A 69975-nucleotide genomic window follows, 5' to 3' on the forward strand; every position below is an offset into this window, starting at 1 on the left:
GCTGTACTGTGGAAGGCATCAGCAGTGCAAGCATGAACGGGAGGTGCCCAAATCACCCCTGCCACTGACTTTCTGGGAGCAGCTCCCGCTCACTCCCTGACCAGGGCTGTGCTGCCTGCAGCTGTCCCTGCCTGCAGCTGGGTCTCTGTCCCCACACCTCCTGCCTGCAGGTCACAGCCCCCATCCCACCCGCCGGGTGCTCAGCTCTGCCCTACAGACACCTCCTGGCAGCAGGGCTCTGCCTAGGGCCAGCTCGCTGGGGGCACGTCCTAGAGACCAGGTCACACAGACCCTGCTGACACTGCACGTGTGGTGGTGGAGCTTCCTATGGGCTGAAGGGCAGGAAAGGGACTTCCAGGGGTCCTAGTAACCCTCCTTTTAAAGGCTTGCATGTCGCAGCATATACTCTTAAAAAACAGCCTCTATTTCAATTCCGCCTGAATCAAAACAGAGAAAACTGAAAACAAAGGCACATGAAAACAGAGATTCAAGGAGCTAACCCCTGCATTTCTCTACTCTTGTAAGGTCTCCTTCGGTACATCCCAGTGGTGCTGTGGAGCTGAGAGCAGGCTTCCCCAGGCTGTAGCCTCCTGCCAGCAGCAGGACCCTGCCCTGCCGGGGGGGCTCCTTCCACCCACAGCTTCTCCCCGCAGCGCCCTGGGCAGCTCCCCGGGCAGGCTGAGTGCTGAGCCTGGCAGGCGGCAGAGGCCCTGCCCTGGCAGACAGCCCCTGGAGCACAGCAGGGACCCTGCTCTGCACCACAGCCCTGGGCACCCCTGCCTGCACCCCTGGCTTCTCCTTCCTCCAGGAGCTGCGGCTGCATTGCCCTCCAGCCAGACACTTACCGGGCTCAGGGCTGGCAAGTGTTCTCCCCCAGCGAGCTCTGTGCATCCTGCCACTTCTGCCTGCCTTTACCCACTCTGTCTGTGCAGGCAGTGCCCCCAGCCCTGCTGCGCTGTGCAGAGGAGCTGCTCCTGGGCAGAGCTGGCTCTCTGCAGCGCTGCCCGCTTGCCAGGAGCTCCCCTTGGGCCCAGGAGCCCGGCCCAGCTCAGCAGCAGAGGCCCAGCCCAAGGCCTCCCTTGCTCTGCCCCCCACCAGGCTCCCTGCCCATGGCCCTGGGGCTGCAGGGGAACCTGTTGGGAAACAGCCTGAAGGGATCCCTGGGCTTCCCTCCCTCACCTGGGCACACACTTCTTCACAGCAGGGTCGTTTCTCCTAGCAGAAAATGAATTAGCTGTAACAATAACTTCTTTATGTCCCAGTATCACTTTGGACATGAAGTCATGGCGGGGGACATTTCTTCCTCCTCGTGGCCAGTTCCAACCTTCCAAGACGCATTTTTTTTTTCTCCTGCTCTTCCCTGCTACCAAAGAAAGTTCCATCAAGGTTGAAACCACTCCTAAAGTAGGCATCAAAACCTAGCAGCATACTTGCCGCCTTTCAGCCAACCAGACAGAAGTCACCTCACCAACATGTTCCAAGAAATGGGGCTGTTGCTGGCCTTGCAGCTTCTTGGCTGGACGCAACCAAGCCTTGTGCCTCCTGCTGTCCAGTCATGCACTCAAGCAGAAGGGACAGGACAACCCACATGCGGGCCTTCTTTCTGTCTGGGTCCTCCTGGGTATGTAGGCAGAGGGGATCCCACAGTCAGCATGCCAACCAGGTGCCTTCTGCTGGCCTACCAGGGCCACTGGCAGATGTCAGCCAAAAAGTACAGATCCCAGGGAGAAGTCAAGGGTGACCTGTCAGCTACCTCAGACAGAAATGACCTCACAGTCCCTTTCCGTGATGCTTTCCTGCTGCTGCCCTATCAACTGCAGAGACAGAAGTGACCTCACAGTCACATTCCTCCTGCTGGGGCAGGAGATCCTGAGGCAGAGCTGAGCTCATCAGAGCATTTCCACTCATCTCCTCCTTGTGTTTGACGAGCTGATCAGATCCATGGCCCCTCACATTCATCTTTGAATGCCATGTGTCTGCACAGCAACCTCAAGGCTCCTGCCCTGCCCCAAGGGGCCAAGCGCCTAAAGTTAAGGTTTAGGAGAGGGGTTGAAGGTGAGGAGGTTAATGCACAGGAATGGGGACTTTGGGTGTTAGCTGTTCATTTATGGCATTAACGACTAGAGGTCACTTTTCTGGGTTCGAGAGTAAGCAAAGGTTTAGTGGGATGGTTTGATGTTCTGCTTGGGGTGTCAGGTCTGTTGTTAGGGTATGGTCAGGCTCTGTGGTTTAGGGTTTTGTTTAGGTCTGCAAGAAGACTAGGGTTAACTAGAGCATTTTAATGCTAGTGTTAAGGGCAAGGATCAGGGCGAACAAGAGTGTAAGGGTAATGGAAAGGGGATATGGACTAAGTTTTGCTTCAAGGGCTATTGTGGTCAAACATTATAGTAGTGGATTCCTGTCAGGGTGTGGAGTAGCTTTTAGGTTTAGGGATTAATGTTACAGATTAAAATAGTTTAAGGACCTCACATGACTGCTTTAAGTCAGTTTTACGGTGGGATCAACATTACCTGAACATTCCTACCTCTTCAAAATGATTATCCTCTGCTATCCAAGCTCCTCTTCCCTCCCACAAATCTCTCATCTCTGCTGGCCAGGCTTTCCTGACTTCCCCATATCAGCCATCTTCTTAGGGGCAGCTTTCTGATGGCTTTCATGAACTCAGAGTATCTGTCTCACCTCTGCTGGCTCCTCCATTCCTGAGAGAGAAACAGCTCCTAAGCCAGCATGGAGAAAGACACCAAAGTCTGTAGGAGCACCCTGCACAATGTGCCCAGCAGCTCTGCAACACCACAAAAGTGTGCTTCCTGCCTACAAGTTTTGGTTCCAGAATGGTTCCTGTGGACCCAGGGTAACTTCTTCCAGGCTCTCATGCAGGCTTTATGTTCCCCCGGGCATCTGGGAGGCAGTGGCCCCCTCTGTGCAGAAAACTGAAAGCAGCCCTGAAGGATGAATTAGGCAAAGCTGAAACCTCTGACATGACAACAGCTATCCAAGACCTCTTCCTCTATGGGGCCTGCCAGGTACTTAGGAAGAGAGGATCTTACAACCTACGTGCAAAACAGGTGCATCTGCTGGCCTACCATGGACACCAGCAGGTGTGAGCCTAAAGGCACAGATCCCAGCCGGAAGTCAAGGGATGACCTGTTGGCTACTTCAGAAAGAAGTCAACTCACAGGCCATTTAACAGCCGTTCGTGTCCTACTGGACTTAGAGCTTCTGAGGCACCACTGCCCTCGTCATACCATACCTACAAAACATCCCCTTCTTGGGCAAGGATCTGCCCAGGTAGAAGTGAGCTGGCTGTGATTCTTCAAGCCCATGGCACTGCTGCTGGACTCCCAGCCTCTCTGATGCATGGGAGCCAGTTCTGTGCCGGTCCTGGGAGGTGCTAGGGCAGGAGGGACCTTGCAGGCAATGTTCAAGCCCTGTGCCTGTTGGCGGTTTCTCAATTCCTTCTGCACAGTGAAGAACACGCTGATGTGCAGAAGCCATGTGCCTGAAGCTGGCCTAGAAGACACTCAGGGGAGGCGCCCTCCCAGCCCAAGCCCCTGCCCCAGCCGCAGCTGGCGGTGCTGCTCTGCAGAGCGAGGGGGCTGTGGTGCATGGGGCATGGGGGCACTCTGCAGGGCCGTGCTGGGCAGGCTGGGAGGCAGACCCAGCTCATGGGGTCACTGCCATTGCCCCAGGGCTGCAAGGAATCACTCGCCAGACTGCTTTGCTGGGGCTGCTGCATGCCCTGGGGCTGCAGAGCTCTCCTCAGCCTGCTCACACCAGATTGAGCATTTGAGCTCTGGTTAGTCCACCTTGTACAGGCTCACGCTCTGCGGGCTCCATTCACTGCTGTCTCCTGGACTCCCGCTGCCCCAGCCGATCCCCTGGACTCTGCTGGCAGCTGCTAATTCCCTCTGCAAAAAACATTAACCTGCCATCAGCCCCATCTTGTGCTGTAGAATGCCAGGAACTGGGGCTCTGGGAATTGGGGACCATTCACTGTCTCCATGGGTGCTGGCCACCAGCAGAGAACCTCCGAACCAGCCACAGATCACTAAAAGTCCATGCTGGGACTCTGCTCTCACCACACCAAGACCCTGTGGAAAAAGCAAAGCACAGATCCTCTTTGGAGCCTCTTCCTGGGGCTTCTTCTTGACAGCAGCTTTGCAGGAAGGCCTCAGCCTTCAGGCAGTGCCCGGAGGAGATCCCCTCTTAGGAGGGAAGTGCTGCAGAGGAGGCCAGCTGTGCCACTGCTGTGCCCACTGCCTGTCCCTGCCTGCAGTCCTAGCACAGCCCCACAGCAGCACTGGCACCAAGCTACAGGAGCAGCCGGGCCTGACCCCACCAGCAGGGCTCAGCAGGAGAGGGTGGCAGTGGCAAGACAACAGCTCTGCATGCCCCAAGCGCTGGTGCTCCCTGGCTGTGCTGTTGGGATGGGACTCTTTTCCTCTGCACCCCTGCACACGGGCACTGCCCCTGCAGAGCCAGAGCAGCTCTCAGAGGAAGGACGTCAGACAAAGAAGGCAGTGCTGGCTCCTTGTCCTGGTTTCAGGTAGGACAGAGTTAATTTTCCTCCTAGTAGCTGGCAGGGTGCTATGTTTTGGATTAGGATGAGAAGAGCGCTGATAACATGCTGATGTTTTAATTGTTGTAGAGCAATGCTTACACCAAGCCAAGGACTTTTCAGCTTCTCGCTCTGTCCTGCTAGCGAGCAGGCTGGGGGTGCAGCAGGAGCTGGGAGGGGACAGACCCAGGACAGCTGACCCAAACTGGCCAAAGGGGTATTCCATACCATCTGACGTCATGCTGAACAATATATAGGGGTGGCTAGCCGGGGTGGGGGGGCCGGCTGCTCGGGGATAGGCTGGGCATTGGTCAACGGGTGGTGAGCAATTGCATTGTGCATCACTTTGTACACATTATTACTATTATTATTATTGTTATTATTGTTATTATTTTCCCTGTCTTAATAAACTGTCCTTATCTCAACTCACAGGCTTCACTTTCCCGTTTCTCTCCCCCATCCCGGAGAGGGAGGGGGGAGGGTGAGCGAACGGCTGTGTGGTGTTTGGCTGCCAGCCGGGCTAAACCACAACAGTCAATTTGGCGCCCAACGTGGGGCACGAAGGGTTGAGATATCGACAGATTTGACCCGAGTGTGTTAAACTAAAATTGGTATAAGTATTCGACCTGCTTAATAGTTGCTAGTCACAATGTTGATTGCTTTCATCTCAAGTCTGCTGTGCCTGTTTCCCAAATTGAGCTTTATAGCAAGTTACTTTCTGTATGTGCTCCCTGTCATGCTGTTTATCCTTTCTGGGCCCTGGTTTAAGATTGTTATGGTACTGTGTGGTGTAACGATGGCTTATGAAATGATGAAATATCTGGTCATGACTCTAACCTGGTATTTGTACTCAGCACTGTCGTCGACTCTATACTTCGGAAACCATATCTCAGAAACTATTAGCAATTACACCTATTGCCTTTTTCCATCAGGGAGTCAATCTCTGGAGGGGACAGGGGAAGATATTTTCTCCTACCTGTTCACTCTCCCTTCCTCCTTCACCACCCTCTTATCCCCCGAGCTAGTTACGGTAGCTCTCCAAGATGTTGAATATCCTTGGGATACTCAGACCAGCATGTTCTTGTTGTTATGTCTCCTGAATGCGCTTCAGGTTTTGTTTAAGGTTAAACAACTACTTAGGAATCTCATCCGGAGATCTGTCTTGAGGCGGGATAGTTGCGAGTGGCAGGGAGTGTGGGAGGATATGGGCAGGTTTCTAGGGCAGTGGGCACCTCCAGTGTTTTGGACGTTCACCCCTGAACAACTGCAAAATCCTAAAAAACTGGTAGAATGCTTGAAAAAAAGGTGTCATGACTCCGGCAGTTCCGAAGTGACACAAATCACTGTGGCGTGCTGGGGTCTGGCCTGTGCCTATCGAGCTGCAATTGATGCTACTATCAACCTAGTGACAGCTCCCGCAGCCGTTCCAGCTCCAGCTCCCGCAGCCGTCCCGGTTCCGGCTCCCACAGCCGTTCCAGCTCCTGCAGCCGTTCCAGCTCCAGCTCCCGCAGCCGTCCCGGTTTCGGCTCCTGCAGCCGTTCCAGCTCCCGCAGCCGTTCCAGCTCCAGCTCCCGCAGCCGTTCCGGCTCCAGCTCCCGCAGCCATTCCAGCTCCAGCTCCCGCAGCCGTTCCAGCTCCAGCTCCCGCAGCTGTCCCGGTTCCAGCTCCCACAGCCGTTCCAGCTCCAGCTCCCGCAGCCGTCCCGGTTTCGGCTCCTGCAGCCGTTCCAGCTCCCGCAGCCGTTCCAGCTCCAGCTCCCGCAGCCGTTCCGGCTCCAGCTCCCGCAGCCGTTCCAGCTCCAGCTCCCGCAGCCGTTCCAGCTCCAGCTCCTGCAGCCGTTCCAGCTCCCGCAGCCGTTCCAGCTCCAGCTCCCGCAGCCGTTCCAGCTCCCACAGCCGTTCCAGCTCCCGTAGCCGTTCCAGCTCCAGCTCCCGCAGCCGTCCCGGCACCCACAGCCGTTCCAGCTCCCGCAGCCGTTCCCACTCCTGTGGCTGGGTCAGAGAAACGAACTGTAGCAGTGCAAGTTGCCCCTGCAGAGGGTACTCCAACCCCTGTGGCAGACCCTGTGGCTGGGTCGGAGAAACGAACTGTAGCAGTGCAAGTTGCCCCTGCAGAGGGTATTCCAACCCCTGTGGCAGACCCTGTGGCTGGGTCGGAGAGGCGAGCTGTAGCAGTGCAAGTTGCCCCTGTAGAAAAGGTGAAAAAATGGTATAGAGACTCAGGTCGTTTAGAACGCAGAAAGTCTTCTGCTAAGTCTGGGCGTGGAGAAGACGAGGCTGGGCCATCAAGTGTGCAGGAGGATGAAGATGAGGATGAGGATGAGGAAAAATCAACAGTAACTACCCGAACCCTATACCAGCGTGAGCTACGAGATGTGCGAAAAGATTTTGGTCGCTGTATAGGTGAACAGCTTGTCACCTGGCTGCTCCGGTGCTGGGACACTGGAGCCAATGGTGTGGAATTAGAGGGCAGGGAAGCCAAGCGGTTGGGATCCCTTGCTAGAGATGCAAGCATTGACAAAGCAATTGGAGATGGAGCACGATCTCACAGCCTCTGGAGGCGTCTCCTGTTAGCTGTGAAGGGAAGGTATCCCTACAAGGAAGAACTTGTATGTCTACCAGTCAAGTGGACCACCATGGAGAAGGGAATCCAGTACCTGAGGGAATTAGCCGTACGGGAAGTAATTTATATGGACCTAGACGACGCACAAACATCCACAGATCCAGATGACGTCCAGTGTACTCGACCCATATGGCGGAAGTTTGTACATAATGCACCATCAACATGGGCCAGCACATTGGCAATAATATCCTGGAAAGACGGTGAAGATCCCACAGTGGGTGACATGGCTAAACAACTCCGGCAGTACGAAGGAAATCTCTCCTCTTCCCTACAGGCCTGCGTCTCGGCTGTGGAGAAACTCTCTGAAGAGTTCCACCAACTTAAAGAGAATTTATCTTCCCCCCCACCTGAACAAACCAGTGGCCACCAACTAAAAGAGAATACTTTGGAGAAACTTTTTGAAGAGGTCCACCAACTTAAAGAGAATTTATCTTCCCCCCCACCTGAACAAACCAGTGGCCACCAACTAAAAGAGAATACTTTGGAGAAACTTTTTGAAGAGGTCCACCAACTTAAAGAGAGTGTATTTTCTTCCCCACCTGTACGAACCAGCGTCTCGGCTATTAGGGGTAAACGCGCATCCGTGCAAAGAAGACAATATGGTGGGTACACACCCCGCGCCACCCTGTGGTTCTACCTACGTGACCATGGAGAGGACATGAGAAAATGGGATGGAAAATCTACTGAGACCCTAGAGGCACGGGTACGTGAGTTACAAAAGAAAACAATCGGGAGAAAGGGGTTCTCTGAAAAGTTTGCTGCTCCAACTTCTAGCAGGCAGTCTTTTAAACACAGAAACGAAGATTCTGACCAGGACTAGAGGGGCCCTGCCTCCAGCCAGGGGGAGGAAAGGGACAACCGAGTTTATTGGACTGTGTGGATTCGATGGCCTGGCACGTCTGACGCACAGAAGTATAAGGCTTTAGTAGACACCGGTGCACAATGTACTCTAATGCCATCAAGCTGTAAAGGGCCAGAGCCCATCTGTATTTATGGCGTGACAGGGGGATCCCAGCAGTTAACTGTATTGGAAGCTGAAGTGAGTCTAACCGGAAATGAGTGGCAAAAGCACCGTATTGTGACTGGCCCGGATGCTCCGTGCATCCTTGGCATAGACTATCTTAGAAGAGGATATTTCAAGGACCCAAAAGGGTTCCGCTGGGCTTTTGGCATAGCTGCCTTAGAGACAGAGGACATTAAACAGTTGTCTACCTTGCCCGGTCTCTCAGAGGACCCTTCTGTTGTGGGGCTGCTGAGGGTTGAAGAACAGCAAGTGCCAATCGCTACCACAACTGTGCACCGGCGGCAATATCGCACCAACCGAGACTCCCTGATTCCCATCCACGAGCTAATTTGTCAACTGGAGAGCCAAGGAGTGATCAGCAAGACCCATTCACCTTTTAATAGTCCCATATGGCCAGTGCGAAAGTCTAATGGTGAGTGGAGACTAACAGTGGACTATCGTGGCCTGAACGAAGTCACGCCACCACTGAGTGCTGCAGTGCCGGACATGCTAGAACTCCAGTACGAACTGGAATCAAAGGCAGCCAAGTGGTATGCCACAATTGATATTGCTAATGCATTTTTCTCCATCCCTCTAGCAGCAGAGTGCAGGCCACAGTTTGCTTTCACTTGGAGGGGAGTCCAATATACGTGGAATCGGCTGCCCCAGGGGTGGAAACATAGCCCTACCATTTGCCATGGACTGATCCAGTCTGCGCTGGAGCAGGGGGAGGCTCCTGAACACCTGCAGTACATCGATGACATCATTGTGTGGGGTGACACGGCAGAGGAAGTTTTCGAGAAAGGGAAGAAAATAGTCCAAATCCTTCTGAAGGCCGGTTTTGCCATAAAACAAAATAAAGTCAAAGGACCTGCACGAGAGATCCAGTTTTTAGGAATAAAATGGCAAGATGGACGTCGTCAAATCCCAATGGATGTGATCAACAAAATAACAGCTATGTCTCCACCAACTAGCAAAAAGGAAACACAAACTTTCCTAGGTGTCGTGGGGTTTTGGAGAATGCATATTCCAAATTACAGTCAGATTGTAAACCCGCTCTACCAAGTAACTCGTAAGAAGAATGCTTTTGAATGGGGCCCTGAGCAACGACAAGCCTTTGAACAAATTAAGCAGGAAATAGTTCATGCAGTAGCCCTTGGGCCAGTCCGAACAGGACCAGACGTAAAGAATGTGCTCTACACCGCAGCCGGGGAGAATGGTCCCACCTGGAGCCTCTGGCAGAAAGAACCTGGGGAAACTCGAGGTCGACCCCTGGGGTTTTGGAGTCGGGGATACAGAGGATCTGAGGCCCGCTATACTCCAACCGAAAAGGAGATATTGGCAGCATATGAGGGAGTTCGATCTGCTTCGGAAGTGATCGGTACTGAAGCGCAGCTCCTTCTGGCACCCCGACTGCCGGTACTGGGTTGGATGTTCAAAGGAAGGGTCCCCTCTACACATCATGCAACTGATGCTACATGGAGCAAGTGGGTTGCACTGATTACTCAGCGGGCTCGAATAGGAAACCCCAGTCGCCCAGGAATCCTGGAAGTGATTATGGACTGGCCAGAAGGCAAGTACTTTGGGATATCAGCAGAGGAGGAGGTGGTCCGTGCTGAAGAAGCCCCACTGTACAACAAGCTACCAGAAAATGAGAAGAAATACGCCCTGTTCACTGATGGGTCCTGTCGTATTGTGGGAAAGCATCGGAGATGGAAAGCTGCTGTATGGAGTCCTACACGACGAGTTGCAGAAGCTGCTGAGGGAGAAGGTGAATCGAGTCAGTTTGCAGAAGTGAAAGCCGTTCAGCTGGCCTTAGATATTGCTGAACGAGAAAAGTGGCCAGTTCTCTATCTCTACACTGATTCATGGATGGTAGCAAATGCCCTGTGGGGGTGGCTACAGCAATGGAAGCAGAACAACTGGGAACGCCGGGGCAAACCCATCTGGGCTGCTGCATTGTGGCAAGATATTGCTGCCCGGGTAGAGAACCTGGTTGTAAAGGTACGCCATGTAGATGCTCATGTGCCCAAGAATCGGGCTACTGAAGAACATCAAAACAACCAGCAGGTGGATCAGGCTGCTAAGATTGAAGTGGCTCAGGTGGACCTGGACTGGCATCATAAAGGTGAATTATTTATAGCCCGATGGGCCCATGACACCTCAGGCCATCAAGGTAGAGATGCAACATACAGATGGGCTCGTGACCGAGGGGTGGACCTGACCATGGACACTACAGCACAGGTTATTCATGATTGTGAAACATGTGCTGCAATTAAACAAGCCAAACGGTCAAAGCCTCTCTGGTATGGAGGACGATGGCTGAAATACAAATATGGAGAGGCCTGGCAGATTGATTACATCACACTCCCCCAAACCCGCAACGGCAAGCACCACGTACTTACAATGGTGGAAGCAACCACCGGATGGCTGGAAACATATCCTGTGCCCCATGCCACCGCCCGGAACACTATCCTGGGCCTTGAAAAGCAAGTCCTATGGCGACATGGCACCCCAGAAAGAATTGAGTCAGACAATGGGACTCATTTCCGAAACAACCTTATAGACACTTGGGCCAAAGAACATGGTATTGAGTGGGTGTATCACATCCCTTATCATGCACCAGCCTCCGGGAAAGTTGAACGATACAATGGACTGTTAAAGACTACACTGAAAGCAATGGGTGCTGGGACATTCAAAAATTGGGAAACACATTTGGCAAAGGCCACCTGGTTAGTCAATACTAGAGGATCTGCCAACCGAGCTGGACCTGCCCAATCAAACCTGTTACGCACTGTAGAAGGGGATAAAGTTCCTGTAGTGCACGTAAGAAACATGCTGGGTAAGACAGTCTGGGCTACTCCTGCCTCAGGAAAAGGCAAGCCCATTCGTGGGATTGCTTTTGCCCAGGGACCTGGATGCACTTGGTGGGTAATGCAAAAGAATGGGGAGGTCCGGTGTGTACCTCAAGGGGACCTAATACTGGGTGAGAATAGCCCATGAGTTGAATTGTAGTATGTTAATTATCATATAACACTGTATGTCATCACTACCATGGTTGCTATATATCATAGATGAAAATGGTGACTAATTAGAAGGTATTGGAAAGAGTGTAACCTGAGCATGACATAAATGGTATGGAATAAGGGGTGGATATCTGTCCTGGTTTCAGGTAGGACAGAGTTAATTTTCCTCCTAGTAGCTGGCAGGGTGCTATGTTTTTGATTAGGATGAGAAGAGCGCTGATAACATGCTGATGTTTTAATTGTTGTAGAGCAATGCTTACACCAAGCCAAGGACTTTTCAGCTTCTCTCTCTGTCCTGCTAGCGAGCAGGCTAGGGGTGCAGCAGGAGCTGGGAGGGGACAGACCCAGGACAGCTGACCCAAACTGGCCAAAGGGGTATTCCATACCATCTGACGTCATGCTGAACAATATATAGGGGTGGCTAGCCGGGGTGGGGGGCCGGCTGCTCGGGGATAGGCTGGGCATCGGTCAACGGGTGGTGAGCAATTGCATTGTGCATCACTTTGTACACATTATTACTATTATTATTATTGTTATTATTGTTATTATTTTCCCTGTCTTAATAAACTGTCCTTATCTCAACTCACAGGCTTCACTTTCCCGTTTCTCTCCCCCATCCCGGAGAGGGAGGGGGGAGGGTGAGCGAACGGCTGTGTGGTGTTTGGCTGCCAGCCGGGCTAAACCACAACACTCCTCTACTTTATGTTCACAGAGAGACAGGCTCCTCGTGTACAGAATCTCTGAGCTGTAAACACAACACAAACAGACAGAAATATAAAAGTGACTAATGAAGATATTTTACTGGGCAACATGGGCTAAATTATAACTAAGAACATCCCGTAATATTAGTTAACATCAACAGCAACAAAAATTTACAGATTTGTTTTTCTGTTATAATTGATATTATGTGTTACATGCAAAAGGAGAGGGGCAATTCATTGATTCTTAAACACACCTAGGCATAAGTTTCATCAAGGCATCCTTGACTTCCTTGCTCCTCATGCTGTAGATGAGGAGGTTAAGTGCTGGAGGCACCACCAAGTACAGAACTGCCATCACTACGTCCAGGGCTGGGGAAGAGATGTAGGGGGGTTTCAGGTATGCAAACATAGCAGTGCTGAGAAAGAGGGAGACGACAGCCAGGTGAGGGAGGCACGTGGAAAAGGCTTTATGCTGGCCCTCCTTAGAGGGCATCCTCAGCACAGCCCTGAAGATCTGCACATAGGACAGCACAATGAAAACGAAACAACCAAAGGCCAAAAAAATGGTAAAGACAAGTGACCCAACTTCCCTAATGTAGGCACCTGAGCAGGAGAGCTTGAGGATCTGGGGGATTTCACAGAAGAACTGGTCCACAGCATTGCCTTGGCAGAGGGGCAGGGAAAATGTATTGGCCATGTGCAGGACAGCATTGAGAAAGCCACTGCCCCAGGCAGCTGCTGCCATCTGGGCACAAACTCTGCTTCCCAGGAGGCTCCCGTAGTGCAGGGGCTTGCAGATGGCAACGTAGCGGTCATAGGACATGATAGTGAGAATATAAAAGTCTGCTGTAATCCAGATGACAAATATAAAGACCTGTGAAGCACGTCCTTCATAGGAGATGACCGTGGTGTCCCAGAGGGAATTGTCCATGGCTTTGGGGAGAGTGGTGGAGCTGCAGCCCAGGTCGAGGAGGGCGAGGTTGAGGAGGAAGAAGTACATGGGGGTGTGGAGGCGGTGGTCGCAGGCCACGGCGGTGAGGATGAGGCCGTTGCCCAGGAGGGCAGCCAGGTAGATGCCCAGGAAGAGCGCGAAGTGCAGGAGCTGCAGCTCCCGCGTGTCTGCGAATGCCAGCAGGAGGAACTCGCTCACAGAGCTGCTGCTGGACATTTGCTGGTTCTGGCCATGGGGTCTTGCCCAAGGAGGAAAAAAACAGTAAGAAAATACAGCAGAATTATCTGACAAGGTCTAATTCAAGCACACGTTTGGCAAGTCCCTTTCATGAGTTCTGCCCAATTCTGCTTGAGGGTGTCCCTAGGAGCAGAGGACTCTGCTTCGGTAATGCAGGAGGTAATCCTGCTCTACAGCAACAGATAAAGAGGAATATAGGGTACTCCCAGATTCAATTCACTCCTGATATCATGTGATTATCCACATTTTGGCCCCCAATTCACCTGAGAGAAAGCAGGGATGCGGGGTTTTCTTTTTGTATGTTTTCCTTCTTGCTGCACTCCAGGTGAAACCTTATGGATCCTCAGAGAGAAAGGGATATTCCCCTTAGTGCAGAATGTCCTTCAGAGGGGACATCTAGTCTGTCCATCAAGGCTGGTCTCTTCTGCTGGCATGTCTTTGAGCTGCAGGACAACTACACGTACATGTTCACCTGAAAATAACCAGGGTACTGCCGAGGGCAGAATAATCATGCTCAAGGTGCCCCTCTCCAGACCCCTCACCCTGTCCCCATATTCCCCTTCCCCCAAGCACAAAGAGGGCTCACTCCACAGGCACCTGAAATCCCCATCACCTGCCAGCCTGGGAACAAGAACAGCAGCAGCACGGCCAGGTGCAGAAGCCAGGAGGAATGCCAGTGTGCTGCTGCCACGGGAGGCAAGGCCAGGGAGGGACAGACGGACACTCAGCAGACCCTCCTCTGCTGCAGCTCTGCCTGCAGAGGAGGCAGCTCATGCTCATTGCAAGTGATCTGTGCTCACCACAAGCCGGCAGAGACCTCCCAAAGACAGGGCACTGGGCAGGATTTGCACTTGGAGGGTTTGCAGCTCCTAAAGATCAGCTAGTATAAAACCTGAGAGGACCACTATGATGATGTTGATGCAGTCTGTGGGCTGAGATGTGGGAAGGGACTTTATGAAGTTCATTAATGACATATTGATCCCTCACTACAATGCTCTAGGAGCCTCAGTCTCCTGTACAATCCTGACAACTCATTACCATGACACCTGCTTCCACTTCACTGCAGGATTCTTTAAGCACAGGCTACAGACAAAGTCTTGCCTTTCAGGTAGCCCCTACCTTGGTCTTTCTCTTGAAAAATCCAATCATAAATGCCATTCTCTAAAGAATCATAGAATCATAGAATATCCCGAGTTGGAAAGGACCCATGAGGATCATCTAGTCCAACTCTTGGCACCGCACAGGTCTGCTCAAATGTTTAGACCATGTGACTAAGTGCACAGTCCAATCGCTTCTTAAATTCAGACAGGCTTGGTGCAGTGACTACTTCCCTGGGGAGCCTGTTCCAGTGTGTGACCACCCTCTCGGTGAAGAACCTCTTCCTGATGTCCAGCCTAAACTTCCCCTGCCTCAGCTTCACACCATTCCCGCGGGTCCTATCACCGGTGTTTACAGGTCACCTGCCTCTCCACTCCCCTTCACGAGGAAGTTGTGGACCGCGATGAGGTCCCCCCTCAGCCTCCTCGTCTCCAGGCTGAACAGGCCCAGTGACCTCAGCCACTCCTCATTCGTCTTCCCTTCTAGGCCCTTCACCATCTTCATCGCCCTCCTCTGGACACTAGAGCATCTAGCATCTAAAGCATCTTCTCGCTGGAGAAACAGAGAGAACCGTTCTGAGAGATGCTATCACCCATCGGATGTGCCACCTGTAGAAGACCCCTCTGGCAACTGCACCTGCATTGCCCTCCAGCCAGAGACTCATGGTGTCAAGATTCTGCAGATCTCTCCTGCCACACGCTGCCCTCTGTTGTTGTGCTCCTCACTGCCTCCAAGCCCTCTCTCCTTCTCTCCTCTCTGCGTCTCTGCTGCGGTCAGAGCCCCCAGCCCTGCTGCGCTGGGCAGAGGAGCTGCTCCTGGGCAGAGCTGTCTCTCTGCACCACGGCCCTCTTGCCAGGAGCTCCCACTGGGCCCAGGAGCCCGGCCCAGCTCAGCAGCAGAGGCCCAGCCCAAGGCATTGGAATCACCCCTCTGGGGGCTTTGGTGATGAGCCCACGAACCTCAGACACTGAGAGCAAACTGAAGAAATCTCTCAAGAAGTCCAAGTCAGATGCAAGTTTCCTAGAGTGTCCCCCTGAGGGCCAGGACTGACATAGCCTCCCTTGGAGCTCGTTAGAGCAGGGCATTGGAGGTAGTGAGGACAAGGAGACAAAGGTAATGTGAAGGTGACACTGATATGTAGGAAAACTGGATGTGTTTCACCAAGCACAAGGCTCAAGCCTTGACCCTTGGCCCCCGGGAAAGGAGATGCTCTGCTCAGGGTTCTTCCTGGGGCAGTAGGAGATGGGGATCTGCATTGCCAAGTGCAGGAGATGGGTACGACCCCTGCCTTGTTCGTGGGTGGGGGCAAGGTGGCAATGAGACACTGGTGCTTTAACGATAAGCTGTGTCCTCATAGGCCTCAGTGGCAGAGACCACAGCCATAGCCATGGATATAAAGACCTTGGTCCTGTTGGGACTTTCAGCCTTGTCGCAGTCCTTAATCCTGTCCACACCAGCCTGTCCTAGGCACTCTCAGACCTGCACCTCTTTCCCTGCTGGCTGTAGACCCTTGTCCATCTGGTGTCTTACCAGATCTCAGCTGAGTCTGATAACTCAGATCTTCTTGGTGGCCATGCTCCTCGTAAGGCAGCTCTGTAGGAAGCTGGCCTGGTTCCTGATGAGCAGGTACCACTGCTCTTATGGCATCCCTCGTGGTGCCCAGGCCCTCCTCCCCCCGTGCACTACTCACTCAGCAGGGTCCCACTCTGCCCTGATGTATGGGGTTATTCTTCCTCCGATGCAGGACTGGGCTCTTCTCCTTGTAAATGCCAAGATGTTTCTGTAGTCAAAATCCTGCAGTTTCTCAAGATTCCCCCACACTGACGCTCCGTTCTGTCAGCAGTTAATGTCTGCAGGCAGACGGTTCAACCTTCATGTGACTGTGCTATCTCTCACAAGATAGCAGCATCAGGAATTGCAGGAAAGTTTGGATAATACAGGAGTAACCAGTTGAATGGAATTGCAGCACAGAATCACTGAAGGGTAAGGGATGGAAGGCTTCCAGGTTCCACCTCTTCTGTGCTTCCTTCTCATGCATGCTGTCAGTTTGTCTGGAGCTGTGTCCTGAATGTTATGGGGCTGTGCAGGTCAAAATTAGAAGGGCCAAAGCCCAGCTGGAGGTCAATCTGTTTATTACTTTCAAAGAAAATAAAAACTGTTTATATAAATACTTTAATAAAAGAAGATTAAGGAGAATGATCATTTTTAATGTGTGTGTGGGAAAACCTGGTGACAAGAAAGGAGGTAAAGGCTGAGGCACTTAATGTCTTCTTTTTCTTAGGCTCTAGCAGCAAGACCAGTTGTTCCCCTGGACAATTCTTCCACCTCATGGCCAGTGCAAAAGTTCTAATGAGCACTTTGTGGCAGTTTTTTCTCTCCTGCTCTTTCCTACTACCAAAGAAAGCTCCATCAGGGTGGAAACCACTCCTGAAGTAGGAATCCCAACCCATCAGGCTCCTTGCCACCTGTCAGCCAACCAGACAGAAGTCACCTCACCAGCATCTGCCAAGCCATGCGCCTGCTGCTGGCCTTGCAGCTTCTTGGCTAGACACACCCAAGCCTTGTGCCTCCTGCTGTCCAGTCATGGACTCAAGCAGAAGGGACAGGACAACCCACATGCGGGCCTTCTTTCTGTCTGGGTCCTCCTGGGTATGTAGGCAGAGGGGATCCCACAGTCAGCATGCCAACCAGGTGCCTTCTGCTGGCCTACCAGGGCCACTGTCAGATGTCAGCCAAAAAGTACAGATCCCAGGGAGAAGTCAAGGGTGACCTGCCACCTACAGACAGAAGGGACCTCACAGTCCCTTTCCGTGATGCTTTCCTGCTGCTGCCCTATCAACTGCAGAGACAGAAGTGACCTCACAGTCACTTCCACAGCCACGTTCCTCCTGCTCGTGCAGGAGATCCCGAGTCCGAGGTGACATCTCTCTAGTCCTCTAGGGACTGGGGCTCAACTTTCTGGGTTAGAGATTAATAGAGCATTTTAATGTTAGTCTTAAGGGCAGGGATTAGGTTGAGCAAGAGAGTAAAGGTAATTGAAAGAGGCTATGGGCTGAGTTTTTCTTCAGGTGATGCTTCAAGTTCTGCATTACAATTGTGGATTCCTGTCAGGGTGTTTGACTAATGTTTAGGTTGAGGGATTATTGATACTGTTGAAAATAGGGTAAGGACCATACATGACATGTTTGAAGTCAGTGTTACAGCAGCATCAACATTACATGAACCCTCTTATCTCTTTAAAGGTAAGCTTCCAAGCTCCTCTTGCCTTTCTCTTCCCTCCCCTAAATCTCACATCTCTCCTTGCCAGGCTACTCCTGACCTCCCCATATCAGTCATCTAACTGGGATCAGCTTTCTGATGGTTTTCATTATATCAGAGTATCTGTCTCACCTCTGTTGGCTACTCTATTCCATAGTATTAGACTGCTCTATACTCTATACTCTACACTCTGTTGGCTATTCTAGTCTGTTGCTATGAAAGCCTCCCGTGGGAATTGTTAGGGCAGATAATTGGAGGCCATGATTACAGACAGGCAAAGGCACTGTGCTGAGAAAAGTCTCGGTTTGTTTTGGTGAAGCAGAAGGGCCAAGGCCTGACCCCAGCCAGTGGGAGGGGAGATCCTGCACCCCCAGCACCCCCATGTCTCACTCTGGGCTCTTCCTGGAGTCTGTGGGATAGGGGGCGACGCCCATAATATCATGTGAAGGACAATGGTATGACACCTTCCAGCGTTTGCACATGGTTGAAAGGAGAATACATGGTCCCAATGCCATGAGTATATCACATCTCCTCATAAGCCATGGCTGTGGGGACAAAGATTTCAGTGCTGCTGAAGCCTTCCATTCTTGTCAGAGCCCTCTGCCTTCTCCTCTGCAGGCTTTCCTGTGCTGTCCCACACTTCTCTGAAGGCTGCAGACAACCACTTCTCTTCCCCACCTTGCTCTCACTCTGGTATTCCCATGATTTCACTGATGCCTCTCCACTCTCTCCAGCTGTTCCTTCAAACACAAGGGCATGGGCTGATCCAAACTCCATCTGGGTGACCTCTGGACCCACAGCACCAGTTCCAGCACCTCATCTCTGAGCCAAGAATTTTGTCTGACTATCTAATCTAAATCTGCCCTCTTTAAGTTTAAAACCATTCCCCTTGTCCTATCACTGCACATCCTGAGAAAAAGTCTCTCCCTAGCTTTTCTGTTGGTCCCCTTTAAGTACTGGATGCACGCTATAAGGTTTCCTCAGAGCCTTGTCTTCTTCAGGCTGAAAAACCCCAACTCCCTCAGCCTGTTTCAATAGGAGAAGTGCTCCAGCCCCTTCATCATCCTTGTGGTCCTTGTCTGGACTCGCTCTAATAGCTTCATGTCATTCTTATACTGGGAGCCCCAGAGCTGAACGCAGTACTCCAGGTGGGGTCTCATGAGAGCAGGTGGGGTCTCATGAAGTTCCCGTAAGCAACCTATCAAGCCTGTGCAGTTCCTTACCCCCAGGAAGGAACATGACAACCTATAGCCAGGCCTTCTTCCTGTAAGGGTCCTACTGGGTATGTAGGCAGAGGGGATCTCACAGTCAGCATGCCAACCAGGTGTCTGCTTGTTCTGGGTTTGGCTGGGAAAGAGTTAACTTTCCCTGCAGTGGCCCACATAGTGTTGTACTCTGCACAAGGTGAAGTTGCTCAAGGACTCCTCCTAGCTTGGCATCACCCACAAATGAGCTGAAAATATATACACCATCATAAAGGGAGAAAACAAAGATGTTCAACGGTGTTGACCCAAGTGCCCATCACTGAGGGATGCTGCTGGTATCTGTCTGGCAGGAGGACTTTGTACCACTAATGTCCAGCCACCTTCCCCCCCACATCATCATCCCTTTCTTCAGTCCAAATATCACCAATCTGGCTAAAGGGAGACTCCAGAAGACCATGCCAAAGGCTTTGCTAGTGTCCAGGTTCACCACGTTCCCTTCTTTCTCCTCCCCTACTGCTTCAGCAATCCCTTTGTTTTCCTCCAAGTGCGTGAAGATGGCTGTGGCAGGACTTCCCCCATCATGTTACCAGGAGTAGAGTTGGCAATTGCACTTCTTCCAATCATTCTCGTTTCCCTTCCTGAAGATGGGTTTGATGCCTGCCTTTTCCAAGTCCCCAGAAATCTCTCCGATGCAAACTTTTGACAGCCCAGTCTAGAAAGGCAGGGTAGTGTGACATAGAGGAGAGGGGCATCTGCAATGAACCTGTGCAAGAGGGAGTGACAGAAATCTCACAGGAACACTGGGGGTTGTTTCTGGAGTCACACAGGGCAACGTCTGTGCTCTGTGAGGTGTTCACGTCTGAGCTGGCCTCCTGCGCTCCTCATACACACAGGGCTGTTGAGAGACACAAGTCCCTGCCTTGCACACCCACGGGCAGTGCAGTGCAGTGCTTGCAGTGTCCCTCTGGATCCTGCAGCCACTGCCAGAGGCTGGGAGGCACTCCCAGGGGATGCCCTCCTCTGAGATGCCACAAGGCATGAAAAGTGGGCACAGGGACCTCAGTTCAAGGAAGCACATCCCAGAGCTGCATTCAGGTGGCTTCCCAGGGGACGTTACTTGGCCTCATGACACTATCTGCCCCACTGGCCTTCATAAGACTTGTAGGAATACCTGATGACCTTTGTGCTCCTTTGTGTTCAACTGTCTATGTGCATATGATGTGTCTTCTGGCACCAAAAGCAAAGGGTTTCTCTTTCCATATATACCCTGCATACACAGGGGGCCCCGCTCGTCTGGGACATCCCATATCCCAGGGAGCATTTCCCAGATGAGCATGTCTGTGGTGGCCTAGATTGCCACTTCTGCACCTTTTCCTCATGCAACCCACAATCCCCACAGCCCCGAGCTGGTGGAGCTTCCCTGTAGAGTATTAAGAAAGAGCGTGAAACCAACCAAATGACCCTAGTGCCTGTAATGTTTTACATTGTCAGTCATATACAGAAGATGAAGTGTAATTTCTTGATTTTGAAAAACATCAAGACATCAACTTCCTCAAGGCATGCTTGAGCTCCTTGTTCCTCATGCTGTAGATGAGGGGGTTCACTGCTGGAGGCACAACCAAGTACAGAAATGCCACCACAAGGGACAGAGGTGGGGCAGAGAATAAGGGGGGCTTCAGGTAGGCAAACATGGCAGTAATGACAAAGAGGGAGACCACAGCCAGGTGAGGGAGGCACGTAGAAAAGGCTTTGTGCCGGCCCTGAGAAGAGGGCATCCTTAGCACTGTCCTGAAGATCTGCACGTAGGAGAGCACAATGAAAACAAAACATGCAACGGTTAAACAGGCACTAAACACAAGCACCCCAACTTCCCTGAGGTAGGCATCTGAGCAGGAGAGCTTGAGGATGTGGGGGATTTCACAGAAGAACTGGTCCACAGCATTGCCTTGGCAGAGGGGCAGGGAAAATGTGCTGGCCGTGTGCAGGACAGCATTGAGAAAGCCACTGCCCCAGGCAGCTGCTGCCATCTGGGCACAAGCTCTGCTGCCCAGGAGGCTCCCGTAGTGCAAGGGCTTGCAGATGGCAATGTAGCGGTCGTAGGCCATGATGGTGAGAAAAGAATACTCTGCTGTTGCAGTGAAGAAGAGACAAAAGACTTCTGTAACACATCCCCAGAAGGAGATGGCCCTGGTGTCCCAAAGGGAATTGGCCATGGCTTTGGGGAGAGTGGTGGAGATGGATCCCAGGTCGAGGAGGGCGAGGTTGAGGAGGAAGAAGTACATGGGGGTGTGGAGGTGGTGGTCGCAGGCTATGGCTGTGAGGATGAGGCCGTTGCCCAGGAGGGCAGCCAGGTAGATGCCCAGGAAGAGCGCGAAGTGCAGGAGCTGCAGCTCCCTGCGTGTCTGCGAATGCCAGCAGGAGGAACTCGCTCACAGAGCTGCTGTTGGTCATTTGCCTGTTTGGTTCACGGGGTCCTGCCCAAGGAACAGAAATACAGTGATAATTTACCACAGAGTTATCTGAGAAAAACAAGTTCCACTTCTCATTTTAAGCCCCTCAAAGCTCTTGGATACTTCCAGGCAAACATTTAGCAGGTGCCTTTCATGTGCTCTGCTTGATGCTGCCTGAGGCTGTCCCTTCGAGCACAGGACTCTGCTGCGGGTAAGGAAGGTGTCAGTCCCATCCTACAGCAAGAGGTAAAGACCATAGGTGGATCCAGATGCCTCACACTGTCCCTGTACTCCCCTTCCATCCAAGCACACCGAGGCCTCACTCCATGGACATGTGAAACCCCCATCCCCAGCCAGCCTGGAAACAAGAACAGCAGCAGCACGGCCAGGTGGAGAAGCCAGGAGGAATGGCAGCGTGCTGCTGCCAGGGGATGAAAAGCCAGGGAGGGACAGACGGACACTCAGCAGACCCTCCTCTGCTGCAGCTCTGCCTGCAGAGGAGGCAGATCCTGCTGGAGACAGCAGGGGCTTGAGGGCAGAGGCTCTGCTGGTGGGAGAGGAGAGCAGGGGGTGTCCCAGGGAAGGCGCCTGCCCTGCAGGGGATGGCAGGGAGGTGCCTGAGCCCTCCCTCACACAGCATTTCTGGCAGCTGCTCCCTCTCACCGCCTGCCCATGTCCCTGCTGCCTGCCCATGTCCCTGCTGGGAGCTGGTTCTGTGTCCACCAGTCTCCTCCCTGTCCATGCTCACTGACCCCATCCCACAAGCTGTGTGCTCAAATTCACTTAGATTCCCCTCCACTGCAGGAATCTGAAAGAACAGAATCCAAAAAAGATTTTCCCTTCAGACTAAACCAAACCTCAGTCTTCTTCTTGAAATGTCCCCTTATAAATGCCATTCCCTAAGCATCTTCTACTCCTCGCTGGAGAAACAGAGTGAACCGAGAGATGCTATCACCCATCGGATGTGCCAGCTGTAGAAGACCCCTTTGGCAACCCCATCTGCATCACCCTGCTGCCAGAGACTCACTGTGTCAAGAGCCTGCAGATCTGTCCTGCCACACGCTGCCCTCTGTTGTTGTGCTCCTCACTGCCTCCAAGCCCTCTCTCCTTCTCTCCTCTCCCTGTGCCACCTGCGGTCAGAGCCCCCAGCCCTGCTGTGCTGTGCAGAGGAGCTGCTCCTGGGCAGAGCTGTCTATCTGCAGCGCTGCCTGCTTGCCAGGAGCTCCCCTTGGGCCCAGGAGCCCGGCCCAGCTCAGCAGCACAGCACCCAACCATGGCATCGCTTGCTCTGTGCCATTGGGCTCCCTCGAGGTGTCCCCAAGGCCTCAGGGCTGACAGCTCCTGAAGGCAGCAGGGTCTCTGCTGGGGTGTGGTGTTTGAAGCACACTGAAGTCATCACCGACTGCTCCTCTCTGAACAAAGGGGAGATGGATTTTAGGAAGTGTAATTTCTGCTATTAGAGTGAGGATGTCTACCAGAAGTACAAATGACACCCTCCCTTAAAACCCTATTCCTTTTCCACAGTGTGGAAAGACACCTCAGCCATGACAGGCAGAGATAATTTCACCTCTCTGAGCTTTGTTCACCATTTCACTCTCTCGGTGAAGAATCTCTTCCTGATATCCAGCCTGAACCTCCCCTGTTGCAGCTTGAATCGTATGATGTTTTTGTCTAGCTGTATGCTGGACATTTTGTCCAGTAGGATTCTATGGGAAACTGTGTCGAAAGCTTTACTGAAATCCCAAAAGATCACATCAGCTGGTTCAGCAGTTCCTGGCAAATCCGCCAGGAACATCTCCAAATGGTGACAAAGGCCATGGAATAAAGGAAGTGGAGCGCTGGAGAAATCACCGCTGTCCGCCTGCCTCAACACGCCTCTGCTCTTGGAAGCCCTCCAGGAAGGTGGGGTTTGAGGCCTGTCCTGGGGCTAGGCCTTCTTCAAAAGATGGGAGCGAAGGCACCTGAGATACAGCAGTCCCTCACCGTGCCTGAACTTGGCTGAACAACAGCCAGCCTTTGCTGTTGTCCCAAGTAGGATGTGTTATACGGAGGGAATTGCGGCCCCGCACAGCCCACGGGGCTCTGTGCTTTGAGGAGGCCTCAGCACCATCCCCCTGTCTGCCATGCGGGAAGGCAGAGGTGGTACACGAGGGAATGGCAAACATACCCTCAGCACGTCATGGTGAGGGAGAGGAGTAGGGCATGCGCTGCAGATGAAGAGGAGAGTGGGGAGAACCGTCTGGGACAGACGCAGCGTCCTCCTTAGGCTGCCGCAGCCTCCCCGCGGCCCGTGGCCATGGGCCTCCAGAGCAGGAGGAGCCCGTGGAAGAGGCTGAGGTGGAGGGGCAGCCTGCCCCTTGCAGCCGGGCTGCCAGATCTGCCTGCAGGAGACCACTTGTGCCTTTGTGTGCACAACGAAGGAGGAACCCGTCATGATTTAGGATCTAAAGTCTCTCACTTCAGGAGACCTGTGGCATACTTCACGCAGATGCACGTGGTCTTGTGTCAGCTGGACTCTGACAAATGGGCTGCAGGGAAGAAACAAGAGTGAGCCAGTGCAGCGCTGGGTGTCGGGCTGGGCCCCAAACCTCATCTCTTTCCAAGTGCTGAAAAGCAGCTGGACTACAACATGCATTTGGCAAGGGGAGTGTCAAGAAACAATGCAGTGCAGATGAACATTTAATGCAAAGTGATTCGGTCAGTCCATGACAATCAATTTACCCATCATATTCACTCCCCCCCCCAAAGGACCTGAATAATTGCAATATCCTATTGTTCTTCCCTCAGTAATCCTAATAACATAAATAAGGACCAATAGTTGTTTGTTTAAATAGTTTGGTTCAACTTCAAGTTACTCTCTTAACTACCAGTTGAAGCGGAGACTGTGGTTACGTCTTCCATGTCGCTGGCGCTGACCGACGTGTGTGTAGTTCCCAAAGGTACCCCAAAACTAATACCTAATAGTCTGCTTATTTCAGTAACTACCTTGACTATAAATTGTGGACCTCTGCCTGATGACGTTCCCAAAGGTACCCCAAATCTCAGAATTATTTCTTTTAACAGAGCTTGTACCCCTTCTCTCTCCTTACTGGTACGACACAGAAAGGCCTCAGGCCAACCTGCATACTGATTAGAGAAGTTGAGATAAAGGAGGAATAAAATGTAAACAGAACATTATGTATAGGACAGGAAAACAGATGTATGGACAATATATTTCAAACAGGACATTGGAGGACAATATATCTCAAACTGGACATTGGAACCCAAGATAAGGAAATAATTAGCAAAAACCAGTCCTTGCAGTTAGGAAGAAAGCAAACAGCAGAATCCTGACCAAGGGTGAAAAGTACACTGTGAGGAAGACTTATGGCCTTCCTCTCTGAGACCACCACCCACAGCCCACACAGACCACACCCACAGCTGGGCAGCTGAACTCCACCACAGCCGCTCTCTCACTCCCCCTCCTCAAAGGGAAAGGGGGAGAAAATATGATGAAAAGGGCTCAAGGGTTGAGACAAGGACAGGGATATCGCAGCAATTACTGCCATGGGCAAAACAGACTCAGCATAGGGAGATCAATATAATTTCTTACCTATTACTAACAGGCTAGGGCAGTGAGAAGCTAAAAGAAAACTAAAAAACACCCTCCAACAATCCACCCTCTTCTACCTCTATCCCCCAAACAGTGCAGGGGAATGGGAAATGGGGACTGTGATCAGTCCCTGACGCTTCATCTGACCTTGGGGTCTGCAGGGCTGGGTCTCTCTCCTCTCCCTCCCTACAACATGCATTGGCTGACTACATCATTGGCATGACTACAACATTGGCATGACTACAACATGTATTTGGCAAGGGGAGTGTCAAGATACAGGTTTTCCTGTTTGCAAGTCCCAGATCCTGGTGAACATCACCTAGGTCGGCCCATCTGGCAGCTGTGCTCAGAAGCTGTCTCCGAGAACCCACAGAAACCTTGGGAATGTTTGCACCCAGCAGTGTCCCTTTCCTGTGACCGTCCGAGTGATTAAAGGCCTCCAGGGTGACATGGAGTCATTGAACTCAACTTAGTCCAATGGCTTCCACAAGACTTTGTCCACTTCTTCAGCCTGACTGCAGGCATTTACCTCCTGCCATGCTGTCACCCTAACTGGCTCTGCTCTGACCCTCACCGATAAGGGCTCCCCCAGTCTGCTGCCCATCCCATAGAGGAGCTCCATGTATCCAGACAGATCCTTCACATGGAGGGCAACCCCCTGTTGATCATCCCCGCTTGCCTCTTCTGAAGAATCTGCACCCATCCAGCACGGCACCCCAAGCTGAGGGACCTGTCCCCCCACACCTCAGCAGCTCTTCCATCCATGTCCCAGCCCTGTGACAGCAGGCGGGGATCCAGCTCCTCCTGCCTGTGCCCCACGCTGAGGGCATTGGGGCACATCTGGGCTGCAGCACCTCAAATGTGGCCCAAGGGCCAAACTCAGGCTTGTCCCAGATCCTGTACCCAAGCATGGGGCATGCAGAGGCTTTCCTTCAGAGCAGAGACATGCTGCTGTGGATGGCAGATGGCCACAGGAGGATGAAATGAGTGGCCCCAAGGAGAGCAAGCCCTGGTGTTCCTGAGGCCAGAAGGAAACAGGCCTGGGCTGTGCCGCCCTGACAGCAGAGGGCCATCTGTGGTGTTAGTGCAGCCCTGAGGGCCAGTGCTGGAGCTGGGGCTGATCTCCAGGCAGGAGAAGGGGCTGCTGCCAATGTCCTTGGCTATGGGCATCCTGTGATCCAGGGACACAGAAAAAAATCACTGGGCTGTGTCTTGACTGAGTAAAGGATGGGGGTAAGAAGCAGCAGCAGTGTTTGCAAACACAAGTGGAAACCCCGGTGTGATGTGCCTCCCATCCATGCACTGCCTGCCTCTACTGGATAGAGGAGGGACAGAGCTTGGCTTGCTGCAGCCCTGGGAAGCGGCCACTTGCTCATAAGCATCAAGTCTGTTGGAGATGCCATCAGGGGTGCCCGTTAAGTACCAGCTATGAATGGCCAGAGCTGTCCTGTGGGTCCTGTGCTGCCCGTGTCAGCTGCATGCTCCAGTGGTGCTGGGCAGCGTTGGCATCTCAGGTAGCACCGCAGGCCTGGAATTGGCTATTACATGGAGCAGCTGCCCTCAACGTGGTTAGGCAATGTAGGGATGTCCGTGAGACAAGTGTCGTTACAGTCACTGGAGATGGAGGGAAAACCAGATGGAGAAGAGGGAGAGGGAGACTGAGCTCTCCCTGTGGCACAGTTCTCCACTGGGTCAGGTGGATGCCTCTACAGGCTGCCCTGAGCCTACTGAGGAGGGACAGGTTTAGTTGTCCTAAATGTGTGCATTTGCTGTCACTTCAGCTGGCCAAAGGCATTCCCCACCAGCCTCCAAGGGGATGCCCCCAGGTGCTGCCCTGTCCCTCAGGGTTCCTCCATGAGAGCTTGCAGATACCTGCACGTCCCTCTGCCCCCTGACATGTCACCAGGTGTTTGCAACCCCCTGATTTCCTCCATCTCCATTGGTGATCATGTCGCTTCCTGGAGGTGAGAAATGGAGCTCACCTGCAGGTGCTCATGTTATGCACACCTAAATTGAGGGCAGAGTAATCCCAGGTCCTGTGGGTTTGTGGCAGGCATGGTAGGGATCTGAGCCCCATTAGAGCCCCAGGAAAAAAACCCAACATGAGAATCCCTTCCGTAAGCAGGGGGTTAAAGGAGTTATTTTTGTGACCATGTCTGGGTGTCCCATCATCATCTGGGATGAGAAGAGGTGATTGTTATAGGTAATTCTTTTTCTGCTAGGAGAAATGAGCCTGGTGTGAAGAAGTGTGTGTGCCCAGGGGAGGGAGGGAAGCCCAGGGATTCCTTCAGGCTGTTTCCCAGCAGGTTCCCCTGCAGCCCCAGGGCCATGGGCAGGGAGCCTGGTGGGGGGCAGAGCAAGGGAGGCCTTGGGCTGGGCCTCTGCTGCTGAGCTGGGCCGGGCTCCTGGGCCCCAGGGGAGCTCGTGGCAAGCGGGCAGCGCTGCAGAGAGCCAGCTCTGCCCAGGAGCAGCTCCTCTGCCCAGCGCAGCAGGGCTGGGGGCACTGCCTGCACAGACAGAGTGCTTAAAGGCAGGCAGAAGTGGCAGGATGCACAGAGCTCGCTGGGGGAGAACACTTGCCAGCCCTGAGCCCGGTAGTGTCTGGCTGGAGGGCAATGCAGCCGCAGCTCCTGGAGGAAGGAGAAGCCGGGGCTGCAGGCAGGGGTGCCCAGGGCTGTGGTGCAGAGCAGGGTCCCTGCTGTGCCCCAGGGGCTGTGTGCCGGGGCAGGGCCTCTGCCGCCTGCCAGGCTCAGCACTCAGCCTGCCCGGGGAGCTGCCCAGGGCGCTGCGGGGAGAAGCTGCGGGTGGAAGGAGCCCCCCCGGCAGGGCAGGGTCCTGCTGCTGGCGGGAGGCTGCTGCCTGGGGCAGCCTGCTTTCAGGTCCAGAGCGCACCAAGGGGACTTCCAGGAAGGTGTTACTAAGAATACAGGCAAGGGATGACTTAGTTTTCAGATGAGGATCTTGTAAAGTCAGTGCTTTTTGTTTCCTCCTAAGGGAAAATGAATTGGCACTGTCAGGTGTAAAATACAGCACTAAGATCTTTATCAGGAGAAATCAGTAGATCTGCCGGGTACCTCATAAAGGCCTTTTACACACTGCTTTGCCTACAGACCGCACCAGCATCACCTTTGCTGGACACATCCTGGTTTGTCTGACCTGCTCTTTTGCACCTGCAAGCAGGGAGATGCTTTTGATCACTCCCCTGCTGCCAGGGGGTGTCTGCAGGGCAAAGCTGTGTGAACAGGGGCTGGGCTGGGGCCTGTGAGTGATGACAAGAAGGAGATGTGGGAAGCAGCTACTGGAAGGGACAGCTGCGGGCAGCAGAGACATTGGCAGAGAAGGAGAGGGATCTTGTGGCAGAAATGCTGTGGTGGGTGGACTTTGGCTGCTGCTCCCTGTCTGTCCCTCCCATGCGGACACTGTCCTCTGAGCAAGCCCCCTCGTTCTCCTCTCCCCCAGCAGAGCCTCTGCCTTCAAGGCCAGGGCGTCCAGGCCATGAGCTGCCTCCTCTGCAGCCACAGCTCCCGCAGAGCAGAGCTCCGTCTTCCCTGACACAGGCTGGTTTCACTCTGCGGATCAAAGAGGCTGGCAGTTACAGCCCTGTGACTAAACTAGGATGAGATGAATCTGTCTTTCTTCCCTTACATAGGCTGATGGCCAATATACCATCATCTCTCATGGTGGTAAAGAGGCAAAAACCCTCACTGGACCAAATGCCACTCATGCAATGCAGGGACCCAGTCACTGAAAATGTCTCCCTTCACATATAGGAAGCCCCATGTGTCCAGTGTGAGCAGGAATGAGTCCTCTGAACTCTATCTTAATATCTCCTTCTGTTTTCTCCTTGGACAGGTGCCTATTCCCTGGAGCACCAGATGTCCAACAGCAGCTCCATCAGCGAGTTCCTCCTCCTGCCATTCGCAGACACGCGGGAGCTGCAGCTCCTGCACTTCGCGCTCTTCCTGGGCATCTACCTGGCTGCCCTCCTGGGCAACGGCCTCATCCTCACCGCCGTAGCCTGCGACCACCGCCTCCACACCCCCATGTACTTCTTCCTCCTCAACCTCGCCCTGATTGACCTGGGCTGCATCTCCACCACTCTCCCCAAAGCCATGGCCAATTCCCTCTGGGACACCAGGGCCATTTCCTATGCAGGATGTGCTGCACAGGTCTTTATTTTTCTCTTCCTGATGTCAGCAGAGTATTTTCTTCTCACTATCATGTCCTACGACCGCTACGTTGCCATCTGCAAGCCCCTGCACTACGGGAGCCTCCTGGGCAGCAGAGCTTGTGCCCAGATGGCAGCAGCTGCCTGGGGCAGTGGGGTTCTCTATGCTCTGCTGCACACTGCCAATACATTTTCCCTGCCCCTCTGCCAAGGCAATGCTGTGGACCAGTTCTTCTGTGAAATCCCCCAGATTTTCAGGCTCTCCTGCTCAAACTCCTACCTCAGGGAAGTTGCACTCCTCATATTGAGTGGTTTTCTGTTTTGGGGGTGTTTTGTTTTCATTGTGCTCTCCTATGTGCAGATTTTCAGGGCTGTGCTGAGGATCCCCTCTGAGCAGGGACGGCACAAAGCCTTTTCCACATGTCTCCCTCACCTGGCCGTGGTCTCCCTGTTTATTAGCACAGGAATTTTTTCCTACCTGAAGCCCCTCTCCCTGTCCTCCCCATCCTTGAATGTAGTGGTGGCAGTTCTGTACTCGGTGATGCCTCCAGCAGTGAACCCCCTCATCTACAGCATGAGGAACCAGGAGCTGAAGGATGCCCTGAGGAAAGTGATTTCGTGGACATTTTTCAGAAGCGATAAACTTTTCCTCTCTCTCCACAAATGACTCACAGTCTGTCCCATGACAGACCTGTTTGGTTTTAGTTGCTGTTATTGTTTTTTTATGCATATAATATATATTATTTATTAATATACATGAATACATTTTTTTTCTGTTGTTTTTGTTATACGTGGTTACCATGTTCCTTCACAACTGTTTGGATTCCTTCCACTTCTGCTGAGGCATCAACCTTCTCTCTTTCTCCTGGAGCCCACATAAAGTATGTATCTGGGTGTGAGATGACCCTCTCATAGCCTCTGTGTGATATCTCTGTATCTGAGGCAAAGGAGGTGTCTGCTGTCTCTGTGGAGGCAGTGGGGATGCAGCAGGCACAGGCAAGGGAGACTGCAGGAGGATTCATGTTGTCTTCAGGCATATCTGAACATACCTAGTGCCTTTGGAAATGCTCCATAATCCTTCCAAGCATCTTGCATATCTAAAGACCCCTGGGGAAGGAGTTTTGGCAGCACTCGTTCCCATCCATCTGGGTTTTCTTCCCACCCTGACCAGCATGGCCATAACAGAGTCAACCAGGAGCACTCAAAAAGATCAGAGGAGGGATGGGGACTGATGCGGGTGATCTGGCCTTTAAATTGCCTTGGAGAGGCAAGCATGACCCAGGAGCCATATCAGTCTGCTGCTGTTCCTCAGTCCCTGTCCCTAGCACATGTCCTTGAGACAATCTCCCCACCCTGAGTGCTTGCCAGTACCCCAAACATAACCCTTGGGCAAGGCTGGAGGTGCTGGCGTGAATCTGGAGGGCCATGGTCCAGTTGTGACCATGGGCAGGACAAGCCCTCTTCTGGATCCTCTGCAGGGCTGGCAGCCTCTGTGAGCCCCACGAGAGGAGGGAGCAGACAGAGGAGGTCCTGGGGCCCTGCAGACCGTCCTCATGCCCAAGGGGCTCTCAAGCAGCATACCTCAAGGCAGAGATCATAGAATCACAGAATCATCAAACAGCTTGGCTTGGAAGAGACCTTAAAGACCATCTAGTTCCAACCCTCCTGCCATGGGCAGGGATGCCACCAACTAGATCAGGTTGCCCAGAGCCTCGTCCAACCTGGCCTTCAACACCTCCAGGGATAGGGCATCCACAACTTCTCTGGGCAACCTGTTCCAGTGCCTCACCACCCTCTGAGTGAAGCATTTCCTCCTAATCTCTAATCTAAATCTCCCCTCTTTTCCTTTAAAAACAATCTCCCTTGTCCTGTCATTATCCTTTTCCTTTGCTTATGCAGCCCAGGATGCAGTTGGCCTTCTGGGTTGCAAGCACACACTGCTGGCTCATGTCGAGCTTTTCATCCACTAGAACTCCCAAGTCTTTCTCTGCAGGGCTGCTCTCAATGAGTTCTTCACCCAGTCTGTCCTCATGTCTGGGATTGCCCTGACCCAGGTGCAGCACCTTGCACTTAGTCTTGTTGAACCTCATTAGGTTCACATGGGCCCACTTGTCTAGCTTGTCCAGGTCCCTTGGATGGCATCCCTTCCTTCTGGTGTATCGCTGCACCACTCAGCTTAGTGTCATCTGCACACTTCCTGAGGGTGCACTCGATCCCACTGTCTATGTCGTTGATATTGATATTAAACAGCACACCAGTCCCAAGACAGACCCTTGAGGAACACCACTCGCCACTGGCCTCCACCTGGACATGGAGCCAACACTTCTGGGCACAGCCTTCAAGCCAATTCATTATTGACTGAATGCTCCACCCTTCAAATCCACCGCTCTGCAACTTGGAGATCGGGATGTCATGTGGGACTGTGTCAAAGGCTTTGTAGCAGTCCAGGTAGGTGCCATTTTCCTTGTCAGCTGATGCAATCACTCCATTATAGAAGGCCACCAGACTGGTCAGACATGATTTGCTCTGCTTCTTGTAGCAGGAAAAAAGGAGAAACTGCCCAAGAAAACTACCACCAGCCCCAGCCCCTCATGCCAGTAGTTCCCAGCACCAGCCTTCCACCACGGTTTGGGGAGGGCCGGTTGCTGAAATGTGAGCACCTCCATCCTCCTGCTGGGCTCAGGGCCTGTACCGGGGGAACGGCCAGCCCAGCCTGGTCCCTCTCTGGGCCCAGAGCCCAGCCAGCCCCAGGGCAGGGCTGTCTGCGAACCCCTGTGTGGGACATGCTGGGGCTGGGACAAGGCTGGGTGAAGGGGGGAGGATGCTAAAGCAGAAGGGCAGTGGGGGCTGGGGCAGTGAGGGCTGGCAGGGGGCTGTGCTGGGGGAACATTTCCTTACCCCTGCACGCATGCTGCCCCATGTGGTGACTGCAGAGAGGTCCCAGGGGGCTGCAGGTGGGACAGTGGGGCTTGGTTGTCCTGCAGAGGGGAATGCACATAAAGCCATGATAGTACAGGGAAGCTTCCACAGTGCCAGGACCCCCAATTTACCCCAAAACTCAATGCCCAGCTTTGGTGCGTTAACCTTGGCTGTCTCCCAGGTGCCCACCACGCTGCTCTCTCAACACCCCTCCTCAGCAGGATACAGGGAGAAAATACAAATAAAATAACTCATGGGCTGAGGTAAGGACCAAGAAATGGCTCACAACTACTGTTGCAGACAGGACAGACTTGGGAAGATTATCGTCATTTCTTGCCAGCACATAACAGTGTAGAGCACTGACAAGTAAAGACAACTAGAAACAACTTTACCGCCACTCCACTTCTTCTACCTCCTCCCAGCAAGAGGTGCAGGGTGATAAGGAATGGGGGTATCAGTCCATGGTGCTTTGTCTCCGCTGCTCCTTCCAGGTTACTCTCTTCCCTTCTCCAGTGTGGGGTCACTCCCATGGGATGCCATTCCCAAACTGATCCTACATGACCTCCCCACAGACAGCAGCTCTTCAAGAAGAGCTTCAGTATGGACCTGTACCAAGCTGGGGAAAGTCCTTCAGGAATGGACTGCTCCTCTCCATGGGCAGCAGCTCCCACCAGAAATCTTGCTCCTGTGGTTGCTCCTCTCCATGGGCTGCAGCTTCCTTCAGGCCACATCCACCTGCTCCACCAGGGGCTCCTCCACGCGTCTGCAGGGCTTCTTCTCTCACATTTTCTCACTCTTCTGCCAGCTGTTGCTGCACAAAGATTTTTTTTTGTACTTTCTAAAAAATATTATCAAAGATGCACAACTAGTGTCACTCATTGGCTCAGCTTTGACCTGCAGCCAGCGGATCCCTTTTCGAGAGGGAGCTACTAGCTCTGATCTGAACTGGGGCAGCTCCTTTAGTCTCAATAAGCCACCTCCAGCAATTATTCCACATCTGGCGCAGCTCCTGGTCCCTTCTCACAGAGGCCACCCATGCAGCCCAATACACATGTTAGGGAAGAAAAGTATGTTGCAGAACTCCTAAAGAGGGTCCTTCAAAAAGGAAAATGCCCTTGCAGGATAGGCTGATTTGAAGTAGTAGGTCCCACCATTGCAGCCTGGGAACCATTATTCATTACAACTGGGAAACTGAAAAGGCAGTAAGAAGGTAGCTTGTGCCATTTGAACCATGTGGTTTGCCTGATGTGATTCACAGGATCACCTAGAGAAACAGATGAGAAGGTAAAGAATGCACAAAAGGGCATTCAGAAATTGGAGGAGGAGGAAATTCCCAAATTAACTGTCTTAAGCAGAGGAGAGGAAGATGGGGCCCTACCTTTGCTGGGGCCCCAGGCACAAGAAAGATGTGAACCTGTTAGAGTGAGTCCAGAGCAGGGCCACCAAGATTATCAGAGGGCTGGAGCACCTCTCCTGTGAAGAAAAGCTGAGAGAGGTGCGGCTGTTTAGCGTGGAGAAGAGAAGGCTCCAGGTAGACCTTATTGCAGCCTTTCAGTACTTAAAGGTGTCTTATAAAAAGGATGGAGAAAGACTCTTTACTCGGGTAGATAATGATAGGACAAGGGGGAAAGGTTGTAAATTAAAAGAAGATAGATTTCGATTAGACATTACGAAGAAATTCTTCACTCAGAGGGTGGTGAGGCACTGGAAGAGGTTGCCCAGAGAAGCTGTGGATGCCCCATCCCTGGAGATATTCAAGCCAGGTTGGATGGGGCCTTGGCCAACCTGATCCAGTGGGTGGCATCCGTGCCTGTGGCAGGGGGGTTGGAGTTAAATGATCTTTAAGGTCCCTTCCAACCAAAGCCATTCTATGATTCTATGATATGATTCCGTGAAGATCTTAGGGCCCGCAGACATAGTCTCTGCTTACAAATCAAACAGCTGTAGTTGGAAGTCACAAAAACACAAGTCCTAGAAACAGAAGTAGAAGTTTTAAAAAATGAGCTAGAGGAAGCCAGAACAACAGCTCAGTTTCTAGCAGAGCTATGGAAAGTCAATAACACAACTCACAATCATCTCAAGGGAGTCACTGCAGTCTGGGAACTCCAGACGACAGCCTGGACAAGTCCATAGGTTCTGCGAGGGAGGCCGGGATTCCTGTGGGCTGGCACCATGCATTCTGGCACACTTGCCAGTGGATTCTTGAAGATGACCTTCACTTGAAATGACCATTGGGACCTTGAGAAACTCGTGCAGGCTCACTGCAAAAAATTTAGGCTGGAAGACTCCAGAGTGGGTGACTTTGAGTAGCTGTGGCAGAGCCCAGCTGCTTGCCCCAGTCTGGGAATATGTCCCCTTCCACCTAGGGAAATTCAAAGGGATTAATATGAACAGACCCATCAGGTCAATCTGCACAGTAAGGGAAAATAATAGTTCTTGTGCTGTAGGTGCAGCAGGCAATAGGCCTTGGATTGGGCCTCAGAAGACTCAAGCAGATCTAATCCTGTTCATCCCTGAGCTAAGACAAACACTGTGAGCAGAGCAAAGGACACCGAGTGGTGCCCTACCATGAAGGAGGATGCAGAGCACAGCTGTAAGAGGCGTCTTTCTTGTGCCATGACCGACGCAGGTTCATCTGAAGTGAAAGCCCCAGCCCAGGACCCATGGAGTGAAGGTCCCTGGGCACACTGCAGAAAGACTTTGCAAGACCTCTGCCAGTGACAGCTTGAAGCTCACCAAATGCATCTTGGCAGTAGCAGGTCCTTTTGGCACAGGGGCAGATGTCCTCCCTGGCAACACCACCACGGAGGCCACCACTGCAAAGCTGCTGCGTGACACCGACTTTTGTCCCCGGGGTCCAGACAGGGGAGAGGGGAAGGGGAGAGGCAGGCCATGGGGAGGGGGCTGGAGTGAGGTCACTGCCACTGCAGCAGCCTGACTGGCCCTCAGAAGGGCTGGCCGGCAGGCACTATGACATCATCCTGCGCGTCAGAGAGCCCCCTGGGCAGAAATGACGTCACTGCAGAGGGGAGGGCGAGGGGCTGGCAGAGCCCCATCGAGGGGCTGGCTGTGGGTCCCCTCTGCTACAGCCACCTGACGGCGCGGGGCAGGCAGGAGGGCAGGCAGGGCTCGTGGCCGCCTTGCTCAGGATGAGCCCTGGGCGAGCTGGGTGAGAAATCTGAGCCTTAGCTCCAGGCCTGGCACCTCTGGTTTCACCCAACACCCATCAAGAAGGCACAGAGTCCCTCAGCCCCACCTGTGCCTGCTGTCATTAAATCAGCCTCCCCACTCAGCAGCAGCCCTGCATTTCCCTTCTTCAGCCTTGATCTCCAATGCAGCAATCCAAGAAGTTTTTTGGTCTTGGTTTTCTTGCAAACACCAACTCCAGGTGAGCTCCGCCATTGCTAAAAACTTACATCCACCAGAAAGGCATTTAATCTAAATTTCTTTTTGGGAGCCTGTCCTTGCTGTCACGCCCTGGCAGCTGCTTCGTGGCCCCTGTCTGCACCCTGTCCCTGCAGCAGCCCAGCCCCACTGCCCCACACATGCTCCCACAGCCGTGCTGCCAAGGCACCGCACATGGCAGTGCACGTTCAGGGCTGGGTCAAGGGCCCTCTGTTAAAATCCCATTAACACCCTCACGGTCCCTTCCTGCCATGGACCTCCTGCCTTTGCAGCCTCCTCCAGCCCCCGGCTCCTGCCCTGACCCAGCCCCATTCCCATGGGAGGCTCTGCAGACAGCCCTGCTCCAGGTCTGCAGGGCTCTGGGCCAGGACAGAGGCTGACAGGGCTGGCCGTTCCCCCGACACAGGCCCTGAGCCCAGCACGAGGACGGACATGGCCTGGCAGCCAAATGCGCCCCTAAACCTGGGGGGAGCGGCCAGTGCTGGACATGGTCGACAAGAGAGGCTGCAGGTGACGAAGGCCCTGGGCCACCTCCCTGCTCTGTCCATGCCAGTAGGGCACAGCCCGGCCTCCTCCCTCCTGCATCAGCCTGTCTTCCATCCCTGCCACACGACCCGAAGCCAGTGGTGCGTGTCCTCCCCGTGCATGGCCACACATCCCAGCTTGACATGGATGTTTCTCTGTGCTGGGTAGCTCCAGCCCAGCCCAGCTGCCCCCCAGCTCTCCCACCTCCCTGCCCTCTGCCCACCTCCCTGCCCTCTGCCCAGCCCAGCCCAGCAGCCCAGGCTGGGCTGGCCCCACGGCAGTGCCCACCACAGGCTGCTGCAGGGCTCTGGGCACTGCCTCCACAGCCCCAGTTCCCATTCACTCCTGATCTGCTGAGATTGGGTCTCAGACCAAGGTTTATTTGGTTTCAATACACGGAGAGCCTGCCTTCCTGGCTACAGAAACCCTGGGTCACATGGACAGGCAGATGGATACTCAGGTAGAAGGGCATCAAGAAGGCATTTCTGGGTAGACAACAGTATCACAACAGCAGAAAGGGAAACCAACAAACTGAACAAGCAAGCAAACTCCTTATAAAAGGGGGAGATGGATTGTCACGACATACACGGAGAGTCATCCGCAGAAAAAGGAAAACAGTCTGTGGTCACTGATAAACACCCTGTTAGCAGTTTCCATATTGAATTCTTGAGCTCCTGGTTCCTCATGTTGTAGATGAAGGGGTTCAATACTGGAGGCAGAACGGAGTACAGAACTGCCACCATCAGGTTCAGGGGTGGGGAAGAGATGGAGGAGGGGTTCATGTAGGCAAAAATTCCGGTGCTGACAAAGAGGGAGACCACGGCCAGGTGAGGGAGGCACGTGGAAAAGGCTTTGTGCCGTCCCTGCTCAGAGGGCATCCTCAGCACAGCCCTAAAGATCTGCACATAAGAGAAAAGAATGAAAACAAAACACCCAAACCCTAAAAAGGAAATGAACGTGAGAAGCCCAACTTCCCTAAGGTAGGCATCTGAGCAGGAAAGCTTGAGGATCTGGGGGATTTCGCAGAAGAACTGGTCCAAAGAATTGCCTTGGCAGAGCGGCAGGGAAAATGTATTGGCAGTGTGCAGCACAGCATTGAAAAAAGCCACTGCCCCAGGCAGCTGCTGCCATCTGGGCACAAGCTCTGCTGCCCAGGAGGCTCCCGTAGTGCAGGGGCTTGCAGATGGCAATGTAGCGGTCGTAGGCCATGATGTGAGAAGAAAATACTCTGCTGAGAAAGAATAGAAATAGAAAGACCTGTGCAAGACATCCCGTGTAGGAAATGCCCTGGTGTCCCAGAGGGAATTGGCCATGGCTTTGGGGACAGTGGTGGAGATGCAGCCCAGGTCGAGGAGGGCGAGGTTGAGGAGGAAGAAGTACATGGGGGTGTGGAGGCGGTGGTCGCAGGCTACGGCTGTGAGGATGAGGCCGTTGCCCAGGAGGGCAGCCAGGTAGATGCCCAGGAAGAGCGCGAAGTGCAGGAGCTGCAGCTCCCCGCGTGTCTGCGAATGGCAGGAGGAGGAACTCGCTGATGGAGCTGCTGTTGGACATCTGATGCCTCTTGGCCTTGGGACCTGTCCAAAGACAAAAGCACATGGAGATCTTTGGGCAGACTTCTCTGAGAAAATCTCCGTCCTTTCAGCAACACCCTTCCTTTCTCACCCCACCTCCACAAATACGCGCTTTCTCAGCAGCATCTTCATTCTCCTTCCTGGCTGAAGCTCTGGTTTGTGCTGGCTGAGCACTGTTTGGAGCCACGGCCTCTGCCCATGAGCTCCATCGGACTCAGCACTGCTGTGCAGCAGCGGGTACCTGGGAAAGCTGGTGACCCATTCTGAAACTCATAGTTTCGTTCAGATGCAGTGTACCTGTAATACAGAGGGGCTGTTCAACATCCTCCAGCAGGATAACCCCAGGGACACCGCTGGATGTCCATAAACCAGAGTGACCTGAACAGAGCCAGCTCATTTCCCAGCACTAGGCCCTGCAGTGACCAGAGCCATTTTGACTAGAGCTGGCTTGGGCACTTTGCTCCCAGGGATGCACCTCCAGAGCAGGACTCACTATTCTGGTGTTGGAGCTCTATCTTTAAACCCACTGCCCTGGGAGTCTGAGGGGAATAGCAAGGGCAGGATGGATGGGAGGGGAAACACAGAGAAAAGGTCCAGGGTTCCTAGTGAGGGAGGCAGGAAACGGAGTGAGAGATGGGCACTTGGGGGGGTTCTCTGTTCTGAGGGTCCTGCTGCCAAGGGGACAATGCAGCCTGAGATCCCATAGTTGTGGGGACAGAGGCTTTGCCGGATGGCAGTCAGGATAATGGAAGGTGTCAGCAGTGCAGGGATGGCACTGAGGTGCCCAAATTCCCCTACCATGGAGTTTCTGGGAGCAGCTCCCGCTCACTCCCTGCCCATGGCTCTGCTGCCTGCAGCTGTCCCTGCCTGCAGCTGGGTCTCTGTCCCCACGCCCCTGCCTGCAGGTCACAGCCCCCATCCCACCCGCCGGGTGCTCAGCTCTGCCCTGCAGACACCTCCTGGCAGCAGGGCTCTGCCCAGGGGCAGCTCGCTGGGGGCACGTCCTAGAGACCAGGTCACACAGACCCTGCTGGCACTGCATGTGTGGTGGTGGAGCTTTCTATGGGCAGGAAAGAGACTTCCCTACGGTCCTTGGAATGCTCCTTATGAAGGCTTAGGAATGTCAGCCTCTTCTTAAAAAACAGCCTCTATTTCCATTCCCACAGGGACAAAGAAGAGCAAAACTGAGAGCAGAGGCTCAGGAAAGCTGAGATGGAAGCATCTAAACCCTGATTTACTTCTTGCCTTGGATACAACCCGGGAGTGCCGTGGATCTGTGTGAGCAGGCTGCCCCAGGCAGCAGCCTCCCGCCAGCAGCAGGACCCTGCCCTGCCCTGCCGGGGGGGCTCCTTCCACCCGCAGCTTCTCCCCGCAGCGCCCTGGGCAGCTCCCCGGGCAGGCTGAGTGCTGAGCCTGGCAGGCGGCAGAGGCCCTGCCCCGGCACACAGCCCCTGGGGCACAGCAGGGACCCTGCTCTGCACCACAGCCCTGGGCACCCCTGCCTGCAGCCCCGGCTTCTCCTTCCTCCAGGAGCTGCGGCTGCATTGCCCTCCAGCCAGACACTTACCGGGCTCAGGGCTGGCAAGTGTTCTCCCCCAGCGAGCTCTGTGCATCCTGCCACTTCTGCCTGCCTTTAAGCACTCTGTCTGTGCAGGCAGTGCCCCCAGCCCTGCTGCGCTGGGCAGAGGAGCTGCTCCTGGGCAGAGCTGGCTCTCTGCAGCGCTGCCCGCTTGCCACGAGCTCCCCTGGGGCCCAGGAGCCCGGCCCAGCTCAGCAGCAGAGGCCCAGCCCAAGGCCTCCCTTGCTCTGCCCCCCACCAGGCTCCCTGCCCATGGCCCTGGGGCTGCAGGGGAACCTGCTGGGAAACAGCCTGAAGGAATCCCTGGGCTTCCCTCCCTCCCCTGGGCACACACACTTCTTCACACCAGGCTCATTTCTCCTAGCAGAAAAAGAATTACCTATAACAATCACATCTTCTCCGACAATTAGTTTGTTATGTCATGGACATGTCCACATGGCCTCATCTAACACCAGCAAGGTCTGCCTGCCTTTTATGCCCTGACACAGGACTCTGCCTGGGTACAAGAGGTGCTGGGCAGGGATGAAATCACTGGTACTTTGCAAACTACGTCCTTATAGTCTATGGGACAGTAGGGCTTGCACTGAAGAATTCTTGGTTATGACCAGGAGGTGCTGGTTCATTATGATCCCAGCAGAAAGGCACTCTATGTCTTGTGCAGGGACAGTTGGCATGTTACCCGCCCCCTTGCGCTGCATTGCCTGTGGTCCCACAAGTCAGATGGGCGATGGAACACCTCATTGCTATGCAGACACATCTGTGGCAGGATGTTCAGGGTCATTTTTGGAACTGCACCTGAAACCCCCATCCCTAGAGAGCCTAAACACAATAGCAGGAGCAGCATGAACGGGTGCAGAAATGTGGGGAAATATCACGGTGCTCACTCTGAGGAAGACAAAGAGGCAGAGAAGCCCCCCGAGATGAGCCTCACCCAGCTGTGCACAGCCCCCAGGGAGGGGCACTGCTGGGCAGTCACTGGCAACCCGTCTGTCATGCAAGAGGAAAGTGGAGCGTGTCCGCAGAGATGCACCTCTCCTCTTCTGGGGCTCTGCTGCCCTTGCCATGAGGTTCTGAGAGTACGTTTGCCATTCCCTCGTGTACTACTTCTGCCTCCTGCATGGCAGACCGGGGATGGTGCTGAGGCCTTCTCAAATCTCAGAGCCCCGTGAGATGTCCAGGGAAGGAAGGCCCTGGCATGCGCTGCAATTCCTTCCATATAACACATCCTACTTCTCCAAGTGAGCGACATGCAGTGAAGAGGAAGTTCAGGCACAGGGAGGGGCTGCTGCATCCCAGGTGCCTTCGCTCCCATCTTTTGAGAAAAGCCCAGGCCAAGGACAAGCCTCAACACCCACCTACCTGGGACAGCTCCTGAAGAGCAGAGGCGTGTTGGGGCAGGGTGGCAGTAGTGACTTCTCCAGGGCTCCTACCTCCTGTATTCCATGGGCTTGGTCACCATTTGCAGATGTTCCTGGCAGATTTGTCAGAAACTGCTGCTAAAGAACTGGGCAGAAGGGAGGTGACAGTTTCTCAGGACAAGAAGGGAAATCTCTCGTCTCTCTCCCGAGCTGTGCCGTCTCCATGCTGGTGACCTTCCAGGCCTTCAAATGACACGTGCTGATGTCACAGGGGGATGCACTGCATCACCAGGATATCTTCACTGGAGCAGCGGCAGTGCCGGCACTTCCCTGCAAGGCCTGGTCCCTGCTGGGCGCTGCTTGGGTGCTCCCCACCGCTGTCCTTCTGTGGCCAGGAGTGGGGGCAGCAGGCAGCAAGGCTTGCACTGGGCGACCCTCGCTGACGGGCGGAGGAGCAGGGGCACCTTGCAGAGGAGCTGTGGTTGAGGAGCCAGGGTGGGCATCCCTTGTCCTGAGCTGAGGGCCAGCAGCAAGCGAGATGGAGGGCTGCTGGAGGGTGACCATCACCTCCTGACCTGACTTCCCTGTTTCCAGTGCTCCTGCAGCTCTCCCCTAAAGGTGAGGGTGTCAGGAGCCCTTTCCCAAGGGGTGTCCCAGGGGCTGTCAGCTGTCCCAAGCTGCAAGCCCTGGGCTGTTTTGGGGGGCTGGGCAGGACAGGTGGCTGCTGCAAGAGCCCTGCCTGAGGATTCCAATGGGCTCAGGGGACAATGTTGCAGCAACCAGGACTCCCAGGTCCTGATGCTAGGGCTGCCCTGAGCCCCAGGGATGCACTAGGCATGGCTCAGCCTCGTCGTGATGGGGGACAAGTCCAGGGCCAGGTTTCCCTGGGAGCTGGTGCCTCTTTGGGATCTGTTTGTGGGAGGAAAGGCGTCCAGTGTCGCAGAGACTGGTGTGGCCTGCAGCTCCCCCAGGCCTCTCAGGAATGTGCCAGAAACGCCTGAGTTGGGAAATCAAGCCTTCCCCTTGTACTGCTCTCCTTCAGGGTAACCTCTGTTCATTCCCTCCTGTTCCAGCCAGGCTGTCAGAGCATGTCCTGGATGCTGAGATGCCATCCCTGAATGGCCGCAATCCTGGTGCTGAACCCTTCCTATATCTCTGCTATGGTGGTTTTACCCGGCTATGCAGGTGAACTCCACAGCAACTGCTCTTTCACTTCCACACCTATGAGGAAAAGGGGGAGAAATATGATGAAAAGAGATCAAGGGTTCACGTAGAATATGAGGTCACCCACCAAACATCCTCATGGGCACCAGTTATCATCGGGGCAAGACAGATTTAGCGTAGGCAGACTAATATATTTTATTGCCCATCACCGGTGGACTACAACTGTGAGGAACTACAAGCAAACTAAAAACACCATTCCTCCCAACTACACTCTTCTATTTCCTTCCCCTGAGTGGAGCAGGGGAATGGGGATTGCAGTCAGTCCATGGCACTTGTCTCCACCGCTCCTTGACAGGTCAATCTCTGCCCCTGCATCCCTCCCATGGGATGCCGTCCTTCCCAAATGGATCCTGCGTGGGGCCCAAAGGATTGAGATAATGACAGCTATGACTGGATCATGTTAAAATAAACCTGTTAGAAGCATTATATCACCTTCATAGTTGCTGACCACAATGTTTATTTTGTTTTTATCGCGATGTAGTAGCTCTGTTTGCCCTCAGAATTGTGTTGGATAGCACATTACATATTATGTGTGTTCCCTGTTGTGCTGTTTATCCTTTTTGGGGGCTGGTTGGAATGGTTATTAGTTTTACTCTACTGCGTAACACTGCTTTATGTTATGATAAAAATACTGGTCATGAGACTAATCTCGGTAGTTGTACTCAGCATTGCTGTCACCCCCAACTTGAGGAACCATCTCTCAGAAACTATTCATAATTAACAGTCTTTAACTTTTCTCCTAGGGGAGACAATCTATGGGAGGGAATGAGGGGGGGTCGCTTCTTCTTCTTCCCCATTCTTCCCTCTCCCTTTCTCCTCCAGGCTAGTTACAATAGCTCTTCAAAACTTTGAATGTTCCTTGGGATGTTCAAAACCAGCCTGTACCTATTGTTCCTGTTCTATCTCCTGAAATGTGTTTCATTTTTTGTTTAAGGTTAGGGTAAACTATTTCAGAATGCAACACAAAGATCTGCCCTGAGGCAGGACAGCTATGAGTGGCAGGGAGTGTGGGAGGATATGGGCAGGCACCTACAACAGTGGCACCTGCAATGCCTTCGGAACTTCACTCCCTGAACAAGTGCAGAATCCTAAAAAAAAAAAATCGCTGAATGCTTGAAAAAGGAGTGTCATCACCCTGGCAATTCCAAAGAGACAGAAATCACTGCCAATGTGCTGGGGCTTGGCTTTTGCTTACTGAGTTGCAATCTACACAACGCCAATTCCCTGTGACTGGGCCACAGAACCAACCTGTGCCTGTATCAGTCATACGTATAACGTGAAGAAAAAAGAACATAAAATCACCTTGTTTTTTTTAGCAAGGAAAGAAGCTCCTACTCATACAGGGAAGGAGGAAGAAGAAACGAGGCAGGCTACTCCCAAGTAGGACCGTCAGAGGAACAGGTGGATGTAAGAGTGGAGATAGCATAAAAATCATCAGTAAGCACCTGATCACTGTTCCTTGGGGAGCTGTGAGATGTGCAAAAAGATTTCAGCCATCATCTAGGCCAGCACATTGTCACCTGTCTGTTCCGATACTGGGATAACAGGGCCAGTAGCCTGGAATTAGAGGGCAGGGATGCCAAGCAGCTGGGATCCTTCCCCAGGGAAGGGGGCACTACAAAGCAATTGGAAAGGGGGCACAAATCTCACTCTCTTGGAGGCAACTCCTGTCAGGCCTAAGGAAAGGTTATCCCTTCAACTAAGATGTTGCATGCACCCGAGGCCATGGACCCACCAGGAGAGAGGGAGGCCCGTATCTGTGGAATTGGCCATGCTGGAGGTGATTTATGGTGCTTTATGCACATTAAACAGTTTTCTGCCTTGCCGGAGCCCTCACACAGGATCCTTCTGCTGTGGGGTTGCTCAGGGCCGAAGTGCCAGTAGCTACCCAAAGGGTGCACCAGTGGCAATATGGTACTAGGCCAAGACTCCCATTACCATAGATATGCTGATTCTTCAACTGGAGAGCCAAGGACTGACAGCAAAATTCGTTCACCCTTTAATAATCCCATAGGGTCAGTGCAAACATCTCAGTGGAGAGCTGCACGGAACTAACAGTGGAGTACTGAGTTAGAATGAAGTCACACAAATGTCATTAGGTCATCTAAGTCTTCTCTCCTTACAGTCTTAGCTCTAAGAGCATTTAAATGAGCCCTTACAGTACCTGAATGCTGCTGTCCGATCCCTTCCTGGGAATCATAAAGGAACCAGTGCCTGAATTGGCCACAAAACACTCTCCCTGTACCCGTGGATGCAGGCCCTAAGGACCCCATGAACTGTACTGGGGTGGACTTTGCAAAGTAACCACTGATTTTGTCCCCACCCACCAGTCCTGTTGTGCCCCTGCAGAGTCTCCCTGCTCAAGCACAAAGGGCAGGGAGACCTTGCTGGTGACAGCTGAGGCCCTGTGGAGATGTCCGTGACACAACAGCCATTACAGCCAAGGGGCATGTAGAAGAGAAAGGAAAAAGAGAACAGTTAAAGAGAACAGAACAGTTAAAAGAGAACAGAACATTTAAAAGAGAACAGAAGAGGTTTTAGCTCTCACTGTGGACACATGACTCCTTTTGCTCTGATGACAGCCTCTACAGGCTGCCCTGCACAAAAGGAGTAGGGACAGGTTCAGCTGTCCTGCCTACATGTGGCATCTGCTGCCATTTCAGTTAGCCAAAGGAATGCCTCCACCTGACTCGCAGAGGATCTGCCCACAAATTTCACCAGGACGTTTGCATCTGAACAGCCTCCTGCCTGTCCTCCATCTCCACTAAGGAGCTGTTGTGTCTCAGTCATTCGCATGGTTCCTCACAGCTGCCTATGTTGTAAACACCTGGCACCTGCACTGAGGCCAGAGGAATCCCAGCTCCTGCGGGTCTGTGGCAGACATGGGAGGGAGCCCTGAGACCCTCTTCCAGCCGCAGGAATAAAACAAGCAGCATGAGATGCCTCGACTGACTCTGCTGAATTCCTTCCTCAAGTGGGGATGAAGGAGATCAGTCCCTGACATGACTTCAGGTCCAAACCGATACTGGAACAAGAAGATGTGATTGTTACACTTAATTGTTGGTTTTCTGCTGGGAGAAAAGCCTGAGCCTGGTGTGAAGAAGTGTGTGTGCCCAGGGGAGGGAGGGAAGCCCAGGGATTCCTTCAGGCTGTTTCCCAGCAGGTTCCCCTGCAGCCCCAGGGCCATGGGCAGGGAGCCTGGTGGGGGGCAGAGCAAGGGAGGCCTTGGGCTGGGCCTCTGCTGCTGAGCTGGGCCGGGCTCCTGGGCCCCAGGGGAGCTCGTGGCAAGCGGGCAGCGCTGCAGAGAGCCAGCTCTGCCCAGGAGCAGCTCCTCTGCCCAGCGCAGCAGGGCTGGGGGCACTGCCTGCACAGACAGAGTGGGTAAAGGCAGGCAGAAGTGGCAGGATGCACAGAGCTCGCTGGGGGAGAACACTTGCCAGCCCTGAGCCCGGTAAGTGTCTGGCTGGAGGGCAATGCAGCCGCAGCTCCTGGAGGAAGGAGAAGCCGGGGCTGCAGGCAGGGGTGCCCAGGGCTGTGGTGCAGAGCAGGGTCCCTGCTGTGCCCCAGGGGCTGTGTGCCGGGGCAGGGCCTCTGCCGCCTGCCAGGCTCAGCACTCAGCCTGCCCGGGGAGCTGCCCAGGGCGCTGCGGGGAGAAGCTGCGGGTGGAAGGAGCCCCCCCGGCAGGGCAGGGTAGGGTCCTGCTGCTGGCGGGAGGCTGCTGCCTGGGGCGGCCAGGCTCACAGCTACGCAGCACAACCTGGTATGTATCCAAGGGGACTTTGCAAGAAGCATGGATAATGATAGGAAATTCCTGCTGCACTCTTAGCTTTCCAGACTCTGGCTGCTTATAGTTTTTCTCTTCTTTGGCTCAGTGGAATAGAAATAAAGGCTGTTATTTCAAGGTAGGGGCTTTGACTGCTAAGCCTTCACAAGGCATTACAAGGAATGAGCAAGTCCCTTTCCTTCCCCTCAGCCCTTAGACAAAACTCCAACCACATTTGGTGCCCAGTTGCCAGCATGGTGGGGGGTCTGTGTGACCTGGTCTCTAGGACGTGCCCCAGCGAGCTGCCCTGGGCAGAGCCCTGCTGCCAGGAGGTGTCTGCAGGCAGAGCTGAGCACCCGGCGGGTGGGATGGGGGCTGTGACCTGCAGGCAGGAGGCGTGGGGACAGAGACCCAGCTGCAGGCCAGGGCAGCCTGCAAAGGTATTCTGGGACCTCCATGGTCCACCGTCAGCCCACAGGATTCAGGACATGACTCATAACCTCATCAGGAGCTGCAGTTTGGGACACTTCCCTCCTTCCTGTTTGGACTGCCTCCTCCTGTTGAGTTCCTTCTGGAGAACCATAGCGATTTCCAGCCTTAATGTCCCTGGCAGGCTTCCTGATAGTCCCTCTTCTTTCCTGTAACCAAAACTGTTGAGCTGTTCTTGTTGTGGCTCTCCCTGCAGATCTGGCTTTCAGCTGCAGCTCAGGCTCTGACCCTCTGGGTCCGTTCACCACGCAGACCTGTCCTAGGGGAAAGGTGCCCAAACCCCCTTCTAAACTTTGGGGCTTGGGGCAATGCAGTCTTTGGGGAAGGTTCCTGGAGCTCCACTTTCTAAAGGGTATTCCTGAGACCACAGTCATTGAGCAGGCTCAATGTGGGCAACTGGATTAGCCTGCTAGAGTTTGGTCTGGCTGAGACCCCAGGGTAGATTTTCTCAGCAGGACTGGTGAATCCTCATTTTACACTAAGGTACATGTCCCTGCAGGCAGGAAATCCCATCTGGAATGTACGAATAACAGGGTTTTCTATTAAACCCAGAAACACTTGATTCCTCCCGTTTCCTCATTGGCTGAGTACAAGTTCACAAAATTCGATGCAGGAGGACGAGGATTACTATACCATATATGTGCTGACAATTTGATTTGGCAGCTGTTAAGGGTTCTCCTTTGTGAGTGGTATTTGCTGGGAAGTCCAGCCATAGGTCAGGGCGCGTGATTTTTTGTTTTTAATCAGAGCTCAGGTCCTGTTTTTCTTAGCTATCCTTGGTTTTGGGAGAGTGGGACTTTCCTTTATCCTTATCATACTGCACTTCTATGTCACTGTCATGCCTGCACAATCCTTTTTTGCTGCCAGGAGTGGAATTTTCCACTGCAAAACACATTCCTAGCTGCAAGCACACAAGATTCTTTCTCAGGAGAATCACTGCGGTTGTGGCAGAAACAGGAAAGACGACGTGGGAGACAGGGAGAGCTCCTGGAGTAAGGCTTCAGGGATATGATCTAGGAATCAGTCTGTTCTTAAATGAGGGTGGAAATGTTTTGTCAGGAGGGAGATGTTCATCACAAAACTCCATCATATTTTTTCATGCCAGCGCAGCAACCGCTTCCTCTGTGCAAGCCCCCTTGCCTCCTCTCCCCTAAGAAAAGCCTCTGCCCTCACAGCCTTTTGCAGCTGTGAGCTGCCCTGCAGGATGCAAATGTTCCCATCGTATGCTTGCATGATCTAGAAGCCTTGTGGAGTAGAGGCTGCATGCTACCACGCAAGGCCATGCTGGTTTGCGCTGGAGAAATGATGATACAGGTGCCTTGGCTATGCAGGTGTGGGTGAAACCTTGCCTCAGGTCACTTTCAAAAGGGCTGGGCTTCTTGAGGGATCAGCAGTGGCGATTATTCTCTGCTCTCAGCCAGTCTGGCTCCTACGTGTAATAGAATGCCATCTGCAATTGCCCTTGGTCCCAAAATCTGCAGAGCCTCCTGGGGCAGAGCTGTGCAACAAGCCAGCCAGCTGCCTTCAGCTGGGGTTCTCTGCTGCTGCACAAGTCCACAGGGACATCCCTTTGCCTCTGCAGGTCTCAGGAAAAGCCATTCCTCTGAGTTAAGCAGAAAATCTCAAGCTCTTCTGACTTCAGAGAACTCCTGTTGGGGCATGATGAAGGGGATGAGGGTCTCTCCCGAATAAAAATGGCCCCTAAAACACTTTTTTCTGCTTCCAACTACATTTGTAGCTCTTGGGGCCGATGCTGACATGCCCTCTAAGAAAGGATTTCAGTTTGACAAAATCTGAAAATAAAACCTTGTCCTGCTGCCTGTGGTCCTGTTACTCCTGCACTGGGTCAGGACTGATTCCCTTGAAGCCCGGCAGCAGAGGATCCCTCTGCTCCTCATTGCACACTGGACCTTGGTGGCATGGAGCTGTACTCATGGAGCTGATATTGAAATCCTTTCATCACAGCAGAGAAAACAAGGAGCTTTCATGAGCGTGCTATCAGGAAAGTGATTAATGGCATAGGTTTCACTCAGAAAATCCTTCCTAACATTTATCTGTTTTTCCCTTCCTGCAGACAGGTCCCCATTGGAGGCTTGGCACTTATGTCCAACAGCAGCTCCATCAGCGAGTTCCTCCTCCTGCCATTCGCAGACACGCGGAGCTGCAGCTCCTGCACTTCGCGCTCTTCCTGGGCATCTACCTGGCTGCCCTCCTGGGCAACGGCCTCATCCTCACCGCCGTAGCCTGCGACCACCGCCTCCACACCCCATGTACTTCTTCCTCCTCACCTCGCCCTCCTCGACCTAAAAATCCATCTCCCCAGTCCCCAAAGCCATGTCAATTCCCTCTGGGACACCAGGGATGTTGCCAATAACATGGCTGAGCAGTGTGGTGGTTTCACATAGATGGGCAGATGAAGTCCTTCTCACTGCTCTTTCACCCCCCTCAAAAAGGAAAAGCTGGAGAAGAAAAATGGAAAAGGACTCCAGGGTTGATTTAAGGGAGAGGCAGATGACTCATAAATTTCAGTCATGGTCTTAACAGACTTTGTAGAGAGATTCAGGTCATTTATTGAGCATTACTAACATACGAGAGCAGTGAGAAACTAAAGGCCTAAAAAAACACCTTCACCCCATCCACCCTCTTCTACCTCCTCCCCCCCCCCCAGCGCTGCAAGCCGAACGGGGAATGGGGGCTGCAGCCAAGTGCTATAGTGCAGTCTTTAACACTTCGTCTCTGCGCTCATTCATGGTCACCCTCTGCCCCTACTCCAGTATGGGGGTCCCTCCCATGGATGCCATCCTGAGCCCGGCACTGATCCCCCCAGACCCCCAGCTCCTGCGTGGGCTCCTCTCCATGGGATACAGTCCAGCCTGGAGTCTGCTCCGGCACGGGTCCTCCATGGGCCACAGCCTCCTCCAGGCCACATCCACTTGCTCCACCGGGGGCTTCTGTACACGGGCTGCCTCAAGCGTGGAGATCTGCTCCATGCATAAAGAACCATGGGCTGCAGGGGGACAGCCTGCTCCACCAGGGGCCTGTCCACAGGCCGCAGGGGAACTTCTGCTCTGGTGCATGGAGCACCTCCTGCCCTCCTTCTGCACTGACCTTGGTGTCTGTACCAAGGGCTGCTTCTCACTATCATTTTCTCACTCTCTCTCTCCCAGCTGCAGGTTCAGAGCAGTTTTTTTACCCCTTCCTTAAATCTGTTCTCACAGAGGCCAACCCAGCACTCTGTTACTCATTGAGGTTCTCGGCTCTGGCCAGCAATGGGTCACTTCTGGAGCCATCTGTACTGGCTCTTATTTAAACACGGGGCAGCTTCTGGACTCTGCTCACAGGGTCCAGCTCTAGATCCCCCCTGCTACCAAAACAGTGACACGTAAGCCCAATACAAGCTGCTGCACCCAGAAGGCCTGTAACTCCATGGCATTTGGGAGACAAAAAGCTCATCACCATGCATATGAGTTGTGAGATATCAAGGGTAGGATTTAGGAGTAACCTGTTGGTGTCTGATGACAGTGAAAATGGTGAATGGTCACTGAGGTACATCCCCGTGTCTGTCCCCCACATGGGGCAGGGCAGAGAGGACTCCTCTAGGAGAGTAATGTGGAGCTGCCTGGGAAGCTCAGGGGTTCTCCATAGGGAGCATGTCCCAGGGGTGGGCAGTGCCTGGAGCCCTACAAAGTGAGAGATTGCCCAAGGTGGAGTCACCCATAGGAAACAGTGCCAAATTTTGATGTCCCCAGGCAAACAAGAACTCAGTCCTGTGGGTATTCAGTGAGGGACCAGCATGCTCAGAGAACGGAAGGTTGGAGAGGGGTTCCTCTCATCCTCAGAAGTACAACTGCCTGGATCTATAAAATACCTGGAAACCCCTAGAGTCCTCGGAAATATTCCCTAGTCTTCCAGAGCATTTGCCACACAGATATTGAATCCAGAGTGAGAGTTTAGCAGCAATGATCCCAATACAGATAGGTCTACTTCCCCCCGTGTGCAGCTCAGCCAGTGTGCAGTCACCTCTTGGGCACCACAGCCTGCTTGGTCTGCTCAGAGCACCACCAGCTCAGGGCCACATGGGGAGCATGGGGAGGTGGCCAGGAAGAGCTGGAGAGGAGAGAGGAGGCGTGAGGAGAGATCAGATGGAGCTGAACCTTGTCTAGAAGTTGCCTCAAATACTGGTGTTCATCTCATCCAAGACAAGGTCTGGACTGTGGGTACCCTAACTCATGCTCATCATGCAGAACCACAAGTCTATGTTTTCCTGGCGCACCACGTGACATGAGCAGTAACTGAAGAAGGACTGGTGCCCTAACCTGCCAACCTCTTAACGCCATTGCCTTTTGTGAAGGGTGTCTTGGAAAGCAAGGCTGGGATCCCGTGTCAAGGTTTGCATTGATGGAAGCATGACCCAGCAGCCACGTGAGCTTCCTGCTCTCCTGCTGTACATATCCATGTAGCATGCAGCAACCATATGCATGTATGCATGTAGACATGCAGCACGTATCCTTGAGACAGTCTCTCCCAACCCATGTGCTGGCCCTTACCCCCAGAGATCACCCCCCCAGACAAGGTTCTTCAGCTCAGGTCCACCTGGAGGACTGAAGGGAAGCTGTGACCACAGGAAGTCCCAGAAGAGAATCACAGAATCATAGAATGGCTTGGCTTGGAAGGGACCTTAAAGATCATCTAGTTCCAACCCCCCTGACATGGGCAGGATGCCACCTACTAGAAAACAGGTTGCCTCAGTTGCTCAGGGTGTCATCCAACCTGGTCTGGAACACCTCCAGGGATGAGGCATCCACAAACTTCTCTGGGCAACCTGTTCCAGTGCCTCACCATGAAGAATTGCTCCTATTCTCTACTTTAAATCTCTTTTAGTTTAAAATCAGCCCCTTTGTCCTCTGATGTCTGCCCGAGGAGAAAGCTCACTCTCCATCTTTTTTATAAAGCTCCCTTTAAAATTTGAAAAGCTGCAATGAGGTCACCCTGAGCCTTCCCTTCTTCGAGGCTGACCATTTCCAGCCCTCTCAGCCTTTACTTCACAGGAGAGGTTCTCCAGCCCTTTTGACCAAACTTGTGGCTCTCCTCTGGACCCATTCTAAACAGATCGACATCCTTCTTGTACAGGGGACCTCAGACGTGGATGCAGTACTCCAAGGGGGCTTCACAAGAGCAGAATAGCTTCTGATAGACGGTTCCTCAAGTACAGTGGTGACAGCATTATGCTGAGTACAACTACCAGATCAGTCTCACTTCCACTAATTTTATCATACCATAAGCCAGTGTTACACATTACAGCAAAATGAAAACCTATTTAATTAAACCAGCCCCAGAAGTGATAAACAGCACTGCAAGGAACACACAGATTGGGTAATGTGCTATCCAACATAATTCAGAGACCAAACACAACTACAACCCTGAGATCCCCCCAAAAATCAACATTATTTTCAGCAAATAATAAGCTTATAACAATTTTATTTTAACATGCCCTGGTCAGATTCTGTCATTATCTCTACCCTTTGGGCCCTACGTTATGTGCCAAAGGGAGTGTTGTGGTTTAACCTGGCAGGATTGTTAAATTAGTATGGCAGCTCAGCACCAACATAGCCGTTTGCTCCACACTGATTGCCTACCAGTGAGATGGGGGAGAGAATCGAGGGGGAAAAAAAAAGATAAAATCTCACGGGTTGAGAAAAAGACTGTTTAATAGATGAGAGAAAATGAAGAGGAAAATAATAATAATAAAGATGTTATTGCTGCTGTTGTTGTTGATGATGATGGACAGTAGAATGCACAAAGCAAGTGATGCACAGTGTAATCGCTCAACACCTGCTGGACCAATGTCCAGCTCCGCTCCAGGCCAGAGCAGCTGCTGGTTGGAGCCGAGGGACAATGAGTGATGCTGGTTGCACCTCTGTGAGAGCAGATTTTTAAAAAGGAATGAACATGGCTGGGAAACAGCAGCTGGGAGGAGAGAGGAGTGAGAACCAGTCCTGCAGACACCAAGGTCAGGAGACGCTCCAGACACCAGAATTTCCCCTGCAGCCCATGGATAGGCCCATGGAGAAGCAGGCTGTCCCCCTGCAGCCCATGGGTCCCACAGCAGAGCAGATCTCCACGCTGCAGCCCATGGAGGAGCCCCCCAGTGCAGCAGGTGGATTTGGGCCTGGAGGGAAGCTGCGGCCCATGGAGAGCTACTGCAGAACAAGACTCAACTCCTGGGACCCCAAAAGACCACAAAAAAATACTTCCTTCCCCTTTTCCTCTGGGGAGGGGTGTGATGGAGTGGGGTGGAGGAGGTAAACCTGCGTAGCAGGGTAAATCCATCACGTAGGGGTATGGGGAAGTGTTCAGAACTAGGGCTGTGGCATTCCAGAGATGGCATATCAGCACCCAGGACATGCCCTGCCAGCTTGGCCACACAAAAGGGAAAGAAGAGAGGTTCCACCTGAAGGACAGCAGTAGAAGAGGAAGGCTTGATTTCCAACACAGGCATTGCTGGAAACATTCCTGAGAGGCCTGGGAGCTGCAGGCCACCACCAGTGTCTGCCCGACACTGGACGCCTTTCCTCCACAAACAGATCCCAAAGAGGCACCAGCTCCCAGGGAAACCTGGCCCTGGACTGTCCCACATCATGAGGACCACACCAAACCATGCCCAGAGAAGCCCTGGGGCTCAGGGCTAGCCTAGCATCAGGACCCGGGAGTCTTGGCTGCCAACATTTTCCCCTGAGCCCAGCGGGACAATCAGGCACAGCTCTTGCAGCAGCCACAAAAGCCTTGTCAAGAACCCCCACCCCAGCCCAGGACCTGCAGCTTGGGGACAGCTGACAGCCCCTGGGACTCACCATTGGGAAGGGTCTCCCGACACCCTCACCTTTAGGGGAGAGCCTGCAGGAGCACTGGGAACATGGAACTCATGTCGGAGGTGACGGTCACCCTCCAGCAGCCCTCCATCTCGCTTGCTGCGGGCCCGTCAGCTCAGGACAAGGGATGCCCGCCCTGGCTCCTCAAGCACACTCCTCTGCAAGGTGCCCCTGCTCCTACCGCCCGTCAGCGAGGGTCGCCCAGTGCAACCTTGCTGCCTGCTGCCCCCACTCCTGGCCACAGAAGGACAGCGGTGGGGGAGCACCCAAGCAGACGCCCAGCAGGGACCAGCCTTGCAGGGAAGTGCCGGCACTGCCGCTGCTCCAGTGAAGATATCCTGGTGATGCAAGTGCATCCCCCTGTGAACATCAGCACGTGTCATTTGAAGGCCTGGAAGGTCACCAGCATGGAGACGGCAAGCTCGGGAGAGAGACGAGAGATTTCCCTTCTGTCCTGAGAACTGTCACCTCCCTTCTGCCCAGTTCTTTAGCAGCAGTTTCTGACAATCCACCAGAACATCTGCAAATGGTGACCAAGCCCATGGAATACAGGAGGTGGAGCCCTGGAGAAGTCCACTACTGCCACCCTGCCCCAACCACGCCTCTGCTCTTCAGAGCTGTCCCAGGTAGGTGGGTGTTGAGGCTTGTCCTGGGCCTGGGCTTTTCTCAAAAGATGGGAGCGAAGGCCCTGGGGGAGGGGGGGGCTGCAGCAGCCCCTCAGTGTGCTGAACTCCTCGTCACTGCATGTCGCTCACTTGGAGAAGCAGGATGTGTTATATGGAAGGAATTGCAGCACATGCAGGGCCTTCCTTCCCGACATCTCACGGGGCTCTGAGATTTGAGAAGGCCTCAGCACCATCCCCGGTCTGCCATGCAGGAGGCAGAAGTCGTACACGAGGGAATGGCAAACGTACTCTCAGAACCTCATGGCAAAGGGGAAAGGGGTAGGGCAGTGCTGCAGATGAAGGGAAGAGTAGGGAGAACAGCTTGGGACAGATGCAGTGCACTCCTTAAGGCTGACACAGCTTCCTTACGTGGGGATTCAGCTCCTCCAGCTGTGCCCCACGCTGAGGGCATTGGGCACATCTGGGCTGCAGCACCTCAAATGTGGCCCAAGGGCAAACTCAGGCTTGTCCCAGATCCTGTGCCCAAGCCCGCGCATGCAAAGGTTTTCCTTCACAGCAGAGACCTGCTGCCATGGATGGCAGATGGCCACAGGAGGATGAAATGAGTGGCCCCAAGGAGAGCAAGCCCTGGTGTTCCTGAGGCCAGAAGGAAACAGGCCTGGCTGTGCCGCCTGACAGCAGTTGGCCATTGGTGATGTTGGTGCAGCCCTGAGGGCCAGTGCTGGAGCTGTGCTGTGTGTGAAGGCCAGTGCTGGATTGCTCATAAGCATCAAGTCTGTTGGAGATGCCATCAGGGGTGCCCGTTAAGTACCAGCTATGAATGGCCAGAGCTGTCCTGTGGGTCCTGTGCTGCCCATGTCAGCTGCATGCTCCAGTGGTGCTGGGCAGCTGCTGGCATCTCAGGTAGCACCGCAGGCCTGGAATTGGCTATTACATGGAGCAGCTGCCCTGAAGCGTAGGTTAGGCAATGTAGGGATGTCCGTGAGACAAGTGTCGTTACAGTCACTGGAGATGGAGGGAAAACCAGATGGAGAAGAGGGAGAGGGAGACTGAGACTCTCCCTGTGGCACAGTTCTCCACTGGGTCAGGTGGATGCTTCTACAGGCTGCCCTGAGCCTACTGAGGAGGGACAGGTTTAGTTGTCCTAAATGTGTGCATTTGCTGTCACTTCAGCTGGCCAAAGAATTTTCCCCACCAGCCTCAAGGGGATTCCCTCCAGGTATTATTGCCCTGTCCCTCAGGGTTCCTCCATGAGAGCCTTGCAGATACCTGCACATACCCTCTGCCCCCTGATATATACCAGGTGTTTGCAGCCCCCTGATTTCCTCTATTTCCATTAATGATCCCGGAGCTGGAGACAAGAACTCACACTGCAGGGTGGATCCGTGTGGTGTACATTAAAGGGAGGGCAGAGGAATCCCAGCTCCTGTGGGTCTGGGGCAGCATGGGTGTGAGATGAGCACCCTTTACACACAGTAATAAAAATCCATCATGAGATGCTTTAACTGACTCTTAAACAGAGGGTAAAGAAGATGAGTCGCGGACTCTGGTCTGGATGCCCAAACTGATAGTGGGACAAGAAGATGTGATCGTTACACTTAATTGGTTTTCTGCTGGGAGAAATGAGCCTGGTGTGAAGAAGTGTGTGTGCCCAGGGGAGGGAGGGAAGACCAGGGATTCCTTCAGGCTGTTTCCCAGCGGTTCCCCTGCAGCCCCAGGGCCATGGGCAGGGAGCCTGGTGGGGGCAGAGCAAGGGAGGCCTTGGGCTGGGCCTCTGCCTGCTGAGCTGGGCCGGGCTCCTGGGCCCCAGGGGAGCTCGTGGCAAGCTGGGCAGCGCTGCAGAGAGCCAGCTCTGCCCAGGAGCAGCTCCTCTGCCCAGCGCAGCAGGGCTGGGAGGCACTGCCTGCACAGACAGAGTGGCTTAAAGGCAGGCAGAAGTGGCAGGATGCACAGAGCTCGCTGGGGGAGAACACTTGCCAGCCCTGAGCCCGTAAGTGTCTGGCTGGAGGGCAATGCAGCCGCAGCTCCTGGAGGAAGGAGAAGCCGGGGCTGCAGGCAGGGGTGCCCAGGGCTGTGGTGCAGAGCAGGGTCCCTGCTGTGCCCCAGGGGCTGTGTGCCGGGGCAGGGCCTCTGCCGCCTGCCAGGCTCAGCACTCAGCCTGCCCGGGGAGCTGCCCAGGGCGCTGCGGGGGAGAAGCTGCGGGTGGAAGGAGCCCCCCGGCAGGGCAGGGCAGGGTCCTGCTGCTGGCGGGAGGCTGCTGCCTGGGGCAGCCTGCTTTCAGGTCCAGAGCGCACCAAGGGGACTTCCAGGAAGGTGTTACTAAGAATACAGGCAAGGGATGACTTAGTTTTCAGATGAGGGATCTTGTAAAGTCAGTGCTTTTTGTTTCCTCCTAAGGGAAAATGAATTGGCACTGTCAGGTGTAAAATACAGCACTAAGATCTTTATCAGGAGAAATCAGTAGATCTGCCGGGTACCTCATAAAGGCCTTTTACACACTGCTTTGCCTACAGACCGCACCAGCATCACCTTTGCTGGACACATCCTGGTTTGTCTGACCTGCTCTTTTGCACCTGCAAGCAGGGAGATGCTTTTGATCACTCCCCTGCTGCCAGGGGGTGTCTGCAGGGCAAAGCTGTGTGAACAGGGGCTGGGCTGGGGCCTGTGAGTGATGACAAGAAGGAGATGTGGGAAGCAGCTACTGGAAGGGACAGCTGCGGGCAGCAGAGACATTGGCAGAGAAGGAGAGGGATCTTGTGGCAGAAATGCTGTGGTGGGTGGACTTTGGCTGCTGCTCCCTGTCTGTCCCTCCCATGCGGACACTGTCCTCTGAGCAAGCCCCTCGTTCTCCTCTCCCCCAGCAGAGCCTCTGCCTTCAAGGCCAGGGCGTCCAGGCCATGAGCTGCCTCCTCTGCAGCCACAGCTCCCGCAGAGCAGAGCTCCGTCTTCCCTGACACAGGCTGGTTTCACTCTGCGGATCAAAGAGGCTGGCAGTTACAGCCCTGTGACTAAACTAGGATGAGATGAATCCGTCTTTCTTCCCTTACATAGGCTGATGGCCAATATACCATCATCTCTCATGGTGGTAAAGAGGCAAAAACCCTCACTGGACCAAATGCCACTCATGCAATGCAGGGACCCAGTCACTGAAAATGTCTCCCTTCACATATAGGAAGCCCCACGTGTCCAGTGGTGTGAGCAGGAATGAGTCCTCTGAACTCTATCTTAATATCTCCTTCTGTTTTCTCCTTGGACAGGTGCCTATTCCCTGGAGCACCAGATGTCCAACAGCAGCTCCATCAGCGAGTTCCTCCTCCTGCCATTCGCAGACACGCGGCAGCTGCAGCTCCTGATCTTCGCGCTCTTCCTGGGCATCTACCTGGCTGCCCTCCTGGGCAACGGCCTCATCCTCACAGCCGTAGCCTGCGACCACCGCCTCCACACCCCCATGTACTTCTTCCTCTTCAACCTCGCCCTGATTGACCTGGGCTGCATCTCCACCACTGTCCCCAAAGCCATGGCCAATTCCCTCTGGGACACCAGGGCCATTTTCTATGCAGGATGTGCTGCACAGGTCTTTATTTTTCTCTTCCTGATGTCAGCAGAGTATTTTATTCTCACCATCATGTCCTACGACCGCTACGTTGCCATCTGCAAGCCCCTGCACTATGGGAGCCTCCTGGACAGCAGAGGCTTGTGCCCAGATGGCAGCAGCTGCCTGGGGCAGTGGGGTTCTCTATGCTCTGCTGCACACCGCCAATACATTTTCCCTGCCGCTCTGCCAAGGCAATGCTGTGGACCAGTTCTTCTGTGAAATCCCCCAGATTTTCAGGCTCTCCTGCTCAAACTCCTACCTCAGGGAAGTTGCACTCCTCATATTGAGTGGTTTTCTGTTTTGGGGGTGTTTTGTTTTCATTGTGCTCTCCTATGTGCAGATTTTCAGGGCTGTGCTGAGGATCCCCTCTGAGCAGGGACGGCACAAAGCCTTTTCCACATGTCTCCCTCACCTGGCCGTGGTCTCCCTGTTTATTAGCACAGGAATTTTTTCCTACCTGAAGCCCCTCTCCCTGTCCTCCCCATCCTTGAATGTAGTGGTGGCAGTTCTGTACTCGGTGATGCCTCCAGCAGTGAACCCCCTCATCTACAGCATGAGGAACCAGGAGCTGAAGGATGCCCTGAGGAAAGTGATTTCCGTGGACATTTTTCACAAGCGATAAACTTTTCCTCTCTCTCCACAAATGACTCACAGTCTGTCCCATGACAGACCTGTTTGGTTTTAGTTGCTGTTATTGTTTTTTTATGCATATAATATATATTGTTTATTAATATACATGAATACATTTTTTTTCTGTTGTTTTTGTTATACGTGGTTACCACGTTCCTTCACAACTGTTTGGATTCCTTCCACTTCTGCTGAGGCATCAACCTTCTCTCTTTCTCCTGGAGCCCACATAAAGTATGTATCTGGGTGTGAGATGACCCTCTCATAGCCTCTGTGTGATATCTCTGTATCTGAGGCAAAGGAGGTGTCTGCTGTCTCTGTGGAGGCAGTGGGGATGCAGCAGGCACAGGCAAGGGAGACTGCAGGAGGATTCATGTTGTCTTCAGGCATATCTGAACATACCTAGTGCCTTTGGAAATGCTCCATAATCCTTCCAAGCATCTTGCATATCTAAAGACCCCTGGGGAAGGAGGAGTTTTGGCAGCACTCGTTCCCATCCATCTGGGTTTTCTTCCCACCCTGACCAGCATGGCCATAACAGAGTCAACCAGGAGCACTCAAAAAGATCAGAGGAGGGATGGGGACTGATGCGGTGATCTGGCCTTTAAATTGCCTTGGAGAGGCAAGCATGACCCAGGAGCCATATCAGTCTGCTGCTGTTCCACAGTCCCTGTCCCTAGCACACGTCCTTGAGACAATCTCCCCACCCTGAGTGCTTGCCAGTACCCCAAACATAACCCTTGGGCAAGGCTGGAGGTGCTGGCGTGAATCTGGAGGGCCATGGTCCAGTTGTGACCATGGGCAGGACAAGCCCTCTTCTGGATCCTCTGCAGGGCTGGCAGCCTCTGTGAGCCCCACGAGAGGAGGGAGCAGACAGAGGAGGTCCTGGGGCCCTGCAGACCGTCCTCATGCCCAAGGGGCTCTCAAGCAGCATACCTCAAGGCAGAGATCATAGAATCACAGAATCATCTCATCAAACAGCTTGGCTTGGAAGAGACCTTAAAGACCATCTAGTTCCAACCCTCCTGCCATGGGCAGGGATGCCACCAACTAGATCAGGTTGCCCAGAGCCTCGTCCAACCTGGCCTTCAACACCTCCAGGGATAGGGCATCCACAACTTCTCTGGGCAACCTGTTCCAGTGCCTCACCACCCTCTGAGTGAAGCATTTCCTCCTAATCTCTAATCTAAATCTCCCCTCTTTTCCTTTAAAAACAATCTCCCTTGTCCTGTCATTATCCTTTGCTTATGCAGCCCAGGATGCAGTTGGCCTTCTGGGTTGCAAGCACACACTGCTGGCTCATGTCGAGCTTTTCATCCACTAGAACTCCCAAGTCTTTCTCTGCAGGGCTGCTCTCAATGAGTTCTTCACCCAGTCTGTCCTCAGGTCTGGGATTGCCCTGACCCAGGTGCAGCACCTTGCACTTAGTCTTGTTGAACCTCATTAGGTTCACATGGGCCCACTTGTGTCTAGCTTGCCCAGGTCCCTTTGGATGGCATCCCTTCCTTCTGGTGTATCGCTGCACCACTCAGCTTAGTGTCATCTGCAAACTTGCTGAGGTTGCACTCAATCTCACTGTCTATGTCGTTGATATTGATATTAAACAGCACCAGTCCCAAGACAGACCCTTGAGGAACACCACTCGCCACTGGCCTCCGCCTGGACATGGAGCCAACACTTCTGGGCACAGCCTTCAAGCCAATTCATTATTGACTGAATGCTCCACCCTTCAAATCCACCGCTCTGCAACTTGGAGATCGGGATGTCATGTGGGACTGTGTCAAAGGCTTTGTAGCAGTCCAGGTAGGTGCCATCTTCCTTGTCAGCTGATGCAATCACTCCATTATAGAAGGCCACCAGACTGGTCAGACATGATTTGCTCTGCTTCTTGTAGCAGGAAAAAAGGAGAAACTGCCCAAGAAAACTACCACCAGCCCCAGCCCCTCATGCCAGTAGTTCCCAGCACCAGCACCAGCCTTCCACCACGGTTTGGGGAGGGCCGGTTGCTGAAATGTGAGCACCTCCATCCTCCCGCTGGGCTCAGGGCCTGTACCGGGGGAACGGCCAGCCCAGCCTGGTCCCTCTCTGGGCCCAGAGCCCAGCCAGCCCCAGGGCAGGGCTGTCTGCGAACCCCTGTGTGGGACATGCTGGGGCTGGGACAAGGCTGGGTGAAGGGGGGAGGATGCTAAAGCAGAAGGGCAGTGGGGGCTGGGGCAGTGAGGGCTGGCAGGGGGCTGTGCTGGGGGAACATTTCCTTACCCCTGCACGCATGCTGCCCCATGTGGTGACTGCAGAGAGGTCCCAGGGGGCTGCAGGTGGGACAGTGGGGCTTGGTTGTCCTGCAGAGGGGAATGCACATAAAGCCATGATAGTACAGGAAGCTTCCACAGTGCCAGGACCCCCAATTTACCCCAAAACTCAATGCCCAGCTTTGGTGCGTTAACCTTGGCTGTCTCCCATCCCAGGTGCCCACCACGCTGCTCTCTCAACACCCCTCCTCAGCAGGATACAGGGAGAAAATACAAATAAATAACTCATGGGCTGAGGTAAGGACCAAGAAATGGCTCACAACTACTGTTGCAGACAGGACAGACTTGGGGAAGATTATCGTCATTTCTTGCCAGCACAGAACAGTGTAGAGCACTGACAAGTAAAGACAACTAGAAACAACTTTACCGCCACTCCACTTCTTCTACCTCCTCCCAGCAAGAGGTGCAGGGTGATAAGGAATGGGGGTATCAGCCCATGGTGCTTTGTCTCCGCTGCTCCTTCCAGGTTACTCTCTTCCCTTCTCCAGTGTGGGGTCACTCCCATGGGATGCCATTCCCAAACTGATCCTACATGACCTCCCCACAGACAGCAGGTCTTCAAGAAGAGCTTCAGTATGGACCTGTACCAAGCTGGGGAAAGTCCTTCAGGAATGGACTGCTCCTCTCCATGGGCAGCAGCTCCCACCACACCAGAAATCTTGCTCCTGTGGTTGCTCCTCTCCATGGGCTGCAGCTTCCTTCAGGCCACATCCACCTGCTCCACCAGGGGCTCCTCCACGCGTCTGCAGGGCTTCTTCTCTCCCATTTTCTCACTCTTCTGCCAGCTGTTGCTGCACAAAGATTTTTTTTTGTACTTTCTAAAAAATATTATCAAAGATGCACAACTAGTGTCACTCATTGGCTCAGCTTTGACCTGCAGCCAGCGGATCCCTTTTCGAGAGGGAGCTACTAGCTCTGATCTGAACTGGGGCAGCTCCTTTAGTCTCAATAAGCCACCTCCAGCAATTATTCCACATCTGGCGCAGCTCCTGGTCCCTTCTCACAGAGGCCACCCATGCAGCCCAATACACATGTTAGGGAAGAAAAGTATGTTGCAGAACTCCTAAAGAGGGTCCTTCAAAAAGGAAAATGCCCTTGCAGGATAGGCTGATTTGAAGTAGTAGGTCCCACCATTGCAGCCTGGGAACATTATTCATTACAACTGGGAAACTGAAAAGGCAGTAAGAAGGTAGCTTGTGCCATTTGAACCATGTGGTTTGCCTGATGTGATTCACAGGATCACCTAGAGAAACAGATGAGAAGGTAAAGAATGCACAAAAGGGCATTCAGAAATTGGAGGAGGAGGAAATTCCCAAATTAACTGCCTTAACCAGAGGAGAGGAAGATGGGGCCCTACCTTTGCTGGGGCCCCAGGCACAAGAAAGATGTGAACCTGTTAGAGTGAGTCCAGAGCAGGGCCACCAAGATTATCAGAGGGCTGGAGCACCTCTCCTGTGAAGAAAAGCTGAGAGAGGTGCGGCTGTTTAGCGTGGAGAAGAGAAGGCTCCAGGTAGACCTTATTGCAGCCTTTCAGTACTTAAAGGTGTCTTATAAAAAGGATGGAGAAAGACTCTTTACTCGGGTAGATAATGATAGGACAAGGGGGAAAGGTTGTAAATTAAAAGAAGATAGATTTCGATTAGACATTACGAAGAAATTCTTCACTCAGAGGGTGGTGAGGCACTGGAAGAGGTTGCCCAGAGAAGCTGTGGATGCCCCATCCCTGGAGATATTCAAGCCAGGTTGGATGGGGCCTTGGCCAACCTGATCCAGTGGGTGGCATCCGTGCCTGTGGCAGGGGGGTCGGAGTTAAATGATCTTTAAGGTCCCTTCCAACCAAAGCCATTCTATGATTCTATGATATGATTCCGTGAAGATCTTAGGGCCCGCAGACATAGTCTCTGCTTACAAATCAAACAGCTGTAGTTGGAAGTCACAAAAACACAAGTCCTAGAAACAGAAGTAGAAGTTTTAAAAAATGAGCTAGAGGAAGCCAGAACAACAGCTCAGTTTCTAGCAGAGCTATGGAAAGTCAATAACACAACTCACAATCATCTCAAGGGAGTCACTGCAGTCTGGGAACTCCAGACGACAGCCTGGACAAGTCCATAGGTTCTGCGAGGGAGGCCGGGATTCCTGTGGGCTGGCACCATGCATTCTGGCACACTTGCCAGTGGATTCTTGAAGATGACCTTCACTTGAAATGACCATTGGGACCTTGAGAAACTCGTGCAGGCTCACTGCAAAAAATTTAGGCTGGAAGACTCCAGAGTGGGTGACTTTGAGTAGCTGTGGCAGAGCCAGCTGCTTGCCCCAGTCTGGGAATATGTCCCCTTCCACCTAGGGAAATTCAAAGGGATTAATATGAACAGACCCATCAGGTCAATCTGCACAGTAAGGGAAAATAATAGTTCTTGTGCTGTAGGTGCAGCAGGCAATAGGCCTTGGATTGGGCCTCAGAAGACTCAAGCAGATCTAATCCTGTTCATCCCTGAGCTAAGACAAACACTGTGAGCAGAGCGAAGGACACCGAGTGGTGCCCTACCATGAAGGAGGATGCAGAGCACAGCTGTAAGAGGCATCTTTCTTGTGCCATGACTGACGCAGGTTCGTCTGAAGTGAAAGCCCCAGCCCAGGACCCATGGAGTGAAGGTCCCTGGGCACAACTGCAGAAAGACTTTGCAAGACCTCTGCCAGTGACAGCTTGAAACACCAAATGCATCTTGGCAGTAGCAGGTCCTTTTGGCACAGGGGCAGATGTCCTCCCTGGCAACACCACCACGGAGGCCACCACTGCAAAGCTGCTGCGTGACACCGACTTTTGTCCCCGGGGTCCAGACAGGGGAGAGGGGAAGGGGAGAGGCAGGCCATGGGGAGGGGGCTGGAGTGAGGTCACTGCCACTGCAGCAGCCTGACTGGCCCTCAGAAGGGCTGGCCGGCAGGCACTATGACATCATCCCGCGCGTCAGAGAGCCCCCTGGGCAGAAATGACGTCGCTGCAGAGGGGAGGGCGAGGGGCTGGCAGAGCCCCATCGAGGGGCTGGCTGTGGGTCCCCTCTGCTACAGCCACCTGACGGCGCGGGGCACGCAGGAGGGCAGGCAGGGCTCGTGGCCGCCTTGCTCAGGATGAGCCCTGGGCGAGCTGGGTGAGAAATCTCTGCCTTAGCTCCAGGCCTGGCACCTCTGGTTTCACCCAACACCCATCAAGAAGGCACAGAGTCCCTCAGCCCCACCTGTGCCTGCTGTCATTAAATCAGCCTCCCCACTCAGCAGCAGCCCTGCATTTCCCTTCTTCAGCCTTGATCTCCAATGCAGCAATCCAAGAAATTTTTTGGTCTTGGTTTTCTTGCAAACACCAACTCCAGGTGAGCTCCGCCATTGCTAAAAGCTTACATCCACCAGAAAGGCATTTAATCTAAATTTCTTTTTGGGAGCCTGTCCTTGCTGTCACGCCCTGGCAGCTGCTTCGTGGCCCCTGTCTGCACCCTGTCCCTGCAGCAGCCCAGCCCCACTGCCCCACACATGCTCCCACAGCCGTGCTGCCAAGGCACCGCACATGGCAGTGCACGTTCAGGGCTGGGTCAAGGGCCCTCTGTTAAAATCCCATTAACACCCTCACGGTCCCTTCCTGCCATGGACCTCCTGCCTTTGCAGCCTCCTCCAGCCCCCGGCTCCTGCCCTGACCCAGCCCCATTCCCATGGGAGGCTCTGCAGACAGCCCTGCTCCAGGTCTGCAGGGCTCTGGGCCAGGACAGAGGCTGACAGGGCTGGCCGTTCCCCCGACACAGGCCCTGAGTCCAGCACGAGGACGGACATGGCCTGGCAGCCAAATGCACCCCTAAACCTGGGGGGAGCGGCCAGTGCTGGACATGGTCGACAAGAGAGGTTGCAGGTGACGAAGGCCCTGGGCCACCTCCCTGCTCTGTCCGTGCCAGCAGGGCATAGCCCGGCCTCCTCCCTCCTGCATCAGCCTGTCTTCCATCCCTGCCACACGACCCGAAGCCAGTGGTGCGTGTCCTCCCCGTGCATGGCCACACATCCCAGCTTGACATGGATGTTTCTCTGTGCTGGGTAGCTCCAGCCCAGCCCAGCTGCCCCCCAGCTCTCTCACCTCCCTGCCCTCTGCCCACCTCCCTGCCCTCTGCCCAGCCCAGCCCAGCAGCCCAGGCTGGGCTGGCCCCACGGCAGTGCCCACCACAGGCTGCTGCAGGGCTCTGGGCACTGCCTCCACAGCCCCAGTTCCCATTCACTCCTGATCTGCTGAGATTGGGTCTCAGACCAAGGTTTATTTGGTTTCAGTACACGGAGAGCCTGCCTTCCTGGCTACAGAAACCCTGGGTCACATGGACAGGCAGATGGATACTCAGGTAGAAGGGCATCAAGAAGGGCATTTCTGGGTAGACAACAGTATCACAACAGCAGAAAGGGAAACCAACAAACTGAACAAGCAAGCAAACTCCTTATAAAAGGGGGAGATGGATTGTCACGACATACACGGAGAGTCATCCGCAGAAAAAGGAAAACAGTCTGTGGTCACTGATAAACACCCTGTTAGCAGTTTCCATATTGAATTCTTGAGCTCCTGGTTCCTCATGTTGTAGATGAAGGGGTTCAATACTGGAGGCAGAACGGAGTACAGAACTGCCACCATCAGGTTCAGGGGTGGGGAAGAGATGGAGGAGGGGTTCATGTAGGCAAAAATTCCGGTGCTGACAAAGAGGGAGACCACGGCCAGGTGAGGGAGGCACGTGGAAAAGGCTTTGTGCCGTCCCTGCTCAGAGGGCATCCTCAGCACAGCCCTAAAGATCTGCACATAAGAGAAAAGAATGAAAACAAAACACCCAAACCCTAAAAAGGAAATGAACGTGAGAAGCCCAACTTCCCTAAGGTAGGCATCTGAGCAGGAAAGCTTGAGGATCTGGGGGATTTCGCAGAAGAACTGGTCCAAAGAATTGCCTTGGCAGAGCGGCAGGGAAAATGTATTGGCAGTGTGCAGCACAGCATTGAAAAAAGCAGTACCCCAGGCAGCAGCTGCCATCGGGGCACAAGCTCTGCTGCCCAGGAGGCTCCCGTAGTGCAGGGGCTTGCAGATGGCTACATAGCGGTCATAGGCCATGACAGTGAGAAGAGAATACTCTGCTGAAAACAAGAAGACAGTCAGGAAGACCTGGGCAACACATCCTGCATAGGAATTGGCCCTGGTATCATGAAGGGAATTGGCCATGGCTTTGGGGAGAGTAGTGGAGATGGAGCCCAGGTCGAGGAGGGCGAGGTTGAAGAGGAAGAAGTACATGGGGGTGTGGAGGCAGTGGTTGCAGGCTACGGCTGTGAGGATGAGGCCGTTGCCCAGGAGGGCAGCCAGGTAGATGCCCAGGAAGAGCGCGAAGATCAGGAGCTGCAGCTGCCGCGTGTCTGCGAATGGCAGGAGGAGGAACTCGCTGATGGAGCTGCTGTTGGACATCTGATGCCTTTTGGCCTTGGGACCTGTCCAAAGACAAAAGCACATCTTTGGGCAGACTTCTCTGAGAAAATCTCTGTCCTTTCAGCAACACCCTTCCTTTCTCACCCACCTCCACAAATACGCGCTTTCTCAGCAGCATCTTCATTCTCCTTCCTGGCTGAAGCTCTGGTTTGTGCTGGCTGAGCACTGTCTGGAGCCTCGGCCTCTGCCCGTGAGCTCCATCGGACTCAGCACTGCTGTGCAGCAGCGGGTACCTGGGAAAGCTGGTGACCCATTCTGAAACTCATAGTTTCGTTCAGATGCAGTGTACCTGTAATACAGAGGGGCTGTTCAACATCCTCCAGCAGGATAACCCCAGGGACACCGCTGGATGTCCATAAACCAGAGTGACCTGAACAGAGCCAGCTCATTTCCCAGCACTAGGCCCTGCAGTGACCAGAGCCATTTTGACTAGAGCTGGCTTGGGCACTTTGCTGCCAGGGATGCACCTCCAGAGCAGGACTCACTATTCTGGTGTTGGAGCTCTATCTTTAAACCCACTGCCCTGGGAGTCTGAGGGGAATAGCAAGGGCAGGATGGATGGGAGGGGAAACACAGAGAAAAGGTCCAGGGTTCCTAGTGAGGGAGGCAGGAAACGGAGTGAGAGATGGGCACTTGGGGGGGTTCTCTGTTCTAAGGGTCCTGCTGCCAAGGGGAAAATGCAGCTTGAGATCCCATAGTTGTGGGGACAGAGGCTTTGCCGGATGGCAGTCGAGATAATGGAAGGTGTCAGCAGTGCAGGGATGGCACCGAGGTGCCCAAATTCCCCTACCATGGAGTTTCTGGGAGCAGCTCCCGCTCACTCCCTGCCCATGGCTCTGCTGCCTGCAGCTGTCCCTGCCTGCAGCTGGGTCTCTGTCCCCACGCCCCACTGCAGGTCACAGCCCCCATCCCACCCGCCGGGTGCTCAGCTCTGCCCTGCAGACACCTCCTGGCAGCAGGGCTCTGCCCAGGGGCAGCTCGCTGGGGGCACGTCCTAGAGACCAGGTCACACAGACCCTGCTGGCACTGCATGTGTGGTGGTGGAGCTTCCTATGGGCAGGAAAGAGACTTCCCTACGGTCCTTGGAATGCTCCTTATGAAGGCTTAGGAATGTCAGCCTCTTCTTAAAAATAACAGCCTCTATTTCCATTCCCACAGGGACAAAGAAGAGCAAACTGAGAGCAGAGGCTCAGGAAAGCTGAGATGGAAGCATCTAAACCCTGATTTACTTCTTGCCTTGGATACAACCCGGGAGTGCTGTGGATCTGTGAGCAGGCTGCCCCAGGCAGCAGCCTCCCGCCAGCAGCAGGACCCTGCCCTGCCCTGCCGGGGGGGCTCCTTCCACCCGCAGCTTCTCCCCGCAGCCCCTGGGCAGCTCCCCGGGCAGGCTGAGTGCTGAGCCTGGCAGGCGGCAGAGGCCCTGCCCCGGCACACAGCCCCTGGGGCACAGCAGGGACCCTGCTCTGCACCACAGCCCTGGGCACCCCTGCCTGCAGCCCCGGCTTCTCCTTCCTCCAGGAGCTGCGGCTGCATTGCCCTCCAGCCAGACACTTACCGGGCTCAGGGCTGGCAAGTGTTCTCCCCCAGCGAGCTCTGTGCATCCTGCCACTTCTGCCTGCCTTTACCCACTCTGTCTGTGCAGGCAGTGCCCCCAGCCCTGCTGCGCTGGGCAGAGGAGCTGCTCCTGGGCAGAGCTGGCTCTCTGCAGCGCTGCCCGCTTGCCACGAGCTCCCCTGGGGCCCAGGAGCCCGGCCCAGCTCAGCAGCAGAGGCCCAGCCCAAGGCCTCCCTTGCTCTGCCCCCCACCAGGCTCCCTGCCCATGGCCCTGGGGCTGCAGGGGAACCTGCTGGGAAACAGCCTGAAGGAATCCCTGGGGTTCCATCCCTCAGCTGGCACACACACTTCTTCACACCAGGCTCATTTCTCCTAGCAGAAAGTGAATTAGTTGTAACAATAACATCTTCTCCGACAATTAGTTTGCTATGTCATGGACATGTCCACATGGCCTCATCTAACACCAGCAAGGTCTGCCTGCCTTTTATGCCCTGACACAGGACTCTGCCTGGGTACAAGAGGTGCTGGGCAGGGATGAAATCACTGGTACTTTGCAAACTACGTCCTTATAGTCTATGGGACAGTAGGGCTTGCACTGAAGAATTCTTGGTTATGACCAGGAGGTGCTGGTTCATTATGATCCCAGCAGAAAGGCACTCTATGTCTTGTGCAGGGACAGTTGGCATGTTACCCGCCCCCTTGCGCTGCATTGCCTGTGGTCCCACAAGTCAGATGGGCGATGGAACACCTCATTGCTATGCAGACACATCTGTGGCAGGATGTTCAGGGTCATTTTTGGAACTGCACCTGAAACCCCCATCCCTAGAGAGCCTAAACACAATAGCAGGAGCAGCATGAACGAGTGCAGAAATGTGGGGAAATATCACGGTGCTCACTCTGAGGAAGACAAAGAGGCAGAGAAGCCCCCCCGAGAGCCTCACCCAGCTGTGCACAGCCCCCAGGGAGGGGCACTGCTGGGCAGTCACTGGCAACCCGTCTGTCATGCAAGAGGAAAGTGGAGCGTGTCCGCAGAGATGCACCTCTCCTCTTCTGGGGCTCTGCTTGCAGACATGGCAGCTAGTGGCCGGGACACCGTGATCAGCTCCGCATGATCCAGCATAGCCCAGCTGACACAGGACCACGTGTATCTCTGTGCAGTACAGTCAGGGACGGTAGTCCTGCCTTCAGCATTCCATAGGTCTCCTGAAATGAGACACTTGGTCAAGTTGTAAGACAGAGCCCAGATTCATGCAGAAGAGGAGTTCAGGCACAGGGAGGGGCTGCTGCATCCCAGGTGTCTTCGCGCCCATCTTTTGAGAAAAGCCCAGGCCAAGGAGAAGGTGAAAACCCCACCTTCCTGGAAGGGCTCCAAACAAGAGGCATATTGGTGCAGGAACACAGTGGTGACCCCTCCAGCACTCCACTTCCTATATTCCATGGCCTTTGTCACCATTTGCAGATGTTCCTGGCAGATTTGTCAGAAACTGCTGCTAAAGAACTGGGCAGAAGGGAGGTGACTGTTTCTCAGGACAAGAAGGGAAATCTCTCATCTGTCTCCCAAGCAGTGCCGTCTCCATGCTTCTTCACACACACTTCTTCACACACACTTCTTCACACCAGGCTCATTTCTTCCAGCAGAAAACCAATAAAGTGTAACAATCACATCTTCTTGTCCCACTATCAGTTTGGGCATCCAGACAGAGTCAGCGACTCATCTTCTTTACCCTCTGTTTACGGAAGGGATTCAGCAGAGTCAGTTAAAGCATCTCATGATGGATTTTATTACTGTGGATAGAAGGGTGCTCATCTCACACCCATGCCTGCCCCAGACCCACAGGAGCTGGGATTCCTCTGCCCTCCCTTTAATGTACACCACACGGACACCTGCAGGTGAGTTCTTGTCTCAGCTCCGGGATCATTAATGGAAATAGAGGAAATCAGGGGGCTGCAAACACCTGGTGATATATCAGGGGGCAGAGGTATGTGCAGGTATCTGCAAGCTCTCATGGAGGAACCCTGAGGGACAGGGCAATAATACCTGGAGGAATCCCCTTGAGGCTGGTGGGGAATGCCTTTGGCCAGCTGAAGTGACAGCAAATGCACACATTTAGGACAACTAAACCTGTCCCTCCTCAGTAGGCTCAGGGCAGCCTGTAGAGGCATCCACCTGACCCAATGGAGAACTGTGCCACAGGGAGAGCTCAGTCTCCCTCTCCCTCTTCTCCATCTGGTTTTCCCTCCATCTCCAGTGACTGTAACGACACTTGTCTCACGGACATCCCTACATTGCCTAACCACGCTGAGGGCAGCTGCTCCATGTAATAGCCAATTCCAGGCCTGCGGTGCTACCTGAGATGCCAACGCTGCCCAGCACCACTGGAGCATGCAGCTGACACGGGCAGCACAGGACCCACAGGACAGCTCTGGCCATTCATAGCTGGTACTTAACAGGCACCCCTGATGGCATCTCCAACAGACTTGATGCTTATGAGCAATCCAGCACTGGCCTTCACACACAGCACAGCTCCAGCACTGGCCCTCAGGGCTGCACCAACATCACCAATGGCCAACTGCTGTCAGGGCGGCACAGCCCAGGCCTGTTTCCTTCTGGCCTCAGGAACACCAGGGCTTGCTCTCCTTGGGGCCACTCATTTCATCCTCCTGTGGCCATCTGCCATCCATGGCAGCAGGTCTCTGCTGTGAAGGAAAACCTTTGCATGCCCAGGCTTGGGCACAGGATCTGGGACAAGCCTGAGTTTGGCCCTTGAACCACATTTGAGGTGCTGCAGCCCAGATGTGTCCCAATGCCCTCAGCGTGGGGCACAGGCTGGAGGAGCTGGATCCCCACCGTAAGGAAGCTGTGTCAGCCTTAAGGAGTGCACTGCATCTGTCCCAAGCTGTTCTCCCTACTCTCCCCTTCGTCTGCTGCACTGCCCTACCCCTCTCAGCGTCCTTGCACACCCCAAATGGATCCTGCGTGGGGCCCAAAGGATTGAGATAATGAAACAGTTGGTCCACAATGACTGGATCATGTTAAAATCCCTGTTATAAGCATTATATCTGCTTCATAGTGCTGACCACAATGCTTTATCTCAACCCTTTTTATCGCGATGTAGTAGCTCTGTTTGCCCTCAGAATTGTGTTGGATAGGCACATTACATATATGGCGTGTTCCCTGTTGTGCTGTTCATGCAACATCCTTTTTGGGGG

At 53.7% G+C, this 69975-nt stretch overlaps 4 protein-coding genes and 2 pseudogenes across 4 annotated transcripts; 2 read left to right on the forward strand and 4 right to left on the reverse strand.

Annotated features, from left to right (window-relative positions):
- Positions 1-12154: 12154 nt before the first annotated feature.
- Positions 12155-12841, reverse strand: LOC118260985 (olfactory receptor 14C36-like). The gene has a single exon (XM_035571593.1). The coding sequence runs from the start codon at positions 12839-12841 to the stop codon at positions 12155-12157; it is 687 nt and encodes a 228-aa protein (XP_035427486.1).
- A 7354-nt stretch (positions 12842-20195) lies between these two features.
- Positions 20196-20948, reverse strand: LOC118260986 (olfactory receptor 14C36-like; the record flags this gene model as incomplete). Its single annotated transcript, XM_050716112.1, has 2 exons — positions 20196-20732; positions 20886-20948. Coding segments are annotated over 2 exons (600 nt in total), but the record flags the coding sequence as incomplete, so codon positions are not given.
- Positions 20949-28550: 7602 nt separating this feature from the next.
- LOC126913626 (olfactory receptor 14A16-like) lies at positions 28551-29537 on the forward strand. The gene has a single exon (XM_050716111.1). It carries the CDS (start codon positions 28578-28580, stop codon positions 29535-29537), a length of 960 nt encoding a protein of 319 aa, XP_050572068.1. The 5' UTR covers positions 28551-28577.
- Positions 29538-36294: 6757 nt separating this feature from the next.
- On the reverse strand, positions 36295-36892 carry LOC126913627 (olfactory receptor 14A16-like; annotated as a pseudogene).
- Positions 36893-56577: 19685 nt separating this feature from the next.
- On the forward strand, positions 56578-57415 carry LOC118261183 (olfactory receptor 14A16-like; annotated as a pseudogene).
- Positions 57416-64212: 6797 nt separating this feature from the next.
- LOC118261185 (olfactory receptor 14A16-like) lies at positions 64213-65001 on the reverse strand (the record flags this gene model as incomplete). The annotated part of the gene is made up of 1 exon (XM_035571914.2): positions 64213-65001. A coding segment is annotated over one exon (789 nt), but the record flags the coding sequence as incomplete, so codon positions are not given.
- Between the last annotated feature and the right edge of the window lie 4974 nt (positions 65002-69975).

Source organism: Cygnus atratus, chromosome 34, assembly GCF_013377495.2.
Source record: "Cygnus atratus isolate AKBS03 ecotype Queensland, Australia chromosome 34, CAtr_DNAZoo_HiC_assembly, whole genome shotgun sequence".
Taxonomy (NCBI): Eukaryota; Metazoa; Chordata; class Aves; order Anseriformes; family Anatidae; genus Cygnus; species Cygnus atratus.

Excerpts from the sequence above, each read along its gene's own strand:
- LOC118260985 (XM_035571593.1), bottom strand. The coding sequence starts at position 12,841 with ATGGACAATTCCCTCTGGGACACCACGGTCATCTCCTATGAAGGACGT.
- LOC126913626 (XM_050716111.1), top strand. The coding sequence starts at position 28,578 with ATGTCCAACAGCAGCTCCATCAGCGAGTTCCTCCTCCTGCCATTCGCA.